The 72,089-nt window shown below is 44.0% G+C and overlaps 1 protein-coding gene and 2 pseudogenes across 4 annotated transcripts; all 3 read right to left on the minus strand.

The window, feature by feature from the left end:
- Window positions 1-438: 438 nt before the first annotated feature.
- Window positions 439-5,854, minus strand: LOC311138124 (bactericidal permeability-increasing protein-like). Of its 2 annotated transcripts, none has more exons than XM_084172790.1 (16): window positions 5,793-5,854; window positions 4,366-4,483; window positions 4,105-4,219; window positions 3,798-3,929; window positions 3,417-3,572; window positions 3,196-3,259; window positions 3,043-3,103; window positions 2,459-2,550; window positions 1,874-2,047; window positions 1,716-1,775; window positions 1,328-1,495; window positions 1,166-1,233; window positions 1,036-1,078; window positions 878-941; window positions 716-792; window positions 439-576 (listed from the first exon to the last, which is right to left on the minus strand). In XM_084172790.1, the coding sequence occupies exons 2-16, from the start codon at window positions 4,466-4,468 to the stop codon at window positions 535-537; spliced, it is 1,419 nt and encodes a 472-aa protein (XP_084028916.1). In that variant the 5' UTR covers window positions 4,469-4,483; window positions 5,793-5,854; the 3' UTR covers window positions 439-534. The 2 variants fall into 2 exon arrangements, with proteins under 2 accessions (XP_084028916.1, XP_084028915.1); XM_084172789.1 differs by having other exon boundaries at window positions 5,789-5,852.
- A 6,745-nt stretch (window positions 5,855-12,599) lies between these two features.
- LOC311138340 (bactericidal permeability-increasing protein-like) lies at window positions 12,600-26,134 on the minus strand (annotated as a pseudogene). Its single transcript has 8 exons — window positions 26,032-26,134; window positions 19,788-19,901; window positions 19,502-19,633; window positions 19,169-19,324; window positions 17,382-17,445; window positions 17,231-17,289; window positions 12,789-12,865; window positions 12,600-12,649 (listed from the first exon to the last, which is right to left on the minus strand). The product of its transcript is annotated as a bactericidal permeability-increasing protein-like (transcript).
- Window positions 26,135-71,410: 45,276 nt separating this feature from the next.
- On the minus strand, window positions 71,411-72,067 carry LOC311138036 (transcription factor HES-5-like; annotated as a pseudogene). Its single transcript has 2 exons — window positions 71,946-72,067; window positions 71,411-71,833 (listed from the first exon to the last, which is right to left on the minus strand). The product of its transcript is annotated as a transcription factor HES-5-like (transcript).
- Window positions 72,068-72,089: the final 22 nt, after the last annotated feature.

A 72,089-nucleotide genomic window follows, 5' to 3' on the forward strand; every position in this document is an offset into this window, starting at 1 on the left:
AGAGCCTGAGAGGCCACGCCCTCAGCCACACCTCTCTGAGTGACACAGCTGCACGTCTACCTGACCACCGCCATGACGGACAACTGGCTTCAGTCTGACCCACCCTGAAGGTGAGTGTGGAGTGGACGTCCTTTGTGGCACCACGGTACCGAGCTGAGCAGTGCTATGCAGGCTTTTGTGGGCATAGCTTGTTATAAAGCCAGCAGTTGATGGACAAAGATGTTACCTCAAACCAGAGGCACAGACTGAAGACTGAATAAGACTGTTGTTGAATTTTAAAAAAGCTTTACTGATATTTGTTTATTTATACAAATTTATTCATTATAAATTACATAATTGAATAGAAGTGGAATACTGAAAAGATTGGAAGATATAGTATTTAAGCATTTCAGAATGTGGTGTACTGTTTGAGAGTATATATGTACAGTATAAAATATTTGATTTGCGAACATTAATTACATGTCTCATTGGTTTGATTTTATTTCTGATTTTATTTATGATCAATCATCGATTAATGATGACTTTACATGGCACTTATCCTGTGAACTGAACGTCTGTCCCAATCAGCATGTAGTCCTGGAGACAGAAAAGCAACACTAGTTTGTCAAATATAGGACATGGACACACACTGGCTACAGTATAAGAGATATTGGATGTGAGAAGAGATGTGAGAAGAGATGTAGAAAGCAATGATCTCTTAGATATCTGACGTTACCTTCAGGACCTGCAGCTGAGTGTTGACAAGGTTCATCTTTCCAATAGAGGGAAGAGGAAAACCCTTCTCTAGGCGACCTATAAGATACAAATGCATGGTTTTCCAGTGGCCAATCAGTGCAGAAACAATTAATATAAATAAACAAGGAAATAAAGCACTCACCATTGACCTTAGGTATCACAACCACTTTCAGAACCATCAGGAAGATGTTGTCAAGAGATTGAACCTGTTTGATATCATTTCATTGTTTAGGTTCAGTGTTTCAGTGTTTAAAAAGCAAGTTATATGTATGTTATAAGCTCTGAAAATATAATTCTTACCTGAAACTGTCCCACATAACTAGTTCCCAGAGTCATCTCAATTCTGTGAAAAGCAGACAGTATTAATGTCAGTCTACTTTGGTCAGTTTTTGAAGGGCTTTTGTTCCCCTTTTGCACCAATTATACTCACTTGTTCAGAGTGACAGCCCCAGCCAGCTTCACCCCAGTCACGTTCAGTCGAGCACTGACACTACCCTCCTGTAGAGATAAAGAGAGCTTGTAGAGTTAATTATCACTCTCAAAGTCTAAGCTACAGTATTCTACTTCCTGAGTGACTGACAGACTGACTGACCATGTTGAGGACAAAGAGGGGAGAGAGGGTGGTGTTGGGCTGGATGGCGTAGGCCGTCACTGTGCCGCTGGCCTGGACTGTCATGTTGTTGGGCTCAAGGGAGATGGTGGGCTCCTTCACCGTCTTCACCAGCAGCTTCATCATCATTCCAGGGAAACGCTTCGCTATCTGAAACAACACACATAATCTCTCTTTAAGCCTGAGAAGAATGTTAACTGTATCCTGAACACAGAGTAAATGTGTTTGAACAAAACGCACATTTTCATCTCTGGATGGACACTAAAGACAAACTCTTTTAATGATCAATATTTAATAGATTTTTTATTCTAAGTAAATGAAGTCATATCATATGGAGGTAGAATGGTGATAGTGGGGTCTGGTGTATCACCTCTGGAATGAAGACTCCAAATGTTCCGGTGTTCAGTCGGATGGGAGAGCTAGGAGGGATCTGTCAGGGGGAAACAGTTATGTTTAACCTCACCCCTGAGACAGATGGGACTATGTTAAACCTAACTCCCTGTAGATGGGAATCAGATTCAGACTCACCATATCATCTGTGACATATAGGCTGAGTGCTCCAGCATTGTTGTACACGAAGCCTGCGGAGTTGGGGGTGAAGGCAGAGACCCCGATGTAGAGCATGTTGTTTTCCTGAGGCAGGGAGAAGGGCGTGGGGGAGAACGGAGGCTCCTGGTGCTTCCCAATGTTGTAGAACTCACCCTGCAGAGAGAGACGGACGGACAAAGATGGACACAGAGAGAGAGAGAGAGAGAGAGAGAGAGAGAGAGAGAGAGAGAGAGAGAGAGAGAGAGAGAGAGAGAGAGAGAGAGAGACACAGACAGACAGACAGACAGACAGACAGACAGACAGACAGACAGACAGACAGACAGACAGACAGACAGACAGACAGACAGACAGACAGACAGACAGACAGACAGACAGACAGACAGACAGACAGACAGACAGACAGACAGACAGACAGACAGACAGAGGGAGGGAGGGAGACAGAGGGAGACAGAGAGGGAGACAGAGAGAGGGAGACAGAGAGAGAGAGGGAGAATTGACATCTTGCCTTACTGAGCCCATATGTTTGTAGCGTTGAAAGGTAGATTAGGAGTCTGCAGTTTTTACCTTCAAGCTGAAGTCAATGGAGGACTTTGAAATGGTGGGTGATGACACCATGGAATATTCAATTTCAGCATACTGGTCCACTTTGGCTAGAACTTCAAGATGGCAGAAAATAAATATGTAGGATCCATTTAGTAGCCTATGAATAACACTGTAATATACAAATATGTTCATGAGGATAAGTGCTTAAAGGCCCAGTGCAGTCAAAATTATGTTTTGTATCATATTGTACAACAGCTGATGAAACTAACACTGTAAAAGTATGAAGAAAATGTATCAGTGTTATTTCCTTATAGTTGCTGGTTGAAAATACACAGGACCTTCTAATCATCAGGTTTACACATGGGCAGGAGTTTCGGCTTTCCATGGTGACATCACCATGTGGTAAATTGGTTAATAGACCAATAACAAACCTCAGACCACTCCCAGATAGTCCTAGCAAAATTCTTGCTTGAGAAATAATTGTTTTGCAAAAAAGCTATTTTTGTTCATTTTAATGGAAATCTATTACAGTAATGTACTTCATTGTTACCCAGAAATTATTTGATATAAAACTGGCTACATTTGGCCTTCAAGTCTTGTTTTACCATTGAGAGTTTTGAGGTGTGGGTTCATGTCAGTAATAGCATCAGCCACTAGGGGGCAGATCTGTAATAATGAACAGAGGGATTATTATTGTCAAGAGAACAGAACAAGATTAACCTGTTTAGTTTGTAGTCTGGCATTACACTGTCCCTCACCTGTTTCTGCAGAGTACTGCGCAGGGCCTTGTCAATGTAGGACTTGAAAAGATTGTAAAGCCAACTGGAAAACAGGAACCAAAGTATTTGAGGAAACAAGTAAATCCACATTGCAACAATTTTTTGACATTGTGGTTTGATGATTCCTAAATCAGTAACATGCGTTCTCACAAAGTTTTTAGTACACCATAGTGTTAAGTGCCGCTATATACTCCAGTTACCTGGCCCCACCATGGAACTTGATGCTGGCTCTGCCAATGTTGGCCACACAGTTGACACTGCTGACCGTTGGCCTGCCAGTTTCATCACTCTTGATTGCAATACTGGCAGTGATGGTGAGTCCATTTACTGCCAGGTCGAAGGAGCCACTGTCTGTTCTTGATCGTTAACGAGAAAATAATGTTGTTTGAGTCCTTTGGGGTATAGACAGACAGACCCAAGAGAAAATTGTGCAGTGTTTTAGTGTTGTTCAATCCTGGTCCTGGGGATGTACTGGGTGTGCAGTTTTTTTGTTACAGCTTGCTTGGAAAAAAAGCCTGTACAATCCAGTTGGTCCCCAGGATCAAAATTGAGGGTGTTCAGACCATCCCTCATGCACTTACATGAACTTGAAGTATCGGACCTTCCAGTTCCCGTGCAGGTTGATGAAGGCATTAGTAATAGCCAGGCTGACTCCAGTACCTGGCACCAGTACCAAAGCAGACTTGGGAAGTTCCAGATTCACTATTGTCATTCTGGAGGATAGATCACAGTACATAGTTGGTAGGATAGAGGCGTGTTGTGAACACTACAGGCTTTGTAAGCACAGTTGATTATCAACAAATGCTTACATCAGATATGCAGACAATTGACAATGTGTTTGACTGCAATATATTTTTTTGGGAAAATATATTGGATTTAATCCCTTACCCTGTCAAACTGTACTTGACCTTCCCAATGGGAGGCACTTTCACTGTTCCAGAGAGATCTGGGACCTTAATGGTCTTAAGTTTCTGCTGCAGAGATGCTATCCCAATCTGTTTACCTGTGGACAGGACAGAGCAAGGCATTGAGGCAGAATGGGCTGTGAGGAGTATAGTATATTTACTGTACCTCTGCCACATGATCACAATACATAGCCTCATCTTGATCTAAAACCATGCAATATTATTGCCCATGCCTCAAACATACCATATTCAATGCCCTTGTCTGTGAGTTTGACCTTGACTCCAGGGTTGGCAGCCAGAGTTAAGGGGACTAGAGCCAACAGTGCCAGCCAATAGCATGGAGACATCTTGACTGCAGTCACCTGTAGGGAAGATGAACAAACAATAATATATCTACATTACAATACAGGTGTTATTTATTGTCCAATGAATATAATTGGGAACATCCATATCTTATGACTTTTGGGCTTCCGTTTTCATGGGAGGAACATTAAGGTTGAACAGTTTCTTGTGTAAAGCCTTATTTTCCACTGTATTGAACGGTACTGATTTTCACTCTAGACACATGTGCACTGTAGTCTCAACACTAATATTGACCTACGTCTGACTTGATTTCTTTTGACCAATAATGAAACCATGTTTTGCCACAATCTTATAACTGATCAGGGGAATTTCTAGAATGGACAAATACTTCCTGGTTTGTTGCACACAGCTTCCCTGATACCATCAACACTTTGTGACACAAAGTCCCATATTTTAAATCATTTTACAGAGGGGTGGCACCTTCTTGGGCTCGCCAGTGAGAAAGCCAAAAAACGGAACGCACCTGAACTGCTAGCATCATTATCTGATAATCATAATAGATTCTATAAACACCATTTTTACCAGACCAACAAATGCTAATCCTCAATCCCCGTGATCAACACTGTGGGAGTGGTAACATCTTTCTGTTGTCTGGTAATTGATTCTCGACGAGAGACAATCAGACAATGTAATCAGCCACCACCGTGGCCTTACAGGTCCTGATTGGAGCCCTGGGGGATGGAGAAGAAACCCAAATGGAACAATCCAGACTTGATTCACTTGTGGCCTCTGAAAGTACTAAGTGCTTGTCTGTCAGAGTTGCAGATAAATCCACATGACCAGTGAGGAGTTAGCGGGTGAGCTGGGCCTATTTTGAACTATGTTTGCCTGAAATGAACAGAGGCAAGGAGAAGAAAGTAGACAGAGATGACCTGCTAAATCACAGACATTTGACTGGTGTGTTTGTCAAGGAACTCTGTATCCAGTGATAGAAAAAGTACCCAATTGTCATACTTGAGTAAAAGTATAGATACTTTAATAGAAAATGACTCAAGTAAAAGTGAAAGTCACCCAGTAAAATACTACTTAAGTAAAAGTCTAAAAGTATTTGGTTTTAAATATACTTAAGTATAAAAAGTAAAAGTATAAATAATTTACTTTATTATTTTACTTAAGTACTTTACACCACTGTCTGTATCTATAGAGAGTTGGCTGTTTGTTGATGGCTACCCCATTGGAATCAGTTTTAGGTTTGACAGAGAGAAACAGGCCAGTCTATTTTGTATGCAGTACCATTCATTACATATGAGATACAGATTGAATTAGAAAAAAGCATAATTACACATGCACGACTCTGTAGTTACCTACTTATGCACTGATAAGAAAGTGGTGAAGGATTTCTTCTGTTGTTGTCGCTCCCTGGCAAGCGGCAGGGCAGAGTGAAAGGAGAAGAGAATCACATGGCCTTTGATTCACTTCTCTGAACCAGGAAAAGCTGCTTGAGAAATGGGCTGACTGATACTTGACTACCCATTCTGTAAATAACGCAGAGAGCATGGAGAAAACATTGTGCAAAGAAGAACAATCTAGTCAATTTTAGCTATTCCCTTAGTTATGTCTGTAAATCCAATAGATTCGTATTTTCAGACCTTCATTCATACCTTTCAGAGAATGATTTGTTCAGGATATACAGTAAAGAGAAAGTAAACAATGAAATGTTTATGAGTGCCAATGAGAATTAGGTCACATTACATTTTACATTTTTAGTTATTTAGCAGACGCTCTTATCCAGAGCGACTTACAGTTAGTGAATACATACATATATATATATATATAATTTTTTTTTTTATACTGGCCCCCCGTGGGAATTGAACCCACAACCCTGGCGTTGCAAACGCCATGCTCTATCAACTGAGCTACATCCCTGCCGGCCATTCCCTCCCCTACCCTGGGCGACGCTGGGCCAATTGTGCGCCGCCCATTAGTCTCCCGGTCGCGGCCGGCTGCGACAGAGCCTGGATACGAACCAGGATCTCTAGTGGCACAGTTAGCACTGCGATGCAGTGCCTTAGACCACTGCGCCACTCAGGAGTACACATGGTTTGATACAAATGGTTTGATACAAATCCAACCAATAATTGTGGTAATAAAGGAATGTCTTGTAGAGTGTATAATTCGGTCATGGGCTCTTATCAAGAACATAATAATTAATTTGGTCTGGCTTCTTGAAGCGAAACTTGTTTGCAATAACCTAAGCTTTCGATTGTGATAATGAATATCCAACCAAGAAACCAAAACTGGCTTGTGGAACTTTTATATTTTCAGGATGGAAAAATAGCTTATTTTGCCATCAATTAATGGTTATGACATTTCAAATTATTCATTTGGGTTAAAATGCAATGCAAAAGAAATCCCAGTAAATGGCTGTCTAACACAATATCTGCCGATCATTTAAGCCAACCTTCGCATCAATTCCATCTCTGGGGTCCAGAGTACAACTTGTGAAACAATATAACTCTTAGGCCTATGTACTATGCTTTAGCCTAATACAGTGAGGGAAAAAAGTATTTGATCCCCTGCTGATTTTGTACGTTTTCCCACTGACAAAGACATGATCAGTCTATAATTTTAATGGTAGGTTTATTTGAACAGTGAGAGACAGAATAACAACAAAAAAATCCAGAGAAACGCATGTTATAAATTGATTTGCATTTTAATGAGGGAAATAAGTATTTGACCCCTCTGCAAAACATGACTTGGTGGCAAAACCCTTGTTGGCAATCACAGAGGTCAGACGTTTCTTGTAGTTGGCCACCAGGTTTGCACACATCTCAGGAGGGATTTTGTTCCACTCCTCTTTGCAGATCTTCTCCAAGTCATTAAGGTTTCGAGGCTGACGTTTGGCAACTCGAACCTTCAGCTCCCTCCACAGATTTTCTATGGGATTAAGGTCTGGAGGCTGGCTAGGCCACTCCAGGACCTTAATGTGCTTCTTCTTGAGCCACTCCTTTGTTGCCTTGGCCATGTGTTTTGGGTCATTGACATGCTGGAATACCCATCCACAACCCATTTTCAATGCCCTGGCTGAGGGAAGGAGGTTCTCACCCAAGATTTGACGGTACATGGACCCATCCATCGTCCCTTTGAAGCGGTGAAGTTGTCCTGTCCCCTTAGCAGAAAAACACCCCTAAAGCATAATGTTTCCACCTCCATGTTTGACGGTGGGGATGGTGTTCTTGGGGTCATAGGCAGCATTCCTCCTCCTCCAAACACGGCGAGTTGAGTTGATGCCAAAGAGCTCAATTTTGGTCTCAACTGACCACAACATTTTCACCCAGTTCTCCTCTGAATCATTCAGATGTTCATTGGCAAACTTCAGACGGCCCTGTATATGTGCTTTCTTGAGCAGGGGGACCTTGCGGGCACTGCAGGATTTCAGTCCTTCACGGCGTAGTGTGTTACCAATTGTTTTCTTGGTGACTATGGTCCCAGCTGCCATGAGATCATTGACAAGATCCTCCCGTGTAGTTCTGGGCTGATTCCTCACCGTTCTCATGATCATTGCAACTCCACGAGGTGAGATCTTGCATGGAACCCCAGGCCGAGGGAGATTGACAGTTCTTTTGTGTTTCTTCCATTTGTGAATAATCGCACCAACTGTTGTCACCTTCTCACCAAGCTGCTTGGCGATGGTCTTGTAGCCCATTCCAGCCGTGTGTAGGTCTACAATCTTGTCCCTGACATCCTTGGAGAGCTCTTTGGTCTTGGCCATGGTGGAGAGTTTGGAATCTGATTGATTGATTGCTTCTGTGGACAGGTGTCTTTTATACAGGTAACAAACTGAGATTAGGAGCACTCCCTTTAAGAGTGTGCTTCTAATCTCAGCTCGTTACCTGTATAAAAGACACCTGGGAGCCAGAAATCTTTCTGATTGAGAGGGGGTCAAATACTTATTTCCCTCATTAAAATGCAAATCAATTTATAACATTCTTGACATGCGTTTTTCTGGATTTTGTTGTTGTTATTCTGTCTCTCACTGTTCAAATAAACCTACCATTAAAATTATAGACTGATCATTTCTTTGTCAGTGGGCAAACGTACAAAATCAGCAGGGGATCAAATACTTTTTTCCCTCACTGTAGATAATAGAAAGAGTGATTTGTGAATATTGATCTTGACTTTCTTGTTACGTCACTGATTTGCCCAACAGGTACATAAGCACATTTAATGATTGGGGGTCTTGTTGACAATGGTAACAATATGTACTGTAAGAGATTATTTCATATTATCAGGCTTTAATTGGATGTAAACATCATACTGAGCAAACATCATGATGACTGTTTGATAATCTAATGTCTACACAGTGGTGTCAAGTACTTAAGTACAAATACTTTAAAGTACTACTTAAGTAGTTTTTTTTGGGTATCTGTACTTTACTTCACTATTTATGTTTTTGACAACTTTTACTTTTACTTCACTACATTCATAATGAAAATAATGTACTTTTTACTCCATACATTTTCCCTGACACCAAAAAGTACCCATTACATGTTGAATGCTTAGCAGGACAGGAAAATGGTCCAATTCATTCACTTATCAAGAGAATACCTGGTCATCCCTACTGCCTCTGATCTGGCAGACTCTCTAAACACAAATGCATCGTTTGTAAATTATGTCTGAGTGTTGCAGTGTACCCCTGGTTATCCGTAAATTTTTAAAACAAGAAAATGGTGCCGTCTGCTTTGCTTAATATAAGGAATTTGAAATGATTTATACTTTTACTTTTGATACTTAAGTATATTTTAGTAATTACATTTACTTTTGGATACTTAAGTATATTTAGAACCAAATACTTTTAGACTTTATTTAGTATTTACTGGGTGACTTTCACTTTTACGTGAGTAAATTTCTATTAAGGTATTTATACTTTTACTAAAGTATGACAATTGGGTACTTTTTCCACCACTGTGTCTACATAACTTTCACTGCATTGCCTCACAATGACAAAGTAAATCAGTAGAAAGGTAAATTGAGAAAGGGGAAACCAAGGGCATTGCACTCAGGAAACAGGACACTTTCAAACGGCTTGTCAGGCCTGTAATGTGATTGTGCAGATGGTCTCAACTCCCTGTAGTCAGATATTTGAATAATGTGAGAAGAATACATTTGGTGAGAATCACAACATAGGGTACAAAATCAATGTTAGTTCTTAAAGGGGCAGTAGTCTATATTGGGTGTACAATGTTCAATTACAGCAATATTTAATCTGCAGTTATTCTTCTGCTATTTATCATGTTACTAATAATATTTACAAGTAAATGTTATCTTTTCATTATAATTATGTCTTATCTTTTAACTAAATGCAATCTATTAGCTTCCAAAATGTAAGTAGGTATATTCTTAGCTGTCCGATAACAGGTTCTGATGAAATGTGTTTAATTACCTAGAATGCATTGAGTGAACGTTGGGAAAAGATATTGATTCCTTTCTAAACATAGCAATCAATGTGAATACAAAGAGGATTCGGACCACAAAACAGTTGAAGTGAACTGGCAATGGAGCTGAGTCCTTATTTAAAGGCAAAGGCAGTGTGAATAGAGTTCACTTTAAAGAGGACTGAGATCGGTTCTTTTGGAGGACTACAGTTGAAGTCAGAAGTTTATAGACACTTAGGTTGGAGTCATTAAAACTCGTTTTTCAACCACTCGTTTTTCAAAAACTCGTTTTTCAACCACAAATTTCTTGTTAACAAACTATAGTTTTGGCAAGTCGGTTAGGATATCTACTTTGTGCATGACACAAGTAATTTTTCAATTGTTTACAGACAGATTATTTCACTTATAATTCACTGTATCACAATTCCAGTGGGTCAGAAGTTTACATACACTAAGTTGACTGTGCCTTTAAACAGCTTGGAAAATTCCAGAATATGATGTCATGGCTTTAGAAGCTTCTGATAGGCTAATTGACATAATTTGAGTCAATTGGAGGTGTACCTGTGGATGTATTTCAAGGCCTACCTTCAAACTCAGTGCCTCTTTGCTTGACATCATGGGAAAATCAAAAGAAATCAGCCAAGACCTCAGAATAAAATGTGTAGACCTCCACAAGTCTGGTTCATCCTTGGGAGCAATTTCCAAGCGCCTGAAGGTACCATGTTCATCTGTACAAACAATAGTACGCAAGTATAAACACCATGGGACCACGCAGCCGTCATACCGCTCAGGAAGGAGACACGTTCTGTCTCCTAGAGATTAACGTACTTTGGTGCGAAAAGTGAAAATCAATCCCAGAACAACAGCAAAGGACCTTGTGGAGATGCTGGAGGAAACAGGTACAAAAGTATCTATATACACAGTAAAATGAGTCCTATATCGACATAACCTGAAAGGCTACTCAGCAAGGAAGAAGCCACGGCTCCAAAACCGCCATTAAAAAGCCAGACTATGGTTTGCGACTGCACATGGGAACAAATATCTTACTTTTTGGAGAAATGTCCTCTGGTCTGATGAAACAAAAATAGAACTGTTTGGCCATAATGACCATCGTTATGTTTGGAGGAAAAAGGGGAAGGCTTGCAAGCCAAAGAACACCATCCCAACCGTGAAGCACGGGGGTGGCAGCATCATGTTGTGGGGGTGCTTTGCTGCAGGAGGGACTGGTGCACTTCAGAAAATAGATGGCATCATGAGGAAGGAAAATTATGTGGATATATTGAAGTAACATCTCAAGACATCAGTCAGGAAGTTAAAGCTTGGTCGCAATTGGGTCTTCCAAATGGACAATGACCCCAAGCATCCTTCCAAAGTTGTGGCAAAATGGCTTAAGGGCAACAAAGTCAAGGTATTGGAGTGGCCATCACAAAGCCCTGACCTCAATCCTATAGAAAATGTGTGGGCAGAACTGAAAAAGCGTGTGCGAGCAAGGAGGCCTACAAAGCTGACTCAGTTACACCAGCTCTGTCAGGAGGAATGGGCCAAAATTCACCCAACTTATTGTGGGAAGCTTGTGGAAGGCTACCCGAAATGCTAACACTAATTTAGTGTATGTAAACTTCTGACCCACTGGGAATGTGATGAAAGAAATAAAAGCTCTCTACTATTATTTTGACATTTCACATTCTTAAAATAAAGTGGTGATCCTAACTGACCTAAAACAGGGAATTTTTACTAGGATTAAATGTCAGGAATTGTGAAAAACTGAGTTTAAATGTATTTGGCTAAGGTGTAGGTAAACTTCGGACTTCAACTGTATATTTGAAAACACCCTAGAGATCAGCCCAGGACCTGTGTGGGTGGAACGATGGAAATGTGAAAGATGATCTTACCTCGACAGGAAGTGGCTGGTCAGCCCACACACACACACACACACACACACACACACACACACACACACACACACACACACACACACACACACACACACACACACACACACAGCCCCCATCAACCATTGGTGCTTTCAAGACAACTGGAAACTCGGGGAAAAAACAAGGTCAAATCATGACATCAGTGATCTTTAGGATGGAAAGTTGGATTTCTACAAAGATGCCAGAGTTTCCGACTTGGAATTCCGACTTGGATGACCGCTCAAATCAATTTTACCAGTAGGAGCTAGTTTTTTTCCGAGTTCCCAGTTGTCTTCAACGCACTGAAGTCTGAGATTTCCGAGTTTCCAGTTGCTTTGACAAGGCATATGTCCGGTCAAGGTACCCTCTCATTCTGCCATACGACAACATTTTATATTTTATATCACAGCAAGACTTATCTCTCCTTCAATTATACTGTATGTATGAACACATATCATGTCAAGCTTTGCTATGATGTATTGTTTATTTAAATGGCTAGGTGCTTATAAGGGCATTAGTAGTCACTTATAAGAAACAAACCATTCAAAGCACTTGAAGACAGTTGTCAAATGAAAAAAAGCTTTAATGATGTTTGTTTATTTATACAAATGTATTAATTATAAATTACATAATTGAATAGAAGTGGAAAACCGAAAAGATTGGAAGATACAGTATTTAAGCATTTCAGAATGTGGTTTATTGTTTGAGAGTATACATGTACAGTGTAATAGATTTGATTTGCGAAAATTAATTACATGTCTCATTGGTTTGATTTGATTTGATTTGACGTATGACAATCGATTAATGATGACTTGCATTCTGATTTACATGGCACTTATCCTGTGAACTGAACGTCTGTCCCAATCAGCATGTAGTCCTGGAGACAGAAAAGCAACAGTAGTTTGTCAAATATAGGACATGGACACACACTGGCTACAGTATAAGAGATATTGGATGTGAGAAGAGATGTGAGAAGAGATGTAGAAAGCAATGATCTCTTAGATATCTGACGTTACCTTCAGGACCTGCAGCTGAGTGTTGACAAGGTTCATCTTTCCAATAGAGGGAAGAGGAAAACCCTTCTCTAGGCGACCTATAAGATACAAATGCATGGTTTTCCAGTGGCCAATCAGTGCAATGTTTATAGAATGTAAATAATGTATAATGTACAGTGAAACAAAGCATTCACCATTGACCTTTGGTATCACAGCCACTCTCAGATCCATCAGTAAGAAGTTGTCAAGTCCAACTTGTTTGATACAATTTCACTGTTTAGATTCAGTGTTCAGTCTTAAACTGACAGTCCCCGAAATCGGGTACTATAATTAATTAAAAAAATATGTATATGTTTACGTTACTTATTTTAATGATATCCCACTGTCAGAAGGCAGCCATCCAGACCTTGCTACAGTAGGACCATGTAAACGTCCTCTGTGGAATAAACTTATATTAGCATCATTACATCCATTTATATCACTTCACTGCAACGTTACATCAAAGGGGCGGTCCTTAGAAAAACATTTATCCAGCTCGACTGCTTCAGGGCACAGCCATGGCAAAGCAATCGCCGAATTTGTCTCGAGCAGGCGGATCTAAATAAATAAAGTTCATAGCTCTACGATAAAGAAAGTGACCTATACACTTCCTTAAACCTAAAATAAGTCAATCATAAATTTTGTGTGGAAGTCAAACATTTGTATTACATCGGAGGCAGACACATTGCATATGCTCAGAACGACAAAATCGATCCCTTTACATAGCCCTTCACCTCTTGTCTATAGGAGGGACACACGCTGTTTAAATGGCCCAAATGTTGATTTAGACATTCACAAATGTAACAGATTTTGACTATCACTAATGTCATGATATGTTTGGTAAAGTAATAAAGGTGAAATATTTTGAGTAGATGTTCCTAAAACAGACTATAACTATATATGGACATACTGTATTATAGAGTATGAAAAGGCTTATTCATTCACAATTTTTTAAAATCATATCAAATCAAATTCTATTTGTCACATGCACCAAATACAGCCTTACAGTGAAATGCTTACTTACAAGCCCTTAACCAACAATGCAGTTTTAAGAAAGAATACCCCAAAAATTATAATATAGAAGTAACAAATAATTAAAGAGCAGCAGTAAAATAACAATAGCGAGGCTATATACAGGGGGTACTGGTACAGAGTCAATGTGCGGGGGCACCGGTTAGTCAAGGTAATTGAGGTAATATGTACATGTAGGTAGAGTTATTAAAGTGACTATGCATAGATAATAAACAGAGAGTAGCAGCAGCGTAAAATGGGGGGGGGAATGCAAATAGTCTGGGTAGCCATTTGATTAGATGTTTAGGAGTCTTATGGCTTGGGCGTAGAAGCTGTTTAGAAGCCTCTCGGACCTAGACTTGACGCTCCGGTACCGCTTGCCGTGCGGTAGCAGCGAGAACCATCTATGACTAGGGTGGCTGGAGTCTTTTTAGGGCCTTCCTCTGACACCGCCTGGTATAGAGGTCCTGGATGGCAGGAAGCTTGGCCGTACGCACTACCCTCTGTAGTGCCTTGCGGTCTGAGGCCGAGCAGTTGCCATACCAGGCAGTGATGCAAACAGTCAGGATGCTCTCGATGGTGCAGCTGTCGTGCCCTCTTCACGACTGTCTTGGTGTGCTAGGACCATGTTAGTTTGTTGGTGATGTGGACACCAAGGAACTTGAAGCTCTCAACCTGCTCCACTACAGCCCCGTCGATGAGAATGGGGGTGTGCTCGGTCCTCTTCTTTTTCCTGTAGTCCACAATCATCTCCTTTGTCTTGATCACGTTGAGGGAGAGGTTATTGTCCTGGCACCACACGGCCAGGTCTCTGACCTCCTCCCTATAGGCTGTCTCATCGTTATCGGTGACCAGGCCTACCACTGTTGTGTCATCTGCAAACTTAATGATGGTGTTGGAGTCGTGCCTGGCATGAGTGAACAGGGAGTACAGGAGGGGACTGAGCACGCACCCCTGAGGGGCCCCCGTGTTGAGGATCAGCGTGGTGGATGTGATGTTACCTACCCTTACCACCTGGGGGCGGCCCGTCAGGAAGTCCAGGATCCAGTTGCAGAGGGAGGTGTTTAGTCCCAGGGTCCTTAGCTTAGTGATGAGCTTTGAGGGCACTATGGTGTTGAACGCTGAGCTGCAGTCAATGAATAGCATTCTCACATAGGTGTTCCTTTTGTCCAGGTGTGAAAGGGCAGTGTGGAGTGCAATAGAGATTGCATCATCTGTGGATCTGTTGGGCCGGTATGCAAATTAGGGTGGGTCTAGGGTTTCTGGGATAATGTTGTTGATGTGAGCCATGACCAGCCTTTCAAAGCACTTCATGGCTACAGACGTGAGTGCTACGGGTCGGTAGTCATTTAGGCAGGTTACCTTAGTGTTCTTGGGCACAGGGACTATGGTGGTCTGCTTGAAACATGTTGGTATTACAGACTCAGACAAGGAGAGGTTGAAAATGTCAGTGAAGACACTTGCCAGTTGGTCAGCGCATGCTCGGAGTACAAATCAAATCAAATCGTATTTGCCACATGCGCTGAATACAACATGTCACGCCCTGGCTCGGGGGACTTTCGTATGTTGAGCCAGGGTGTTAGTTTCTATGTTTTGTGTTGTAGGTTGTGGGTCTAGTTTTGCTTTTCTATGTTGGCCAGGGTGGCTCCCAATCAGAGACGGCTGTAGCTCGTTGTCTCTGATTGGGAGTCATACTTAGGTAGCCGTTAGGCTTTCATTCTTTGTGGTTTCTTGTTCTTATTTGGTTTGTGTTCAACCGTAGACATCACGTTATCGTCTGTTGTTTTGATCGTGTGATCATTTATATAATAAATATGTTCACCTTCAACGCTGCGCATTGGTCCTCCTCCTTAGACGATCGTGACAGAAGAAACCACCCCAACTGGACCAAGCAGCGAGTCGAGGAGCCATCGCCAGGGAGATCCCTAGCAGATCTCCGTGGCAGCCTCGACTGGGTCAAGCCGAGGGAAGAGCAGAGAGAGTGGACTTGGGAACAATGGAGGAAGAGCTTCGACTGGGTCAAGCCCATTGAGGAGCTGAATAGCGGGAGTTGGAGACAGAAGAGCGAGAGTTGGGCGAGAACGATAGAGGCCTGGCCCACGGGGAGGAGAGACCCCCAGAAATTTTTTAGGGGGGGGCTCACGACGTCGGGGCAGCAGGAGGCCGCGATAGAGCGGTCCAGCGGATTGGCAGAGGAGGCCGCCAGGTTACGGGGGCCACTGGTCGAAGAGGGGATGGAAGGTGGAGAGGCACGGCGAGAGGTACTGGGGTGTGTTACCAGTCCGGTCCGGCCCGTTCCAGATCCCGGTGTAGGGCCAGTGGTGTGTGTCCCCAGTACGGTCCGGTCTGTTCCTGCTCCCCGCACCAAGTCAGTGGTGCGCTTCGTCAGCCCGGCTCGGCCCGTTCATGCTCCCCGCACCAAGTCAGTGGTGCGCTTCGTCAGCCCGGCTCGGCCCGTTCCTGCTCCCCGCACCAAGTCAGTGGTGCGCTTCGTCAGCCCGGCTCGGCCCGTTCCTGCTCCCCGCACCAAGTCAGTGGTGCGCTTCGTCAGCCCGGCTCGGCCCGTTCCTGCTCCCCGCACCAAGTCAGTGGTGCGCTTCGTCAGCCCGGCTCGGCCCGTTCCTGCTCCCCGCACCAAGTCAGTGGTGCGCTTCGTCAGCCCGGCTCGGCCCGTTCCTGCTCCCCGCACCAAGTCAGTGGTGCGCTTCGTCAGCCCGGTTTGGCCCGCTCCTGCTCCCCGCACCAAGTCAGGGGTGCGTTTCGTCAGCCCGGCTCGGGCCGTCCCTGCTCCCCACACCAAGCCAGTGGTGTGCGTCGTCAGTCCGGCACAGCCCGTGCCTGTTCCACTGGTGCCTGGTTCGGCACGGGTCAGCTGCTTCACGCCGGAGCTAGAGCAATCCGCTCCACCAGTGTGCAGTCCAGCTCCGGTCAGCAGGGCCAGACCGGACCAGGGGTACTTTGGGGGGTTAGAGAGCGAGTGGGGATCATGCCCGGAGCCGGATCCGCCGCCTAGGCGGAGTGCCCACCCGGTCCCTCCCCTGTTGTGTTTGGTTGGCGCGGTCGGAGTCCGCGCCTTTAGGGGGGGGGTACTGTCACGCCCTGGCTCGGGGGACTTTCGTATGTTGAGCCAGGGTGTTAGTTTCTATGTTTTGTGTTGTAGGTTGTGGGTCTAGTGACTCCAACTCTGAATTGAGGATAGATTGGGAGTCAGAAATCTGGAGTTCTCACCTTCAGACTGAAGTCAATGGATGATTTCAAAATGGAATGTTCAATTTCAGCATCTTTGTCCTCTTTGGCTAGAACTTCAAGATGGCAGAAAATATGAAATATTTAGGATCCATTTAGTAGCCTATGAATAACACAATAATAAACACATATGTTAATTACTATAAGTTCTGTAAGTCTTGTTTTACCGTTGATCGTTTTGTTGTGGGTTCATGTCAGTAATAGCATCAGCCACTAGCGGGCAGATCTGTAATAATGAACAGAGGGATTATTATTGTCAAGAGAACAGAACAAGATTAACCTGTTGAGTTTGTAGTCTGGCATTACACTGTCCCTCACCTGTTTCTGCAGAGTACTGCGCAGGGCCTTGTCAATGTAGGACTTGAAAAGATTGTACAGCCTGCTGGAAAAGAGGAACCAAATCATTTGAGGAAACAAGTAACACAATTAATCCACATTGCAATCATTTTATGACATTGTGTTTTGATTATGCTTCCTAAATCGGTAACATGCGCTCTCACAAAGTTTTATGTGCACCATATTGTTTAGTACAGATACATGTACACTACCGTTCAAAAGTTTGGGGTCACTTAGAAATGTCCTTGTTTTCGAAATAATGATTTTAAAAATGGTCCATTCAAATAACATAAAGTTGATCAGAAATACAGTTGTAAATGGCTATTGTAGCTGGAAACTGCTGATTTTTAATGGAATATCTACATAGGCGTACAGAGGCCCATTATCAGCAACCTTCAGTCCTGTGTTCCAATGGCACGTTGTGTTTGCTAAATCAAGTTTATCATTTTAAAAGGCTAATTGATCATTAGAAAACCATTTTGCAATTATGTTAGCACAGCTGAAAACTGTTGTGCTGATTAAAGAAGCAATAAAACTGGCCTTCTTGAGACTAGTTGAGTATCTGGAGCATCAGCAATTGTGGGTTCGATTACAGGCTCAAAATGGCCAGAAACAAATAACTTTCTTCTGAAACTCATCAGTCTATTCTTGTTCTGAGAAATGAAGGCTATTCCATGTGAGAAATTGCCAAGAAACTGAAGATCTCGTACAATGCTGTGTACTACTCCCTTCACAGAATAGAAAGAGGAGTGGGAGGCCCCGGAGCACAACTGAGCAAGAGGACAAATACATTAGAGTGTCTAGTTTGAGAAACAGGTGCCTCACAGGTCCTCAACTGGCAGCTTCATTAAATAGTACCCGCAAAACACCAGTCTCAACATCAACAATGAAGAGGCGACTCCGGGATGCTGACCTTCTAGGCAGAGTTGCAAAGAAAAAGCCATATCTCAGACTTGCCAATAAAAAGAAAAGATTAAGATGGGCAAAAGAACACAGACACTGGACAGAGTGGAAGACTAATCGAAGTTTGAGGTGTTCGGATCACAAAGAAGAACATTTGTGAGACGCAGACCAAATGAAAAGATGCTGGAGGAGTGCTTGATGCCATCTGTCAAGCATGGTGGAGGCAATGTGATGGTCTGGGGTGCTTTGGTGGTAGTAAAGTGGGAGATTCGTACAGGGTAAAAGGGATCTTGAAGAAGGAAGACTATCACTTCATTTTGCAATGCCATGCCATACCCTGTGGACGGAGCTTGATTGGAGCCAATTTCCTCCTACAACAGGACAATGACCCAAAGCACAGCTCCAAACTATGCAATAACTATTTAGGGAAGAAGCAGTCAGCTGGTATTCTGTCTATAATGGAGTGGGCAGCACAGTCACCGGATCTCAACCGTATTGAGCTGTTGTGGGAGCAGCTTGACCGTATGGTACGTAAGAAGTGCCCATCAAGCCAATCCAACTTGTGGGAGGTGCTTCAGGATGCATGGGGTGAAATCTCTTCAGATTACCTCAACAAATTGACAACTAGAATGCCAAAGGTCTGCAAGGCTGTAATTGCTGCAAATTGAGGATTATTTGACGAAAACAAAGGACACAATTATTATTTCAATTAAAAATTATTATTTCTAACCTTGTCAATGACTACATTTCCTATTCATTTTGCTATATTTCCTATTCAAACTTATTTCATGTATGTTTTCATGGAAATCAAGGAAATGTCTAAGTGACCCCAAACTTTTGAACGGTAGTGTATGTACTCCAGTTACCTGGCCCCACCATGGAACTTGATGCTGGCGCTGCCCACGTTGGCCACACAGTTGACACTGCTGACCGTTGGCCTGCTAGTCTTATCACTCTTGGGTGCAATACTGGCAGTGATGGTGAGTCCATTTACCACCAGGTCTAAGGAGCCACGGTCTTTTCTATAATGTCACACAGAAAGTAAGAACTGTTGATTGAGCTCCTTGGAGTATGGATAGACCCAAGAGGAAATTGTACAGTGTTTTAAGTGGCTAGTGTGCTAGTCATGTGCTGGAACAAAAACCTGCACAACCCAGTGGTTCCCTAGAACCAGGGAAGAAGAACACTCATGCACTCACATGAACCTGAGGTATCGGACCGTCCAGTTCCCGTGCAGGCTGATGAAGGCATTAGTAATAGCCAGGCTGACTCCAGTACCTGGCACCAGTACCAAAGCAGACTTGGGAAGTCCCAGATTCACTATCGTCATTCTGGAGGATAGAACACAGTACATAGTTGGTAGGATAGGGGCGTGTTGTGAGCACTATAGCATTTATAAGCACAGTTGATTATCAACCAAGAGATGCAGACAATGTATTTGACTGCAATGTATTTGAAAAGGAGACTTTTGATTTGTTCCCTTACCCTGTCAAGCTGTACTTGACCTTGCCAATGGTCACACTAAATTTTCTCCAGAAAGATCTGGGACCTTAATGGTCTTAAGTTTCTGCTGCAGAGATGCCATCCCAATCTGTTCACCTATGAATGGGACAGAGCAAAGCATTGAGGCAGTATGGGCTGTGAGGAGTATAGTGTACAGTGCCTAGTCTTCACATTATGCTGCCTTAAACAAGGCAAAGTGAAAGAAAAGCAATATTTGTGTATGTTTTTTAAGCAGACTGGACCACTCAGGATCACTCAACATCACTTGGAAAGCCATGCTTGTGTGTCTGGCATTAAAATGTGTGTAATTGTCCCGCTGTTTGTAACTTACCAGGGCTTTGCTCCGTTCATATTTATTTTGATCCTAAGAAACTCCCCAGTCCCTGCTGGTGACAAGCTGTCACGGTTTCGGCCGAGACTGCTCCTCCTCCTGGTTCGGGCAGGCTTCGGCGAGCCCCGTCCCCGGAGTACTAGCTGCCACCGCTCTATGTTTCTGCAGTCGATTGCTTTTGTCTGTCTTTATCACCTGTGGCCAGTTGTGTGTTGATTGCGTGCCCTATAAGTTCCTTGTTTTGTGTTAGTATTATTGTGTGTTGTTTCTCACTGTCATGTTGATCGGAGCTGCGTGTTCGCATTCTGTTTGTTTCATGTTTAGTGTTTACGCGTGTTTGCGTAATTCTCCCTCGCCTCTTGTTTTTCGAGGTCGTGTTAATTTTGGACAGTCTACTTTGTTTTATTAAAGACTGTTGGACTTTACCTCTGTGTCCTGCGCCTGACTCCTCCACCACATCCACATCGGTTCCCTTCTGACAGAACAACACACCAATATGGAGTCAGCAGGAACAGCGGCGGCACCCGAATCCCTGGAATACCGGATCAATTACCAGGACACCATGATCCGGCAACTCGGGGCCGCCATGGAGGAAGTGTCCAACACTCTGTGCCGGTTAGTGAATAGAGAGGTGCCCACGCACTCTCACAACATCCCATCACCAACGGCCAGTCCTCCTCTCTCAGCACCGGAACCCAGTGGCATTCGGCTCTCGCTCCCGAGGGCATATGACGGTTCTGCAGCCGGGTGTCAGGGATTTCTCCTGCAGGTGGAACTTTACCTGGCCACCATACACCCGGCGCCCTCGGGATACGAGAGCGTCTCCGCCCTCATCTCCTGTCTATCCGGCAAGGCGTTGGAGTGGGCCAACGCCGAATGGAGGGGAATAGACGCCGCAACCATCACCTACGCGGAGTTCTCCCGCCGCTTCAGGGCTGTCTTCGATCATCCACTTGAGGGGAAAGCGGCGGGAGAGCGTCTGTTCCACCTCCGACAGGAGAAGAGGAGCGCACAGGAGTTCGCACTGGAGTTCCGGACACTAGCAGCGGATGCGGGGTGGAATGAGAGGGCCCTCATCGACCACTACCGGTGTAGCCTACGAGAGGACGTTCGTCGTGAGCTGGCCTGCAGGGACACCAACCTGTCGTTCGACCAGTTGGTGGACATTTCCATCCGTCTAGACACCCTGCTGGCTACCCACGGACGTCCCGAGTGGGGGTCGTCCATTCCACCCTCCAGCACCTCCGAGCCGATTCCCATGGAGCTCGGGGGTGCTGGCGCTAGAGAGAGGAGGAGAGGTAACCCGAGGGGGGCCATCCCCTGCACCACCTGTGGTCGTGGAGGACACACCGCGTCCAGGTGCTGGGGAGGGTCTCCTGGGAGAGGTGACAACAGGCCACGCACTGGGGAGTCATTTCAGGTGAGCAGGCGCCCCACTTACCCAGAGCTTTCTGTTGGTCACATGAGTATTCCTGTGAAATTTCCACAGGTGGCACCTCATTCCCAGCATAAGGCGCTAGTAGATTCAGGCGCAGCTGGGAACTTTATTGATCGGGCCTTTTGTTGTAGGTTAGGAATTCCCCTTCGGCCGGTAGAAACTCCATTTCCTGTCCACGCATTAGACAGCCGGCCGTTGGGGTCGGGTCTGATCAGGGAAGTCACAGCACCACTGACGATGACGACGCAGGGGGGTCATGAGGAGATCATTCAGTTTTATCTGATTGACTCTCCTGCGTACCCCGTGGTGTTGGGCCTTCCCTGGTTAAGCACCCATGATCCTACCATAGCGTGGCAACAGAGAGCTCTTATGGAGTGGTCTGCCCAGTGTGTAGGGAGATGTTTAGGTGTTTCCGTAGGGGCGACCTCGGTAGAGAGTCCGAACCAAGTGCCCGCACTGCGCATTCCCCCTGAGTATGAGGATTTAGCACTTGTATTTAGCAAATCGAGGGCAACACGGCTACCTCCTCATAGACAGGGGGACTGTGCGATAAATCTCCAAACAGGAGCGGCTCTGCCACGGAGTCATGTGTATCCCTTGTCTCAAGAGGAGACAGCGGCTATGGAGACTTACATAGCCGAGTCCTTGGCACAGGGATACATACGGTCCTCTACTTCCCCAGTCTCCTCGAGTTTCTTCTTTGTGAAAAAAAAGGACGGGGGATTGCGCCCGTGTATTGATTACCGGAGTCTCAATCAGATCACAGTTAAATACAGTTACCCACTTCCACTGATTGCGACGATGACGGAGTCATTACGCGGAGCGCGGTTCTTCACAAAGTTAGATCTCAGGAGCGCTTACAATCTGGTGCGCATTAGGGAGGGGGATGAATGGAAAACAGCATTTAGTACCACCTCGGGTCATTACGAGTATCTCGTCATGCCATACGGGTTAATGAATGCTCCTTCAGTCTTCCAATCCTTTGTTGACGAGATTTTCCGGGACATGCATGGGCAGGGTGTAGTAGTTTACATCGACGACATCCTAGTGTATTCTTCTACACGAGCCGAGCATGTAGCCCAGGTGCGCCGAGTGTTGAGAAGACTGTTGGAGCATGACCTGTATGTCAAGGCAGAGAAATGCCTGTTCTTCCAGGAGTCCGTCTCCTTTTTGGGTTATCGGTTGTCTGCGTCTGGCGTGGAGATAGAGGTAGACCGGGTATCGGCCGTGCGTAATTGGCAAACTCCAACCACTGTAAAAGAGGTGCAGCAGTTCTTGGGTTTTGCTAATTACTACCGGAGGTTTATTCGGGGTTTTGGACAGGTTGCAGCGCCCATTACGTCCCTGCTAAAGGGGGGTCCGGTTCGTTTGCAGTGGTCGGCTGAGGCGGACAGGGCATTTGTCAAACTAAAGAACCTGTTCACCTCGGCCCCTGTGCTGGCGCATCCGGATCCCTCTTTACCCTTCCAAGTAGAGGTGGACGCTTCCGAGACCGGTATTGGGGCAGTTCTGTCACAACGGTCCGGCACGCCACCTAAACTCCGCCCCTGTGCGTTCTACTCTAAGAAGCTCAGCTCGGCGGAGCGTAATTATGATGTTGGGGACAGGGAGCTGTTAGCCGTAGTCCAGGCCCTAAAGGTGTGGAGGCATTGGCTTGAGGGGGCTCAACACCCTTTCCTCATTCTGACTGATCACCGTAACCTGGAGTACATCCGGGCAGCTAGGAGATTGAACCCTCGTCAGGCTAGGTGGAACATGTTCCTAACCCGGTTTGTTTTTAAGATCACATACATCCCTGGGTCCCAGAATGGTAAGGCAGACGCCCTGTCCCGGCGGTATGACACAGAGGAGAGGTCCAACGAGCCTACTTCCATATTGCCGGAGTCTTGTTTGGTGGCTCCGGTGGTATGGGAGGTCGATGCGGAAATCGAGCGGGCACTGCGTACCGACCCTACTCCCCCCGAGTGTCCTGTGGGGCGGACGTACGTTCCGCTCGAGATTCGTGATAGACTGATTTATTGGGCTCATACATCACCCTCCTCTGGACATCCAGGTATTGGCCGGACCGTGCACTGCCTTAGCATGAAATACTGGTGGCCAACGTTAGCCAGGGATGTGAGGGTTTATGTCTCCTCCTGCTCGGTGTGTGCCCAGTGTAAGGCGCCTAGACATTTGCCCAGGGGTAAGCTACACCCCCTGCCCGTTCCACAACGACCATGGTCCCACCTCTCGGTGGATTTCGTAACCGATCTCCCCCCCTCCCAGGGGAATACCACCATTTTGGTCGTTGTGGATCGGTTTTCTAAGGCCTGTCGTCTCCTTCCCATGCCGGGTCTCCCTACTGCCCTACAAACCGCTGAGGCCCTATTTACCCATGTGTTCCGGCACTATGGGGTCCCCGAGGATATAGTGTCTGACCGAGGTCCCCAGTTCACCTCCAGAGTTTGGGGGGCGTTCATGGAACGGTTGGGGGTCTCGGTAAGCCTTACCTCGGGGTACCACCCAGAGAGCAATGGGCAGGTGGAACGTGTCAACCAGGATGTGGGTAGGTTTTTGAGGTCCTATTGCCGGGACCGGCCGGAGGAGTGGTCCAGGTTCATCCCCTGGGCAGAGATGGCCCAGAACTCTCTCCGCCACTCCTCCACCAATTTAACACCTTTCCAGTGTGTTTTAGGCTATCAACCGGTCCTGGCACCATGGCACGAGATCCAGATCGAGGCTCCTGCGGTGGACGAGTGGATTCGGCGCTCGGAGGAGACGTGGGACGCTGCCCATGTCCATCTGCAGCGTGCCATCCGTCAACAAAAGGCGAGCGCCGACCGCCACCGCAGTGAGGGACCGGTGTACGCACCGGGAGATCGAGTCTGGCTCTCGACTCGAAACCTGCCCCTCCGCCTGCCCTGCCGGAAGCTGGGTCGGCGGTTTGTGGGGCCCTTCAAAGTCCTGAGAAGATTGAACGAGGTGTGTTACAGATTACAACTGCCTATAGAGTACAAAAATATTAACCCCTCGTTCCATGTGTCTCTTCTCAGGCCGGTGGTAGCTGGCCCACTCCAAGAGGATAGGATAGGAGAGACCCCTCCGCCCCCTTTGGACATCGAGGGGGCCCCGGCGTACCGGGTCCGGACCATCTTGGACTCGAGGCGCCGGAGGAGTGGTCTCCAGTATCTCGTGGAGTGGGAGGGGTACGGTCCGGAGGAACGGTGCTGGGTACCCAGGAGGGACATACTCGATCCATCCCTCCTGACTGAGTTTCACCATGGGCATCCCACGCGCCCGGGTCCGCGTCCTCCTGGCCGTCCCCGAGGCCGGGGTCGGCGCACGGCTGGAGCCGCGCGTCAAGGGGGGGGTACTGTCACGGTTTCGGCCGAGACTGCTCCTCCTCCTGGTTCGGGCAGGCTTCGGCGAGCCCCGTCCCAGGAGTACTAGCTGCCACCGCTCTATGTTTCTGCAGTCGATTGCTTTTGTCTGTCTTTATCACCTGTGGCCAGTTGTGTGTTGATTGCGTGCCCTATAAGTTCCTTGTTTTGTGTTAGTATTATTGTGTGTTGTTTCTCACTGTCATGTTGATCGGAGCTGCGTGTTCGCATTCTGTTTGTTTCATGTTTAGTGTTTACGCGTGTTTGCGTAATTCTCCCTCGCCTCTTGTTTTTCGAGGTCGTGTTAATTTTGGACAGTCTACTTTGTTTTATTAAAGACTGTTGGACTTTACCTCTGTGTCCTGCGCCTGACTCCTCCACCACATCCACATCGGTTCCCTTCTGACACAAGCATACCCTTAACATGATGCTGCCACCACAATACTTGAAAATACAGAGGATCAACAACATTGCATTCTCTCCACATTACTGGCCTGTATGAAAAAGTGAAAAGAAGGAAGCCTGTGCTAAAAATCCTCGATTCTCTTTATAAAAAGGCTGTTAAGGAATACTGCAAGACAACACGGCAAAGAAATTAACTTTTTGGCCTAAATTAAAAACTACAGTTTTGGGTCAAATCCAATACAACACAACACAGAGTGAAACCCTCTGTATTTTCAAGTATTGGGGTGGCAGCATCATGTTAAGAGCTTGAGCAATTTTGACAAAAACAATGGATATATATTATCCTTAGAGTTGTGGAAAGTTGCTAGAATCTCATTAGAAGCTGTAATGGCGGCCATATGTGCTTCCACCAATACTAACTCTGGGGTATGAAGACATATGCAATCAAGACAGCTCTTTTTATTTTTTTATTACTAATTTGGAAAATGTTCTTTTTTTTTTCTTTCGCATTGAAAATTGAGTAGGTTGTCTAGATCATTTTAAAGAAAGTTTTAAGGCAGCAAAATGTGAAGACTGTGCAAGGGGCCTTTCACTGTACAGCAGCATTTACTGTACCTCTGCCACATGATCACAATACATAGCCTCATCTTGATATAAAACCATGTAATATTATTGCCCCTGCCTCAAACCTACTATAGTCAATGCCCTTGTCTGTGAGTTTGACCTTGACTCCAGGGTTGGTGGCCAGAGTTAAGGGGACTAGAGCAAACAGAGCCAGCCAATAGCATGGAGACATCTTAACTGCAGTCACCTGTAGGGAAGATGAACAAACAATAATATATCTACATTACAATACAGGTTTATTGTTATTGTCCAACTAAGAATGGAAATGTGAGTTATGAGTTACATCGTATTAGAAAAAAGCGTCATTAGGCATGCACGACTGTAGTTACCTATGCACTGGTAAGAAAGTGGCGAAGGACTTCTCCTGTTATTGTCGCACCCTGGCTGGTGGCAAGGCAGAGTGAAAGGAAAGAGATGCACATGGCCTTTTATTCACTTATTTGGACCAGGAAGAGCTGCTTGAGAAATGAACTTACTGAGACAACCCATTCTGTAGGGAACAGAGAGAGCATGGAGCAAACATTGTGCAAGGAAGGGCAATCTAGTCAATGTTTCCATAGTTGGGCAATTCCATGACAGGATGGCCCAAAGATATTTATGATGTTTTGGATCTTCCTGAAATGAAATCCATAAAAATATCCTTTGGTGGAAGGATGTTTGGCATACCTTTGAAATCTGTATCCAATTCTTTACATTTGTATAACTAATTTTGGCCTTCTTTTAGACACTACAACGATGAGTCTGTAGATGCTACAAAACCAGTGTTGGTGTCATCTGAAACCTTACAGTGTATTCTGAAATATGAGTAGTGTTTAGATTAAGAATACATTTTATTTACATTAATTTATTGATAATTACAAATATAATCTAAATATCTCAAAAGTACCATTTAATTTTGTTCATTTTTAGACATATTGTTTTAAAGGTACAATAGGTAAGAATTTTTTATTCAAATAGCTCTAAATGGCTTTAATAAAGTGGCAAGGAACAGAGAATAAAATGTTATGAAGACTAAATGGTGATGTCCAACCCCAGTCTGGCCCAATGATGTGTATAAACCCTAAATGACTGACAGGGATTTTGAAGCCACTGCACAGCCATTTTTGTACTTCTTCACTATTGTAAACAATACTTTGGAAGCTAATGCATTTATTAATTTCTACATTCGTTTTTGCCAAGTATATTCTATTACAGACACCTTTATGCATACTTTGAAATTATACTATGTGAACTGAACATAAAAATAAAGTTAAATCAAATATAAAACCCTTTTTCCTTAAAGATTTTTTTTTTATTAGAGTACTGATGTTACTATCCCCACTACAACAAAGAAATACTTAAATACATGTAATTTTGTCCTTGAAGCCATTGATTGAAATACTGTAGAATTCAGTTAATTGCTATGGAGGACTGCTTCTCCTGAGGAGTACCAATATGGTGGCCAGTTGCTTCAAAGCCTCTCATTGGCCAATATATAGCATCAGCAAATCCACGCCAAACTTGGTGCAAAACGACGCCCATAAGTATCCTAGCAACATTCAAAGCCACGCTGATTAGTCAGTGAGTTTCTTCCAAGCGGTTCCAAGTCAAAACCACGCCCCAAAGCGTTTTGAAAGCATATTATCAAGCTTAACTTGCTAACTATTATAGCTAGCTAAGATATTTGAAAATGTTGTCTTACCTCACAGTACCGGGTTTGAAGTATCTATCGCTGTATTGTTTGCAGCATCCATGCTTGCTAAAATCAAGTTTTTCAAGCAAGCTTTGCAAGCCAGTATTTCTAAAATCAAGTTATGTAAATCAGTAATCAACAGTTACCACGTGTGAATTATGCTTGTACTTAATCCAGTAATAATGAGCCAAATTTTAAGGTAAAACATGTAAAAAACGTAAACAACTTCAGACTTATCACATTTTAGCCTGTCTTTGCGCCTGGATGAGGCTCTTCGACTATCCAATCACTGCTTTCACGCTGCTTTGGGGCATGGTTTCGACATGGAAGCGCTTGGAAGAAACTCGCTGACCAATCAGTGCAGCTTTGAATGTTGCTAGGTTAGTCGTGGTTGTGGTTTTGCACCAAGTTTGGCGTGGATAGGAAGGATGCAGCCTGGGCTTATATACATCATTGGTCTGGAATTTGTGGCCGCAGCTGAAATTCCATTGGCCGGGTACACACGATTCACAACATTTGGACGGGAGATATAATATATATAATATATATAAAAAGTGTCAACTATGTGTGTCGTTATTGCTTGAATTCAGGCCAAGTTGAACTGCTTTGAATGGGGAAAGATTGGCTCGTACCCCACTTTCGTGATTTTAGTTGTAAACCCCATTTGGCAGTGATAAGCTATGTATAAAATTGGTCATATCTTTAGAAAAATAGATTAAAAGGGTACTTTTTAAGATATTTACGTTTATATTTTTTATGTATATAAATTGTATTCTTAATCTAAATACTATACTTATTTTTCAGAACAAACTGCAAGGTTTTAGATGACACCAAAACTGGCTTTGTAGCTTCTACAGACACATCATTGTAGTGTATTAAAGGGGCAATCAGCAGTTGATGCAATAACAAAGTAGGCCCTGCCCCTGTTTAGGTAAAAAGCTGAGGGATGGGGTGGAGAAATGCAACCACTCTCAAATCATAGACAGAGCTATCAAAATTATAGTTTTAACCATGTTTTGAGGCTATATAGTGTATGTTTACATTAACTGTTTACAAACATTGGAGTAAAACAAGCTTATATTTTGGGTTCTGATGGGGTACGACAGTTGAACTAAGCTCATGAGGCATTCATAAGTTATATTCTTCAAGAATCAATGGGTACATATCACAAGTTTAAAATTGATGTAGTAACGGCAGATTGCCACTTTAAAGAAGGCCTGGGTAAAGCCAACATTTCACAGATGTAACAACTTTAATCAGTTATTTCTTAGTCATTATTTTGGTTACCAAATGACGTTTTAAGGATTTAATTTCAGGAAGATCCAAAACATCATAAAAATATTTGGGCCATCCTGGCATGGAATTGCCCAGTTCTGTTTTCTACAATTCCAATAGATTCGATTTTTTCAGACTTCCATTCATCCCATTCAGAGAACAATTTGTTCAGGATAGACAGTACAGAGAAAGTATACAATGGAATGTTTATGAGTGCCAATGATACAAATACAACCAATAATTGCAGTAATGAAGTCATATCTTGTCATTCAGTCATGGATTTATCAAGAACATAAGAATGACAGTGGTCTGGTTTTGGAGGGAGAGTAGTATTTTTGCAATACCCTAAGCTTTTGATTATGATAATAATTAACCATCCAAGCAACCAAAGAATGGTATATTTTGCCACCAATTAAAGGTTTTGACATTTCAAATGATTAATTTGGGTTCAACTGCAACACTAAAAATCCCCAGTAGATAACAGTCTAACACAATATCTGCGTATCATTTGAGCCAACCTTCGCATCAATTCCATCTCTGGGGTCCAGAGTACAACTTGGGAAACAATATAACTATTAGGCCTATGTGCTATGCTTTAGCCTAATAGATAATAGAAAGAGTGATTTGTGAATATTGATCTTGACTTTCTTGTTACTTCACTGATTTGCCCAACAGGTATATCAGCACATTTAAGGAGTGGGGTTCTTGATGACAATGGTAACAATATGTACTGTAAAATATTATTTCAGATTATCACGCTATAGTAAAATGTAAATATCAAACATAATGCGGACTTTCTGATAATCTAACGTCTGCATAATTTTCATTGCAGTGCCTCTCAATGACTCTGATGAATATATAAGTAAATCATTAGAAAGTAAAATTGAGCCAGGGGAAACCAAGGACATTACACTCATAGGAAACAGGATGCCTTCAAACTGTTTGGCAGGCCTGTAATGTGATGGTGCAACTCCCTGGGGTCAGACTAGGGTGGAATTCATTCAGCTCTACAGAGTAGCCTCAAGGATGTCCCTCTATAGCTAACATGTTAAGCATTTTAGTCAAAACTAATGGGTAAGGTAGTCCTCTGTAGCAGTACTTCCCAACCCTCTCTTCGGGGACCAAAATATGTTTCATATATTTGTGGTAGCCCTGAATTGGCACATCTGATTCAATTAGTCAAGGGCTTGGTGATAGTTGACTAATTGAATCAGGTGTGCCAGTTTAGGGCAACTACAAATTATGTGAAATGTCTGGTGGTCCCTGACGAGAAGGTTGGGAAACCCTGCTTTGTAGATCAGTTGGTAGAGCAGGAATGTCAAACTCATTCCATGGAGGGCCTAGTGTCTGCGGCGTTTGTTTTTTCCTTTCAATTAAGACCTAGACAACCAGGTGAGGGGAGTTACTTAGTGACCTTAATTCATCAATCAAGTACAAGGGAGGAGCGAAAACACGCAGACACTCGGCCATCCATGGAATGAGTTTAACACGTGTGGTAGAGCATGGCTCTTGCAACGCCAGGATAGTGGGCTTGATTCCTCGGTCACTGTTACCTAACAAATGTATGCATGCATGACTGTAGGTCGCTTTGAATAAAAGTGTCTCCTAAATGACATATACTGTATACATGTACAGTATACAGTGCCTTGCAAAAGTATTCACCACGCTTGGCATTTTTCCTATTTTGTTGCATGACAACCTGTAATTTAAATTGATTTTTATTTGGATTTCATGTAATGGACATACACAAAATAGTCTGAATTGGTGAAGTGAAATTAAAAAAATAACTTGTTTCAAAAAATTTGAAAAAATAAATAACGGAAAAGTGGTGCGTGCATATGTATTCACCCCCTTTGCTATGAAGCCCCTAAATCAGATCTGGTGCAACCAACTACCTCAGAAGTCACATAATTAGTTAAATAAAGTCCACCTGTGTGCAATCTAAGTGTCACATGATCTGTCACATGATCTCAGTATTTATACACCTGTTCTGAAAGGCCCCAGAGTCTGCAACACCACTAAGCAAGGGGCACCACCAAGCAAGCGGCACCATGAAGACCAGGGAGCTCTCCAAACAGGTCAGGGACAAAGTTGTGGAGATGTACAGATCAGGGTTGGGTTATAAAAAAATATCTGAAACTTTGAACATCCCACGGAGCACCATTAAATCCATTATTAAAAAATTGAAAGAATATGGCACCACAACAAACCTGCCAAGAGAGGGCCGCCCACCAAAACTCACGGACCAGGCAAGGAGGGCATTAATCAGAGAGGCAACAAAGAGACCAAAGATAACCCTGAAGGAGCTGCAAAGCTCCACAGTGGAGATTGGAGTATCTGTCCATAGGATCACTTTAAGCCGTACACTCCACAGAGCTGGGATTTTTGGAAGAGTGGCCAGAAAAAAGTCATTGCTTAAATAAAAGAATAAGCAAACACATTTGGTGTTCGCCAAAAGGCATGTGGAAGACTCCCCAAACATATGGAAGAAGGTACTCTGGTCAGTTGAGACTAAAATTGAGCTTTTTGGCCATCAAGGAAAACGCTATGTCTGGCGCAAACCCAACACCTCTCATCACCCCGAGAACACCATCCAATGATTTTCATTGGCAGGGACTGGGAAACTGGTCAGAATTGAAGGAATGATGGATGGCGCTAAATACAGGGAAATTCTTGAGGGAAACCTGTTTCGGTCTTCCAGAGATTTGAGACTGGGACGGAGGTTCACCTTCCAGCAGGACAATGACACTAAGCATACCGCTAAAACAACACTTGAGTGGTTGAAGGGGAAACATTTAAATGTCTTGGAATGGCCTAGTCAAAGCCCAGACCTCAATCCAATTGAGAATCTGTGGTATGACTTAAAGATTGCTGTACACCAGCGGAACCCATCCAAGGAGTTGGAGAAGTTTTGCCTTGAAGAATGGGCAAAAATCCCAGTGGCTAGATATGCCAAGCTTATAGAGACATACCCCAAGAGACTTGCTGCTGTAATTGCTGCAAATGGTGGTGAATACTTTTGCAAGCCACTGTACAAGCCACTGTACAGGTAACTGACAAAATAAAGGAAACACCAACATAAAGTGTCTTAATAGGGCGTTGGGCCACCACGAGCCGCCAGAACAGCTTCAATGCACTTTGGCATCGATTCTACAAGAGTCTGGAAATCTATTGGAGGGATGTGACACCATTCTTCCATGAGAAATTCCATAATTTGGTGTTTTGTTGATGGTTCTGGAAAATGCTGTCTCAGGCGCCGCTCCAGAATCTCTCAAGTGTTCAATTGGGATGAGATCTGGTGACTGAGACACCCATTTCATATCGTGAAACACCAGCAAGTTGAGCAGTCTTCGTCACTGAAGCTCCTGACAAACGTGCCACTACAATCACCCATCTTTCAAAGTCACTGAGATCTCTTGGTAGCCAAAATAATGGGCAAATGGGCCTGCCCAGCATTTTTATTTATTTAGCCAGTTACCTGTCTATTGTATAGGTAAGTGGACATCCTGAGAATTAGAACTTGTTCTTTAGTTCAGTTAGGGTTTAGGTTTTTAGCTTTGATATTATATCAATCTAAACTCAGAAATAGTAGTTATTAGGTCAAGCCAATGGTAATTATTTGATCAAGCCAATGGTAGTTATTTGGTCAAGCCAATGGTAGTTATTTGGTCAAGCCAATGGTCGTTGTTTGGTCAAGCCAATAGTAGTTATTTGGTCAATCCAATGGTAGTTATGTGGTCAAGCCAATGGTAGTTATTTGGTCAAGCCAATGGTAATTATTTGGTCAAGCACACTAGTCCAGAGGAAGCAGATGTGTCTTCTGTCTTGAGGCTACTGGTCAGTGTGAGTAGAGAGCTGATCTGAGTTTCCCACACTGAGTCCTGTGTGCTATGATCAATGCACTACAAAAGCTGCTCAGTGGACCATTAGTGATGGCTATTGGCTCTGTGTTGTACTATAGACAGAGTATGACATCACAGACCATCTGGATTCTGGAGGGAAACACTACCATTGGCTGATTCTGCATGTTCATACTCACAAGACACACTTTTAGAAATATTTTTGCTAATCAAAAGAGGAATAGAAACTGATAGTGACTCGATGTAGATGGTGGTACACTCCTCTGACAATCGTCTCAACTCAACCCCGTAGAGATGTATATGTGGACAGAGTTGAACTCAGCTACTGTAGTTGATTGGTTGTAGTGGCTTTTCACCAAAAATGTACAAATATGGCATTAACATTGTATTAAAAAATTATAAAAACTAAATAAATCATAAACGTTTAGCTAACTCTCCCAACTTCACACACACACACAGGAGGGGGAAGTGGCAGCAGAGGGAGAAAAACATTGTAAAGTAGAGAATCCTGCACATGCGCAGATGGTTCATTTTTCTTGCTATCGGGAAGAGGTGTCCGATGTTTTTGGCAATGCAGCCACTCCATATTTAGAAAAATAGATCCATTGATTGCAGCATAGAGTGTCACATCACATAAGCTATGAGTTTGGGGGGCACAGCTACTCTAAACTTTTAGAGCACTTAGATGACAGTACCAGTTTTGGCCCAACACCCGGAATCACTGATATCAGGACCAGACAAAAAATCATGAAAATGTAATTGTACATACATGTAAAACATGGACATCAGCAACAACAAAAAACAGTCATGCCTCCTGGGAAACTCATAATTATGATTCATTATCTCTCCATAGTTAATTTCACATGTCAAATAAAACAATAAATGTAAAGTAATTATGTATGGACAGAAATATCTCTTGACTTTTAACTTACTTGTTAGATTTTGACTGAAACCAGAGGTAGAAAGGAATACGTAGATTCAGTGTTATATTCTAATCTAATGCATTCAAGATCATTGTGTACAGTCTTGGGTCAAAGTAGGCTTTTTTGCTTCTACATGTGGAATTTTATCAATCAGTAATGTAAATTCATTGGAAGCTCTACATGTGGAATTTAATCAATCAGTAATGTAACCTCATTGGAAGCTCTACATGTGGAATTTAATCAATCAGTAATGCAACCTCATTGGAAGCTCTACATGTGGAATGTAATCAATCAGTAATGTAACCTCATTGGAAGCTCTACATGTGGAATTCAATCAATCAGTTATGTAACCTCATGGGAAGCTCTACATGTGGAATTTCATCAATCAGTAATGTAACCTCATTGGAAGCTCTACATGTGGAATTTAATCAATCAGTAATGTAACCTCTTTGAAAGCTCTACATGTGGAATTTAATCAATCAGTAATGCAACCTCATTGGAAGCTCTACATGTGGAATTCAATCAATCAGTTATGTAACCTCATTGGAAGGTCTACATGTGGAATTTAATCAATCAGTAATGTAACCTCATTGGAAGCTCTACATGTGGAATTTAATGAATCAGTAATGTAACCTCTTTGAAAGCTCTACATGTGAAATTTAATCAATCAGTAATGCAACCTCATTGGAAGCTCTACATGTGGAATTTAATCAATCAGTAATTCAACCTCATTGGAAGCTCTACATGTGGAATTTAATCAATTAGTAATGCAACCTCATTGGAAGCTCTACATGTGGAATTTAATTAATCAGTAATGCAACCTCTTTGGAAGCTCTACATGTGGAATTTAATCAATCAGTAATGCAACCTCATTGGAAGCTCTACATGTGGAATTTAATCAATCAGTAATGTAACCTTATTGGAAGCTCTACATGTGGAATTTAATCAATCAGTAATGTAACCTCATTGGAAGCTCTACATGTGGAATTTAATCAATCAGTAATGTAACCTCTTTGAAAGCTCTACATGTGGAATTTAATCAATCAGTAATGCAACCTCATTGGAAGCTCTACATGTGGAATTCAATCAATCAGTTATGTAACCTCATTGGAAGGTCTACATGTGGAATTTAATCAATCAGTAATGTAACCTCATTGGAAGCTCTACATGTGGAATTTAATGAATCAGTAATGTAACCTCTTTGAAAGCTCTACATGTGAAATTTAATCAATCAGTAATGCAACCTCATTGGAAGCTCTACATGTGGAATTTAATCAATCAGTAATTCAACCTCATTGGAAAATCTACATGTGGAATTTAATCAATCAGTAATGCAACCTCATTGGAAGCTCTACATGTGGAATTTAATTAATCAGTAATGCAACCTCTTTGGAAGCTCTACATGTGGAATTTAATCAATCAGTAATGCAACCTCATTGGAAGCTCTACATGTGGAATTTAATCAATCAGTAATGTAACCTTATTGGAAGCTCTACATGTGGAATTTAATCAATCAGTAATGTAACCTCATTGGAAGCTCTACATGTGGAATTTAATGAATCAGTAATGTAACCTCTTTGAAAGCTCTACATGTGGAATTTAATCAATCAGTAATGTAACCTCATTGGAAGCTCTACATGTGGAATTTAATAAATCAGTAATTCAACCTCATTGGAAGCTCTACATGTGGAATTTAATCAATCAGTAATGCAATCTCATTGGAAGCTGTCACAAGCCGGGCTAGAACTCCGGTCTCAGATGTGTAGAGCTGGGGGTACTACCCCTTAGCCACAGAGGAGATGTTGTAGGACCCAAATGAAACACCCAAGGCAATACTCCAGGCAAGTAGATTTAATGTTCCAAAACAGGAGGCAAAACAAAACAACTCCACGAGGGGAGAAAAACAAACTAAAGATAACTTCGAACAACTTACTAGGACTGACACGGTGGGACAAAGCAGGAGACACATAGTCAGGACGCAATAACCAAGTGAGAAACAAGGGGAAAACACACAGCTAAAATACTAAAGGGAAAACAAGGCACAGGTGACCTGGATCAAACTAATGAGGACACATGAGGAAGAACAAAGGCAGAGGGGAACACAGCTGACCTCTAGAGGCCAGGAGACAAACAGGAGAAGCAGGAAGCTGACAGGACCCCCTCCTCTAGGAACGACTCCTGACGTTCCTTCCAGAACACCCTGGCCTCAGGGTGCGAAAATCTCGGACCAACCCTGGATCCAGGATGTCCCTGGCTGGAACCCAGGAGCGCTCCTCTGGCCCGTAGCCCTCCCAGTCCACCAGATACTGCAGAGAGTTCTGGACCCTCCGGGAGTCCAGTATCCGGCGGACTGTGTAGGCTGGCTGGCCGTCAATAATCCTGGGAGGTGGCGGGGGTCTGCGTGGGGGGGCAAAGGGAGAAGACAAGACAGGTTTAATAAGTGAGACATGGAAAGTGGGGTTAATACGAAGGGAGCGAGGGAGAACCAAACGATAAGACACAGGGTTAACCTTTCTAGCAATGCGGAAAGGGCCGATGTATCTCTGGGAAAGCTTCTTGGATTCGACCCGGAGGGGCAGGTTCTTAGTGGCCAACCAAACTCTCTGACCAGCTCGGAAACTAGGGGCCGTCCGGCGGTGGCGATTAGCCTGACTTTGGTATCTCTGGGAGGTCCGAAGGAGGGCACGCCTGGCCTTCTTCCAGGTCCGCCTACAGCGTTGGACAAAGCGCTGGGCCGAGGGAACACCAACCTGCGCCTCCTCCTCTGGAAATAATGGAGGGTTGTAACCGAACTGGCATTCGAATGGGGACAATCCGGTGGCTGAGGACTGGAGGGTGTTGTGGGCATATTCAGCCCAAATGATATAGGTGGCCCAAGACGTGGGATTACTGGCCGCCATACACCGCAGGGTGGTCTCCAGATCCTGATTAACCCGTTCCGTTTGGCCATTAGACTCTGGATGGAACCCCGACGATAGGCTGGCTGTGGCCCCAACAAGCCTGCAGAAGGCCCCCCAAAACCGGGACGAGAATTGGGGACCTCGGTCAGAGACCACGTCCAGGGGAATACCAAATATCCGGAAGACATGGTTCATGAGGAGCTCAGCAGTCTCCTTAGCCGAGGGCAGCTTGGGCAGGGGGATAAACCGGGCAGCCTTAGAGAACCGGTCTACCACCACTAGGATGACGGTGTTGCCCTGGGATAGAGGAAGTCCCGTAACAAAGTCCAGAGAAAGGTGTGACCATGGCCTTCGAGGAACAGGTAAGGGATGGAGCAGTCCCTGGGGTCGCTGGCGTGTCGACTTTCCCTGGTTGCACACAGGGCAGGCCTCAACATAGCCCTGCACGTCCTTCTTGATGGACGGCCACCAAAACCGCCGTCGGAGGAACTCCAGTGTGCGAGCACTGCCTGGATGGCATGTCAAGGGCGACTCATGACCCCACTGCAAGACGCGGGCCCGAACAGAGAGAGGAACGTACAGGCGACCGGCAGGACCACCGCCTGGATCGGGCTCCTGGACAAGAGCTTCTCGTACCCCTCTTTCTAGTTCCCACTGAAGAGGTGCGACGATCCTAGACCTCGGAATAATCGATGCCAAGGGCTTCTCTTGTACCTCGGGAGAGTAGACTCGAGACAGAGCATCCGGCTTGACGTTCTTGGTGCCAGGTCGGTAAGTCAGGAGGAACTGGAATCGATTAAAGAAAAGAGACCATCGTGCTTGCCGAGGGTTCATCCGCTTAGCCTGTTGGAGATATTCCAGGTTCTTGTGGTCTGTGAGAACCTGGAAAGGGTGCTGAGCCCCCTCAAGCCAATGGCGCCACTCCTCCAAGGCCAGTTTTACCGCAAGCAACTCTAGATCCCCCACGTGGTAGTTGCGCTCGGCCTCAGACAGGCGGCGAGACATGAAGGCACAAGGGTGTAATCTCCCATCCGCACCCCTCTGTGACAGGACGGCTCCTACCCCCACTTCTGAGGCGTCCACCTCCACCACGAAAGGTCTTTCTGGGTCAGGGGTCACCAGAATCGGAGCAGAAGTGAAGCGGCGCTTGAGATCCTCGAAGGCCCCTGCTGCTTCCGGACCCCAGTGAATCTTGGTCCCTCCTCCCTTGGTAAGCGTCGTCAAGGGGGCTACCACCGAGCTGAAATTCTTGATGAACTTCCGATAGAAGTTAGAAAAGCCAATGAACCGTTGAACCTCCTTGACCGTGGCAGGTGTGGGCCAATCGTGGACCGCCTTGACCTTCTTGGGATCCATCTCTAGGTGCCCGGGAGTGACAATAAACCCGAGAAACTGAGTCTGAGAAACATGAAATTCACACTTCTCAGGCTTAACGTAGAGGTGATTGTCAAGGAGCCTCTGGAGAACCCGGCTAACATGCCCCTCATGCTCCTTCAGTGACCTCGAGAAGATGAGGATATCGTCCAGGTACACGAAGACGAACAGATTAAGCATATCCCGGAGAACATCATTAATCAGGGCTTGGAATACTGCGGGGGCATTGGTGAGCCCGAACGGCATCACCCGATATTCATAGTGTCCCGTGGGCGTGTTGAACGCCGTCTTCCATTCGTCTCCTGGCCGGATCCGCACGAGATGGTAAGCATTGCGGAGATCCAGCTTAGTAAAAATGGAAGCCCCTTGAAGCAGCTCAAAAGCAGTGGCCATGAGAGGAAGGGGGTATCGATTCCGAACCGTGATCTTGTTGAGTCCCCGGTAATCAATACAAGGCCTAAGACCCCCGTCTTTCTTTTCAACAAAAAAGAAGCCCGCCCCAGCCGGGGAAGTAGAGGCATAGATGAGGCCGGCTGCCAAGGACTCCTTAATGTAGGTGTCCATAGCTGCGTGCTCGGGGGAGGACAAGGAAAAGATCCGACCTCTAGGAGGGCAGCACCCAGGGAGTAGATCAATGGCACAGTCATACGTGCGATGAGGCGGTAAGGCAGTAGCCCGGGCCTTGCTGAACACTGCCTTGAACCGATGGTAAACACTGGGGACTCGGGAGACGTCAACAGACTCTTGAAACTGGGTACTAGGGGCTGAGGGACTCTGAAGCATGCAGGTGAGTTGGCAAGTGGGACCCCAGCTTAGAATGGTGCCAGTAGGCCAGTCGATCTGGGGATTATGTCTGCATAGCCAAGGGTGACCCAGGATAATAGGATACTCGGGAGAGTCAATGAGATAGAAGGTCTCCTCCTGCTGGTGTTGAGAGATGGTAAGTCGCAGGGACTGAGTCGCCTCAGTAACCTTTCCTGGTTCCAGAGGTCTGCCATCTAAGGCTGTAACTGCCTGGGGTTGAGGAAGTAGTTGGGTAGGGATCTTAAGTTCCTTAGCCAAGGTTACATCCATAAAATCACCTGCGGCACCGGAATCGATCATAGCCTGGACCCGATGCTGGTGGCCCTCCCAGGACAGAGTGGCTGGAATAGCTAGGACCGCGTTAGTAGGAGGAGCTCTAATTTTCCCCATCACAACCCTCCTGTAGCTGGGCGGGGACAGGCGTTTCCCGAAAGCTCGGGGCAAGTGGAGCGGAAGTGGCCGGCAACCCCGCAGTAGAGGCACCGACGCTCCCTCATGCGACGTTCCCTTTCGTTGGGAGAAAGCCTGGAACGGCCTAACTGCATGCTCTCCGGGGAATCCTGGGGCAGTTCAGGCGCCGGGGCAGCTCTGAATGACGGAGTCCAAACAGGAAAAACAGAGCTGCTCAGAGGAACTTGGGACTGAGACACCTGACGGCGAGCCGTTCTCCGCTCTCTTAGACGATTGTCCAGGCGGATGGCCAAGGCTATGAGGGACTCGAGATCTCCAGCTGGTTCTCGGGTGGCTAACTCATCTTGAAGGGGCTCAGATAACCCTCCCTGAAAGCAGACCCTCAGCGCTTCATCATTCCATCCGCTCCTTGCTGCTATGGTCCGGAAATCAATGGCAAAATCTGCCGTGCTACGGGGGCCCTGACGGAGAGACAGTAGGCGCTTGGAAGCCTCCCGCCCACTGACAGGATGATCGAACACCCGCTTGAACTCTTCTACAAATGCAGCGTGGGAGTCACAACAGACCTCCTGGGACTGCCACACCGCAGAAGCCCAGGCGAGCGCCTTTTCTGAAAGAAGGGTAATGATGTAGGCAATCTTGGAACGGTCTGTGGGAAAACTTGAGGGTTGGAGCTCGAAGGTGAGGGAGCATTGGGTGAGGAAACCCTGGCAAGAGCTTGGATCCCCAGAAAAGGGCTTGGGAGGTGGTAGTTGGGGCTCCGCCAACCGAGAAGGCCTGTCGTCACTGGGGGGTGACCTGGGGGAAGGGAGAGGACCAGGGAGGCGTTCAAAGAGCTGGCGAAGGGCACTCATCATTTCGGCCAAGAGTTGAGAATGACTAGCCATCAGCTCCTCTTGTCGGCTGAGAACGGCTTCATGGCGCTGGAAAGAAGCCTCATGTCGAGTGATCACCGCCAACAGGTCCTGGGAACTGAGTGTTTCTGGGTCCATGATTGCCTTGGTTATTCTGTCACAAGCCGGGCTAGAACTCCGGTCTCAGATGTGTAGAGCTGGGGGTACTACCCCTTAGCCACAGAGGAGATGTTGTAGGACCCAAATGAAACACCCAAGGCAATACTCCAGGCAAGTAGATTTAATGTTCCAAAACAGGAGGCAAAACAAAACAACTCCACGAGGGGAGAAAAACAAACTAAAGATAACGTCGAACAACTTACTAGGACTGACACGGTGGGACAAAGCAGGAGACACATAGTCAGGACGCAATAACCAAGTGAGAAACAAGGGGAAAACACACAGCTAAAATACTAAAGGGAAAACAAGGCACAGGTGACCTGGATCAAACTAATGAGGACACATGAGGAAGAACAAAGGCAGAGGGGAACACAGCTGACCTCTAGAGGCCAGGAGACAAACAGGAGAAGCAGGAAGCTGACAGAAGCTCTACATGTGGAATTTAATTAATCAGTAATGCAACCTCTTTGGAAGCTATACATGTGGAATTTAATCAATCAGTAATGCAACCTCATTGGAAGCTCTACATGTGGAATTTAATCAATCAGTAATGTAACCTTATTGGAAGCTCTACATGTGGAATTTAATCAATCAGTAATGTAACCTTATTGGAAGCTCTACATGTGGAATTTAATCAATCAGTAATGTAACCTCATTGGAAGCTCTACATGTGGAATTTAATCAATCAGGAATGTAACCTCATTGGAAGCTGTACATGTGGGATTTAATCAATCAGTAATGTAACCTTATTGGAAGCTCTATATGTGGAATTTAATAAATCAGTAATGTAACCTCATTGTTAGCTCTACATGTGGAATTTAATCAATCAGGAATGTAACCTCATTGGAAGCTCTGCATGTGGAATTTAATCAATCAGTAATGTAACCTCATTGGAAGCTGTACATGTGGAATTTAATCAATCAGTAATGTAACCTCATTGGAAGCTCTACATGTGGAATTTAATCAATCAGTTATGTAACCTCATTAGAAGCTCTACATGTGGAATTTAATCAATCAGTAATGTAACCTCATTGGAAGCTCTACATGTGGAATTTAATCAATCAGTAATGTAACCTCATTGGAAGCTCTACATGTGGAATTCAATCAATCACTAATGTAACCTCATTGGAAGCTCTACATGTGGAATTTTATCAATCAGTAATGTAACCTCATTGGAAGCTCTACATGTGGAATTTAATCAATCAGTAATGTAACCTTATTGGAAGCTCTATATGTGGAATTTAATCAATCAGTAATGTAACCTCATTGGAAGCTCTACATGTGGAATTTAATGAATCAGTAATTTAACCTCTTTGAAAGCTCTACATGTGGAATTTAATTAATCAGTAATGCAACCTCATTGGAAGCTCTACATGTGGAATTTAATCAATCAGTAATTCAACCTCATTGGAAGCTCTACATGTGGAATTTAATCAATCAGTAATGCAACCTCATTGGAAGCTCTACATGTGGGATTTAATCAATCAGTAATGCAACCTCATTGGAAGCTCTACATGTGGAATTTAATCAATCAGTAATGTAACCTCATTGGAAGCTATACATGTGGAATTTAATCAATCAGTAATGTAACCTCATTGGAAGCTCTACATGTGGAGTTTAATCAATCAGTAATGTAACCTCATTGGAAGCTCTACATGTGGAATTTAATCAATCAGTAATGTAACCCCATTGGAAGCTCTTGTCACGTACGTTGAAGGACGGGTCAGACCAAGGCGCAGCGTGAAATGCGTACATGTTTATTACAACGATAAACACACTACAAAACAACAAACAAAACAAAACGTGAAGTCCTAAGGCTGATCACAAAACAAGCCTACACACGGAACAAGATCCCACAACTAACTAGTGCCAATAGGCTGCCTAAGTATGATCCCCAATCAGAGACAACGAGCGACAGCTGCCTCTGATTGGGAACCACACCGGCCAACTTAGAACTACACGTACTAGATATTACACATAGATATACACAACATAGAATATACACACCCTCACTCAACATATAAGAGTCCCCTGAGTCAGGGCGTGACAGTATCCCCCCCCAAAGGTGCGGACTCCGACCGCACAACCTTTACATAACAGGGTAGGGGCCGGGTGGGCAGTCCGCCTCGGAGGCGGATCCGGCTCCGGGGCGTGACGACCACATACTCTCCGCCTCCCTGTTGCGCCCCTGGTCTGGTCTGGACCTCGGCGCGCTGCTTCCCCTCTCCTTCCTCCCACGATACTCCAAGCCCTGTCTGGACCCTGGTGTGGGAGACCCCGAACCTGGAGAGGGGTTGACGTCTGGGTCTGGACTGGAGCCGCTGACCGGAGCTGGACCGGACGCCGGTTGAGCGGACTGCTCAGGCTCTGGACTGGAGCCGCTGACCGGAGCTGGACTGGGCACCGGTGGAGCGGACTGCTCTGGCTCCGGACTGGAGCCGCTGACCGGAGCTGGATCAGGCACCGGTGGAGCGGACTACTCTGGCTCCGGAGTGGAGCCGCTGACCGGAGCTGGACTGGACCCCGGTGGAGCGGACTGCTCTGGCTCCGGAGTGGAGCAGCTGACCGGAGCTGGATCAGGCACCGGTGGAGCGGACTGCTCTGGCTCCGGAGTGGAGCCGCTGACCGGAGCTGGACTGGAACCCGGTGGAGCGGACTGATCTGGCTCCGGAGTAGAGCAGCTGACCGGAGCTGGATCAGGCACCGGTGTAGCGGACTGCTCTGTCTCCGGAGTGGAGCAGCTGACCGGTGCCGGACCAGGCACCGGTGGAACAGGCACGGGCCGTGCCGGATTGGACACACGCACCACTGGTCTGGTGCGAGGAGCAGGCACGGGCCGGACCGGACTAGGAACACGCACCACTGACTTGGTGCGAGGAGCAGGAACGGGCCGGGCCGGACTGGGAACACGCACCACTGGCTTGGTGCGAGGAGCAGGAACGGGCCGGGCTGGACTGGCGACACGCACCACTGGCTTGGTGCGAGGAGCAGGAACGGGCCGGGCCGGACTGGCGACACGCACCACTGGCTTGATGCGAGGAGCAGGAACAGGCCAGGCCGGACTGGGAACACGCACCACTGGCTTGGTGCGAGGAGCAGGAACGGGCCGGGCCGGACTGGCGACACGCACCACTGGCTTGGTGCGAGGAGCAGGAACAGGCCGGGCCGGACTGGGAACACGCACCACTGGCTTGGTGCGAGGAGCAGGAACGGGCCGGGCCGGACTGGAGACACGCACCACTGTCTTGTTGCGAGGAGCAGGAACAGGCCCGGGCCGGACTGGGAACACGTACCACTGGCCTGGTGCGAGGAGCAGGAACGGACCGGGCCGGACTGTGGAGGCGGACTGGAGGTCTGGAGCGGAGAGCTGGCACAACCCGTCCTGGCTGTCTGCCCACTTTCGCACGACACGTGCGGGGCGCTGGCACAGAACGCACTGGGCTGTGCATGCGCACTGGCGATACAGTGCGTATCTCCGCATACCTGGGTTCCTTTATTAACCCCCGCTCCTTATGCTGCCTAACCAGCTCCTCTCTCCGTGCCTCTACTTCCTCCTTTTCCCTACGAGCGTCCTGCAGTGCCTCCTCCTGACTGGATCTCTCCCGCTCTATTCTATCTATCAGCCCCCGTAATATGGTGGCCTCCTCTCTTACCCTGCCGATCCGATCCTTCTCTTTCTCTCGGCACTCCTCCTCCAGTGAGGACTCCTCCGGGAGCCCCCACGAGATAGGGAACAGAAACTCATCGTCGTCGTCATCCTCCGACTCCTCAGTATAGAACTGTTCCCACTCTTTTTCCCATGGTCATAGGGAATCAATCTGGAAACCCACCGGGTGCAGTGGTCGGGGCTCTTGTCTCTCGCTCCCCGACAACCCCTTTATCCCCCCAACATTTTTTATTGGGGCTGCTTCTCTGTCTTCCTCCTCGGCCGGTTTCTGTGTTGCCGTTGCTCCTCTCCTGCCTGGGCTTCATTCTTCGCCCATGGTCCTTTTCCCGCAAATATCTCCTCCCACGACCAAATCTTCCCCACCTATGTCCAGGGTGTTCGGTCCTCCTGGGCACGCTGCTTGGTCCGTGTTTGGTGGGATCTTCTGTCACGTACGTTGAAGGACGGGTCAGACCAAGGCGCAGCGTGACATGCGTACATGTTTATTACAACGATAAACACACTACAAAACAACAAACCAAACGAAACGTGAAGTCTTAAGGCTGAACACAAAACAAGCCTACACACGGAACAAGATCCCACAACTAACTAGTGCCAATAGGCTGCCTAAGTATGATTCCCAATCAGAGACAACGAGCGACAGTTGCCTCTGATTGGGAACCACACCGGCCAACATAGATCAACACGTACTAGATATTACACATAGATATACACAACATAGAATATACACACCCTGACTCAACATATAAGAGTCCCCTGAGTCAGGGCGTGACAGCTCTACATGTGGAATTTAATGAATCAGTAATGTAACCTCATGGGAAGCTGTACATGTGGAATTTAATGAATCAGTAATTTAACCTCTTTGAAAGCTCTACATGTGGAATTTAATCAATCAGTAATGTAACCTCATTGGAAGCTGTACATGTGAAAGTTAATCAATCAGTAATGTAACCTCATTGGAAGCTCTACATGTGGAATTTAATCAATCAGTAATCAACATCACTGGAAGCTCTACATGTGGAATTTAATCAATCAGTAATTCAACCTCATTGGAAGCTCTACATGTGGAATTCAATCAATCAGTAATGCAACCTCATTGGAAGCTCTACATGTGGAATTTAATCAATCAGTAATAAAACCTCATTGGAAGCTCTAAATGTGGAATTTAATCAATCAGTAATGCAACCTCATTGGAAGCTCTACATGTGGAATTTAATCGATCAGTAATGCAACTTCATTGGAAGCTCTACATGTGGAATTTGATCAGTCAATAACGAAACCTCATTCGAAGCTCTGCATGAGGAATTTAATCAATCATTAATCTAACCTCATTGGAAGCTCTTCATGTGGAATTTAATCAATCAGTAATGTAACCTAATTGGAAGCACTACATGTGGAATTTAATCAATCAGTAATGTAACCTCATTGGATGCTCTACATGTGGAATTTAATTAATCAGTAATGTAACCTCATTGGAAGCTCTACATGTGGAATTTAATCAATCAGTAATGTAACCTTATTGGAAGCTATACATGTGGAATTTAATCAATCAGTAATGTAAACTTATTGGAAGCTCTACAAGTGGAATTTAATCAATCAGTAATGTAAACTTGTTCGAAGCTCTACATGTGGAATTTAATCCATCAGTAATGTAACCTTATTGAAAGCTCTACATGTCGAATTTAATCAATCAGTAATGTAACCTCATTGGAAGCTCTACATGTGGAATTTAATCAATCAGTAATGTAACCTCATTGGAAGCTCTACATGTGGAATTTAATCAATCAGTAATGTAACCTCATTGGAAGCTCTACATGTGGAATTTAATCAATCAGTAATGTAACCTTATTGGAAGCTCTACCTGTGGAATTTAATCCATCAGTAATGTAACCTAATTGGAAGCTTTACATGTGGAATTTAATCAATCAGTAATGTAACCTTGTTGGAACCTCTACATGTGGAATTTAATCAATCAGTAATGCAACCTCATTGGAAGCTCTACATGTGGAATGTAATCAATCAGTAATGTAACCTCATTGGAAGCTCTACATGTGGAATTCAATCAATCAGTTATGTAACCTCATGGGAAGCTCTACATGTGGAATTTAATCACTCAGTAATGCAACCTCATTGGAAGCTCTACATGTGGAATTTAATCAATCAGTAATGCAATCTCATTGGAAGCTCTACATGTGGAATTTAATCAATCAGTAATGCAACCTCATTGGAAGCTCTACAAGTGGAATTTGATCAATCAGTAATGAAACCTCATTCGAAGCTATACATGAGGATTGTAATCAATCTTTAATCTAACCTCATTGGAAGCTCTACATGTAGAATTTCATCAATCAGTAATGTAACCTCATTGGAAGTTCTACATGTGGAATTTAATCAATCAGTAATGTAACCTTATTTGAGCTCTACATGTGGAATTTAATCGATCAGTAATGTAACCTTTTTGGAAGCTCTACATGTGGAATTTAATCGATCAGTAATGTAACCTTGTTGGAAGCTCTACATGTGGAATTTAATCAATTAGTAATGTAACCTCATTGGAAGCTCTACATGTGGAATTTAATCAATGTGTAATGTAACCTCATTGGAAGCTCTACATGTGGAATTTAATCAGTCAGTAATTTAACCTCATTGGAAGCTCTACATGTGGAATTTAATCAATCAGTAATGTAACCTTATTGGAATCACTACATGTGGAATTTAATCAATCAGTAATGTAACCTCATTGGAAGCTCTACATGTGGAATTTAATCAATCAGTAATGCAGTCTCATTGGAAGCTCTACATGTGGAATTTAATCAATCAGTAATGCAACCTCATTGGAAGCTCTACATGTGGAATTTGACCAATCAGTAATGAAACCTCATTCGAAGCTCTACATGAGGATTTTAATCAATCTTTAATCTAACCTCATTGGAAGCTCTACATGTGGAATTTAATCAATCAGTAATATAACCTCATTGGAAGTTCTACATGTGGAATTTAATCAATCAGTAATATAACCTTATTTGAGCTCTACATGTGGAATTTAATCAATCAGTAATGTAACCTTATTGGATGCTCTACATGTGGAATTTAATCGATCAGTAATGTAACCTTATTGGAGGCTCTACATGTGGAATTTAATCGATCAGTAATGTAACCTTGTTGGAAGCTCTACATGTGTAATTTAATCAATCAGTAATGTAACCTCATTGGAAGCTCTACATGTGGAATTTAATCAATCAGTGATGTAACCTCATTGGAAGCTCTACATTTGGAATTTAATCAATCAGTAATGTAACCTTATTGGAAGCTCTACATGTGGAATTTAATCAATCAGTAATGTAACCTTATTGGAATCACTACATGTGGAATTTAATCAATCAGTAGTGTAACCTCATGGGAAGCTCTACATGTGGAACTTAATCAATCAGTAATGTAACCTCATTGGAAGCTCTACATATGGAATTCAATCAATCATTAATGTAACCTTATTGGAATCACTACATGTGGAATTTTATCATTCAGTAATGTAACCTCATTGGAAGCTTTACATGTGGAATTTAATCAATCAGTAATGTAACCTCATTGGAAGCTCTACATGTGGAATTTAATCAATCAGTAATGTAACCTCATTGGAATCACTACATGTGGAATTTAATCAATCAGTAATGTAACCTCATTGGAAGCTCTACATGTGGAATTTAATCATCAGTAATGTAATCTCATTGGAAGCTCTACATGTGGAATTTATTCAATCAGTAATGTAACCTCATTGGAAGCTCTACATGTGGAATTCAATCAATCAGTAATGTTACCTCATTGGAAGCTGTACATGTGGAATTTAATCAATCAGTAATGTAACCTCATTTGAAGCTCTACATGTGGAATTTAATCAATCAGTAATGTAACCTTATTGGAAGCTCTACATGTGGAATTTAATCAATCAGAAATGTATTGGAAGCTCTACATGTGGAATTAAATCAATCAGTAATGTAACCTCATTTGAAGCTCTACATGTGGACTTTAATCAATCAGTAATGTAACCTTATTGGAAGCTCTACATGTGGAATTTAATCAATCAGTAATGTTTTGGAAGCTCTACATGTAGAATTTAATCAATCAGTAATGTAACCTTGTGATAGATTAATTATTAATGACTAATTATTACACCCTGAAACTGTGTATAATGTGTTATTAATGTGTGAGTGTAGGACCAGTAAAGGCTATGGCATTGAGCCACTATTTAGCAATGTGAGTAAGAGTTAGGCCAGACAACAAAGACAACTGAGAAACTAAGATAAAGAGGCCTCCCAATTTAGGGAGGGGAGAAACTGTTATGAAAACATGGTGCAGAATATTGTGAGAACGGCAATAACTGAGTAAAGCAGGGAGTAGGATATGTGTGTGTGTGTGTGTATGTATGTGTGTATGCATGTGTGTATATGTGTGTGTGTGTGAACTGAAGGTCAGTAGAGCAGTTTTAGAGTGGAAAACTACAGCCCGCCTACAGAGGGAAGGGATTTCTTTTTGTATGACGTATGAGTATAAAAGATGGACTCTGAAATTGTGATGGCAGAATTCTCAATGAATAAATATCTCTGACTATGCAGACCGGGACTCTGGCCGTTACTTAAATCCCAAAAGACTTACAACCTTTTGGGAGACGCACAGAGACACTAAAATAGTTTGTTAAATAATTCACGTAACAGCTTGGTCCTTCTGAGCCGGACTCCAATACCCTGTTTCTGTCATTCCAGGTAACTCTGAAAACCGTCGACGGGCGAATGATACATTCGTAAATAGAAAGTCCTGCCCTTTGACATTAAGGGTTAAAACAGGCCAGAGGACACCTAATTAATGACAGAGACGGTGACGGAATCCAAACCTACATTGAATCTCGGCTGCAAGGATAAGGTCAGTAGTCTTTATTCATTAACTTGGTGAAATTGATTTGAGGACTTGCTAAAATATTGAAAAGTAGCAAATTGATCAATGCGTAGCCATTTTAAGTGAAATGTGGGGTTGACTGTCAGGAATTATCAAGATTACATTGTGAGGATAGACTCCTCCGTAAAGTATGAGATAATTCTGGGGGACTAGTCAAGACTACATATACAGGGAGAGGTGGTTCCAGGTGGTTGTATAGAGGAGGGAGAACCCATTCCTGTTGTATGAGACTGTCAGGAATTACCAAGATTACATTGTGGGGATCAATCCCTCTGTAAAAGTATGAGATAATTCTGGGGGACTAGTCAAGATTACATATACAGGAAGGGGTGATTCAAGGTGTTGTTGTGTGAAGCTATTTTGAATTACTTGTTAAATTGACTTGTTATATAGAAGAGGTGGCTAAGGGATTTTTAACAGTACCAACCATGGGGGGGCAAATCCTCACAAGAGGTCCCAGAATTTACTGGGGACGAGAAATACTTGATGTAATTAAAATGGAATCCAGGGATAGAAGAAATCTCCATTATGTAACCAGGTGGAGGGAGAGGTATGGTTTTGAGGGACGTCTAGACGCAGATAAACTCGAATCCATGCTTAAACAGATACATAAGGTGTGTAAAGGAGAAATAAGCAGTGAGAGAGAGAGAGTAGGAGGGGGCCAGTACCCACTGATAGCCTTACCTAATCTATTGGCGGGGAATGAAAGGGGCCCCAGCAACCTTAGATGTATAAAGTAATAATAATAATATGCCATTTAGCAGACAGGCCATGAACACAGAGGACGTGGCCAGAGCGGTAGAAGGAATGACCCACCCCAAAACAGGAATAGTAAGGTTTGGGCTGCCGTTAGAGGGCAGTGGGTTTCAGGGGATGCCCAGAGGACACTTTTGCCATGGGCCGATTACGGAGAGTATGTTGGGAAAATAACTGAATTGTGTAATAGCCTCAGAGAGACATGCAATCCATCATGAGCAGAATAACAGACAGGACAGAGCCAAGAAAGAAGAGGAAGATGCAGAGTAACTAATTGCCACTCTGGGAGAGATGGCGGGTAGAACTAGAAACTTAGGAGAGAGAGGAGATAAGGCAGGAAGAAAAGAGAAGTGAGTGAGAGGGAAAGAGAAGTGAAGGTTGAGGTCTCCGTGCCTCCCCCAGAGCAGAGGGCAGAAAGGTTATATCCAAACTTGGCAGACCAGGCATGGAGAGAAAATCCAGATGATGAATACGTAGGGAGGAGAAGGAGAGTGCAGGGGAATAATGTTGCCCCCCCACCGGCCCCACCTCCCTATGAGGAAGAAGGGGCTGGAGGAGGAAGGGAAGATGAAGGTGAGGAAGAGCCAGAGGTAGAGGAGTACAGGACAAGGGCAGAGAAAGTCAGACAGGAGAGAAAAGAGAGAAAAGAGAGAAGAGAGAGAGAGAGAAGTCCATCCCCCAGCTTTGAGCGTGAGGAAGAGGAAGATAAGGCGTGACTAGTCCTTGAGGGAGAAATAGTAGACTCTAGTGGGGGGAAGACTAAGGAACCCTTTGATCCAAATTGTGAGGTGTTTGAATTGGCTACTATTGACTTAGCACTTCAACAGGAACATAAACCTTATTTGACATTGACAGTAATGGGTATGAAAATTAAATTCCTTTGTGATACGGGAGCCTGCAGGACAGCAACCTGTGCAACAGACAAGCCAGATGGAGTCAGGATTGATGGGGAGAAAATCATAGTGCGATCTGCCTCTGGTCATCAATTTATTGAAAGGTTATCAGCCCCAATAACCCTAAAACATGACCAATCAGGATGAGAGGCAACCATACCCATCCTGATATCTAAGCTGTGTCGGGTAAATTTACTAGGACGTGATGTAATGACTAAATTGAATGTGGCTGTCATTTCCGCTGAGAGGGGAATGAAAGTACACATAGTCAGAGACAATATGGTGGTCTGTGGGGAAGGGGAGCCATGTTATTGGTATATGCAAGATTTGTTTAGGGGGGGAATAACTGATATTCCCCGAACCTTGATGGAACTTGCTGATGATGTAGTACCAGGCCCCACTAAAATGTCCCCCGATGACCTACACTGTACTCTCTGGTATAACAAACACCCAGGTCCAGATGCAATCTATGAGAAAGCATTATTTAAAACCACAGAAAGGACTATAGCCTTGAAATGGTTTCACTATGACAACACCCACGCAGTAGTGGAGGTGGAACTAGGGCCCCAAAGTCAGAGACTGTTCAGGGAAATATGGAGCCCACATGTGTCCCTAGCAAAGGAGCCAGCAGAGGACTGGAAAGACATGGGCCAGTGGGTATCCAAGGGTAAGAGGATCACTGATTGGGTCAATATTGTGAGTGGCGATCAACACAGCCCATCCACAGATAATACATTTAGATGAGAATAGCAGATGCTGAGGAGAGGAATAACTGTTGACAGAACAACAGGAGTCAGACTTAAAAGAAGTTCCAGAGCATTTGTGGTCCCGGGGTCCAGCAGACGTAGGATTAATAAAAGGGGTAATTCCAGTACAGGTGATACCCAAATCTAATCATAGGCCGTATCAGAAGCAATACCCTATGAAACCAGAAGCAATAAAAGGTTTGCAGTTTACCAAGAGCAGATTGGGAGGGACCTTGAGGGAGGGCCAATTCCCGGGGAGATAGTGAGGCCAGAAACAAAGGTGCAGTGTCCTGGAAATCACAGTCTTTTTTTTTTTTTTTTTAGTTCTGCTGGGAGTACATTGGATGATGGGGTTTTGTGTTGAATTAGAGACAGTGAGACTATTAGTCAATACCTAGGAGAGAAGAGAGGTTATGGTAGCAAAGACAGACAAGAAGGAAATGGTAATAGTGGAGACAGGAGTGAGTGGAAGTGTTACAATTGTGACAAAACGGGACATTTTGCTAGAGAATGTGAGGAACCGTGTAGTTACTGTGCAAGGAAAGGGCACCAGTTAAGAAACTGTAGGCAGAAGGGGAAGAGAGAAATCAGGAGTCCTCATGACCTGGCTGTTTGGTTGTTGTTTTTTAATTGGGGTTTTCAAATAAAAAACAACACACCTAGTATGATGTTTATAAAGCCTTGTTGTTTTAATTTTGGGGGGTTTTCAGCAGGTCAAGGGTGATAGGTCTTAGAGGAGCACACAGTGAATTTTATGGAGTTTTTTAGGTTTTGGCTGAGTTTGGGGTATATATGATTTTTTATGAGAATGAATGTCATGAGGATTAATGAACACTTGGGATAAGTAACATTAATTAAATATTTAGAATAATGGTAATGTTTGGTATACTATGGGATGGAATTTCAATTGCCTCTGAACTCTGTTTTAACTTTCTGGTGTTAATTAATCATCCACACTGATAAATTCTAAAGGCATGAGAGGAGGACTTTAAGATAGTTTATTTTACCAATAAATAAAAATAAGGGATGGCAATTGGATGATAAATTACCAATATTACCTAAGTGATTGTTAGGTAGGTGATAATATTGACACATGGGCAGTGACATGTGTCAAAAGGAGGGATGGATGGTAGAACAGATTAGACAACACTTTGTTGCACATGGGATTACTAATTATAAAAAAAAGATGTGTTATCTGTGCTCAAAATAATCACCAGGGCAGACAAAGGGCACCTCAGGGTGAGTGTCCTCCGGCTAAGTACCCTTTCCAGCAATTGGAAATGGATTTTATAGAGTTATCACGGAGTGAAGGGAAGAAATTTAGAGTAACCCCAGATGAAGATGGGTTATCCCCCTTTGAGAAAGTGTTTGGAAGACCTTACAGAATGCCACAGTTGGCAGGACCAGACAGGCAGACATAGAACTAGAGAGCACCCTAGCAGAACACGTGAGAAGGTAGTTTATTAACCACACCTGTATGTCAGAGGTTTTGTGCCCCACAGGTGAACTAAAGGAGAAGGTGACCCACTCTATCTAACCAGGAGAATGGGTGTGGATCCAGTCCCTAAAGAAGAAAAACTGGAAGCAGCCCCGTTGGGAAGGTCTATATCAGGTCCTGTTAGTGACGGCCTTCGCTGTAAGAATCGCCGAAAGATCCACCTTGGTGCATGTCACTCACTGCAAAAAGGTAAACCCAGTTACACCTGACGAACAAACACAGAGTTAGGAGAAAGAACCGATCACCACTAGGGCTCGGGGGTTGGCTCCTTAACGAAGATTCCCTTACCCTGTCTGATCATCCCTGTGTGAGTTCGATAGAAGGTAAAGCAATGGGTTGGCCTCTGGCGTCTGACATGTTCTCAGGGCGAGGGTGGGGATTCACAGGTCTCCTGACGGTAGGTAGCTGTCTGATTGTGGGGGCCATATTCCTAACACACTCAAACCCTCCTGATCCGCCAGAAGTAGTAGTTAACCTAACAACAAGTTGATAAAATAATACCTTAACACAGTCTATGAAGGCATAGGAGACAACTAGACGTAGGGAAAGGGGAAGTACTAGGGACTGTAGGGAAGGACATCACCATATGTATGTCACCATGTATATCCTGGGACTATGTAGTTGCTCATACCAAGCGGGGGGGATATGTCAATCTCCATACACAGTTTAAGGACAGGTGTAGTATTGTGAAAGTAGGGAATTACCAGAAATGGCAGTGCGACCCATATAAGGGTAGGTACTGTCTGAAAGTCTGAATTACGCTAAAACAGGTTACAGACCTGAACAAGTGAGATATCCTCTTCAACTGGGGCACCCTATATTGTAAACCTCTCTGAGGGAGGTAGTCAGACCGGGGCTGTGGTGAAGGAGTCTTGTAGTAACTTGCACTATCTGTATCCCCCGATAACAAAGTCACCCGGACCTAGGTTGCCTCCGTTTGAAGTCTCAGGGGATTCTTATTGTTTTTCTAGGACTAGTAAGATAGGATACAGGGTTGGGCATCTTAGCTCCTGCTCCCACACAGAGAATGTCACAACTAAAGAGACCATGACTAATCTCTCCTCTTTGTTGCAGCCAGAGGATTTTAGGAACCAAAACCAGGCCCGTGCTGACATCTGATGGTTGTGTGGTGATAACAGATTGTGAACTCACCTACATACGCAAACAATCAAACGTGTCAGAGATTGGTGAGTTGTCACGTAGAAAGTGGGACCTCCTCCCGGGATCCTTTGATGAAAGGATATATATATTGATGGGATAGGAGTACCTCCAGGGGTTCCAGAAGAATTCAAAGCTAGGAATCAGATTGCAGCTGGGTTTGAATCAAGTCTTTTCTGGTGGTCAACAATTAATAAAAACGTAGATTGGATGAATTATATTTACTATAACCAGCAAAGATTTATAAACCACACTCGTGATGCAATAAAGGGATTAGCTGAGCAGACAGCGGCAACTAGCTTAATAGCATGGCAGAATAGAATAGCTTTAGATATGCTTTTGGCTGAGCGGGACAGGGTTTGTGTTCTGTTTGGATCTATGTGCTGTACTTTCATCCCCAAACAATACAGCACCGGACGGGTCCGTGACCAAAGCGCTTCAGGGACTCAGCACGCTGGCGAACGAACTGGCTGAGAACTCTGGTATTGATAGCTCCCTAAACGGTTGGTTTGATAACATATTTGGTAAATGGAAAACTATTGTTGTAACTATTCTGGGTGAAGTTATAGCTTCTATGGGTATACTTGTTCTTTGTGGATGTTGTCTTATTCCCTGTGTCTGAGGGTTGGTGAGCAAGGCGGTTTCCCAACAGATGGTGAGATACGGCCCAATCCCGGACTCCGACCTAAGGAATTAAGGATATGACCTACCAGGCTTGGTGGAGGACGACGACGATCCAGATACTTTGAGACTGGATGTTTTCCTAGAACTATAAATCTCTAGTTTAAAAGTTATTGTAATGATCTTTTGTGTATTAAAGTCTCGTTTTAAGTATGATGTACTAGTTACCATTGCTAAAAAGTAACGTTATGCTTTTAATCATGGGGTAACCCTGATGAACCTGTAATGTTTTAATATGCAAACCAACTTATATACTTCAATGAGTGTGATTCATTTCTATAACAACATATGTTTTGTATGTGTGTAATATTTAGTCAAAGGGTGGAATTGATAGATTAATTATTAATGACTAATTATTACACCCTGAAACTGTGTATAATGTGTTAGAAATGTGTGAGTGTAGGACCAGTAAAGGCTATGGCATTGAGCCACTATTTAGCAATGTGAGTAAGAGTTAGGCCAGACAACAAAGACAACTGAGAAACTATGATAAAGAGGCCTCCCAATTTAGGGAGGGGAGAAACTGTTATGAAAACATGGTGCAGAATATTGTGAGAACGGCAATAACTGAGTAAAGCAGGGAGTAGGATATGTGTGTGTGTGTGTGTATGTATGTGTGTATGCATGTGTGTATATGTGTGTGTGTGTGAACTGAAGGTCAGTAGAGCAGTTTTAGAGTGGAAAACTACAGCCCGCCTACAGAGGGAAGGGATTTCTTTTTGTATGACGTATGAGTATAAAAGATGGACTCTGAAATTGTGATGGCAGAATTCTCAATGAATAAATATCTCTGACTATGCAGACCGGGACTCTGGCCGTTACTTAAATCCCAAAAGACTTACAACCTTTTGGGAGACGCACAGAGACACTAAAATAGTTTGTTAAATAATTCACGTAACAGCTTGGTCCTTCTGAGCCGGACTCCAATACCCTGTTTCTGTCATTCCAGGTAACTCTGAAAACCGTCGACGGGCGAATGATACATTCGTAAATAGAAAGTCCTGCCCTTTGACATTAAGGGTTAAAACAGGCCAGAGGACACCTAATTAATGACAGAGACGGTGACGGAATCCAAACCTACATTGAATCTCGGCTGCAAGGATAAGGTCAGTAGTCTTTATTCATTAACTTGGTGAAATTGATTTGAGGACTTGCTAAAATATTGAAAAGTAGCAAATTGATCAATGCGTAGCCATTTTAAGTGAAATGTGGGGTTGACTGTCAGGAATTATCAAGATTACATTGTGAGGATAGACTCCTCCGTAAAGTATGAGATAATTCTGGGGGACTAGTCAAGACTACATATACAGGGAGAGGTGGTTCCAGGTGGTTGTATAGAGGAGGGAGAACCCATTCCTGTTGTATGAGACTGTCAGGAATTACCAAGATTACATTGTGGGGATCAATCCCTCTGTAAAAGTATGAGATAATTCTGGGGGACTAGTCAAGATTACATATACAGGAAGGGGTGATTCAAGGTGTTGTTGTGTGAAGCTATTTTGAATTACTTGTTAAATTGACTTGTTATATAGAAGAGGTGGCTAAGGGATTTTTAACAGTACCAACCATGGGGGGGCAAATCCTCACAAGAGGTCCCAGAATTTACTGGGGACGAGAAATACTTGATGTAATTAAAATGGAATCCAGGGATAGAAGAAATCTCCATTATGTAACCAGGTGGAGGGAGAGGTATGGTTTTGAGGGACGTCTAGACGCAGATAAACTCGAATCCATGCTTAAACAGATACATAAGGTGTGTAAAGGAGAAATAAGCAGTGAGAGAGAGAGAGTAGGAGGGGGCCAGTACCCACTGATAGCCTTACCTAATCTATTGGCGGGGAATGAAAGGGGCCCCAGCAACCTTAGATGTATACAGTAATAATAATAATATGCCATTTAGCAGACAGGCCATGAACACAGAGGACGTGGCCAGAGCGGTAGAAGGAATGACCCACCCCAAAACAGGAATAGTAAGGTTTGGGCTGCCGTTAGAGGGCAGTGGGTTTCAGGGGATGCCCAGAGGACACTTTTGCCATGGGCCGATTACGGAGAGTATGTTGGGAAAATAACTGAATTGTGTAATAGCCTCAGAGAGACATGCAATCCATCATGAGCAGAATAACAGACAGGACAGAGCCAAGAAAGAAGAGGAAGATGCAGAGTAACTAATTGCCACTCTGGGAGAGATGGCGGGTAGAACTAGAAACTTAGGAGAGAGAGGAGATAAGGCAGGAAGAAAAGAGAAGTGAGTGAGAGGGAAAGAGAAGTGAAGGTTGAGGTCTCCGTGCCTCCCCCAGAGCAGAGGGCAGAAAGGTTATATCCAAACTTGGCAGACCAGGCATGGAGAGAAAATCCAGATGATGAATACGTAGGGAGGAGAAGGAGAGTGCAGGGGAATAATGTTGCCCCCCCACCGGCCCCACCTCCCTATGAGGAAGAAGGGGCTGGAGGAGGAAGGGAAGATGAAGGTGAGGAAGAGCCAGAGGTAGAGGAGTACAGGACAAGGGCAGAGAAAGTCAGACAGGAGAGAAAAGAGAGAAAAGAGAGAAGAGAGAGAGAAGTCCATCCCCCAGCTTTGAGCGTGAGGAAGAGGAAGATAAGGCGTGACTAGTCCTTGAGGGAGAAATAGTAGACTCTAGTGGGGGGAAGACTAAGGAACCCTTTGATCCAAATTGTGAGGTGTTTGAATTGGCTACTATTGACTTAGCACTTCAACAGGAACATAAACCTTATTTGACATTGACAGTAATGGGTATGAAAATTAAATTCCTTTGTGATACGGGAGCCTGCAGGACAGCAACCTGTGCAACAGACAAGCCAGATGGAGTCAGGATTGATGGGGAGAAAATCATAGTGCGATCTGCCTCTGGTCATCAATTTATTGAAAGGTTATCAGCCCCAATAACCCTAAAACATGACCAATCAGGATGAGAGGCAACCATACCCATCCTGATATCTAAGCTGTGTCGGGTAAATTTACTAGGACGTGATGTAATGACTAAATTGAATGTGGCTGTCATTTCCGCTGAGAGGGGAATGAAAGTACACATAGTCAGAGACAATATGGTGGTCTGTGGGGAAGGGGAGCCATGTTATTGGTATATGCAAGATTTGTTTAGGGGGGGAATAACTGATATTCCCCGAACCTTGATGGAACTTGCTGATGATGTAGTACCAGGCCCCACTAAAATGTCCCCCGATGACCTACACTGTACTCTCTGGTATAACAAACACCCAGGTCCAGATGCAATCTATGAGAAAGCATTATTTAAAACCACAGAAAGGACTATAGCCTTGAAATGGTTTCACTATGACAACACCCACGCAGTAGTGGAGGTGGAACTAGGGCCCCAAAGTCAGAGACTGTTCAGGGAAATATGGAGCCCACATGTGTCCCTAGCAAAGGAGCCAGCAGAGGACTGGAAAGACATGGGCCAGTGGGTATCCAAGGGTAAGAGGATCACTGATTGGGTCAATATTGTGAGTGGCGATCAACACAGCCCATCCACAGATAATACATTTAGATGAGAATAGCAGATGCTGAGGAGAGGAATAACTGTTGACAGAACAACAGGAGTCAGACTTAAAAGAAGTTCCAGAGCATTTGTGGTCCCGGGGTCCAGCAGACGTAGGATTAATAAAAGGGGTAATTCCAGTACAGGTGATACCCAAATCTAATCATAGGCCGTATCAGAAGCAATACCCTATGAAACCAGAAGCAATAAAAGGTTTGCAGTTTACCAAGAGCAGATTGGGAGGGACCTTGAGGGAGGGCCAATTCCCGGGGAGATAGTGAGGCCAGAAACAAAGGTGCAGTGTCCTGGAAATCACAGTCTTTTTTTTTTTTTTTTTAGTTCTGCTGGGAGTACATTGGATGATGGGGTTTTGTGTTGAATTAGAGACAGTGAGACTATTAGTCAATACCTAGGAGAGAAGAGAGGTTATGGTAGCAAAGACAGACAAGAAGGAAATGGTAATAGTGGAGACAGGAGTGAGTGGAAGTGTTACAATTGTGACAAAACGGGACATTTTGCTAGAGAATGTGAGGAACCGTGTAGTTACTGTGCAAGGAAAGGGCACCAGTTAAGAAACTGTAGGCAGAAGGGGAAGAGAGAAATCAGGAGTCCTCATGACCTGGCTGTTTGGTTGTTGTTTTTTAATTGGGGTTTTCAAATAAAAAACAACACACCTAGTATGATGTTTATAAAGCCTTGTTGTTTTAATTTTGGGGGGTTTTCAGCAGGTCAAGGGTGATAGGTCTTAGAGGAGCACACAGTGAATTTTATGGAGTTTTTTAGGTTTTGGCTGAGTTTGGGGTATATATGATTTTTTATGAGAATGAATGTCATGAGGATTAATGAACACTTGGGATAAGTAACATTAATTAAATATTTAGAATAATGGTAATGTTTGGTATACTATGGGATGGAATTTCAATTGCCTCTGAACTCTGTTTTAACTTTCTGGTGTTAATTAATCATCCACACTGATAAATTCTAAAGGCATGAGAGGAGGACTTTAAGATAGTTTATTTTACCAATAAATAAAAATAAGGGATGGCAATTGGATGATAAATTACCAATATTACCTAAGTGATTGTTAGGTAGGTGATAATATTGACACATGGGCAGTGACATGTGTCAAAAGGAGGGATGGATGGTAGAACAGATTAGACAACACTTTGTTGCACATGGGATTACTAATTATAAAAAAAAGATGTGTTATCTGTGCTCAAAATAATCACCAGGGCAGACAAAGGGCACCTCAGGGTGAGTGTCCTCCGGCTAAGTACCCTTTCCAGCAATTGGAAATGGATTTTATAGAGTTATCACGGAGTGAAGGGAAGAAATTTAGAGTAACCCCAGATGAAGATGGGTTATCCCCCTTTGAGAAAGTGTTTGGAAGACCTTACAGAATGCCACAGTTGGCAGGACCAGACAGGCAGACATAGAACTAGAGAGCACCCTAGCAGAACACGTGAGAAGGTAGTTTATTAACCACACCTGTATGTCAGAGGTTTTGTGCCCCACAGGTGAACTAAAGGAGAAGGTGACCCACTCTATCTAACCAGGAGAATGGGTGTGGATCCAGTCCCTAAAGAAGAAAAACTGGAAGCAGCCCCGTTGGGAAGGTCTATATCAGGTCCTGTTAGTGACGGCCTTCGCTGTAAGAATCGCCGAAAGATCCACCTTGGTGCATGTCACTCACTGCAAAAAGGTAAACCCAGTTACACCTGACGAACAAACACAGAGTTAGGAGAAAGAACCGATCACCACTAGGGCTCGGGGGTTGGCTCCTTAACGAAGATTCCCTTACCCTGTCTGATCATCCCTGTGTGAGTTCGATAGAAGGTAAAGCAATGGGTTGGCCTCTGGCGTCTGACATGTTCTCAGGGCGAGGGTGGGGATTCACAGGTCTCCTGACGGTAGGTAGCTGTCTGATTGTGGGGGCCATATTCCTAACACACTCAAACCCTCCTGATCCGCCAGAAGTAGTAGTTAACCTAACAACAAGTTGATAAAATAATACCTTAACACAGTCTATGAAGGCATAGGAGACAACTAGACGTAGGGAAAGGGGAAGTACTAGGGACTGTAGGGAAGGACATCACCATATGTATGTCACCATGTATATCCTGGGACTATGTAGTTGCTCATACCAAGCGGGGGGGATATGTCAATCTCCATACACAGTTTAAGGACAGGTGTAGTATTGTGAAAGTAGGGAATTACCAGAAATGGCAGTGCGACCCATATAAGGGTAGGTACTGTCTGAAAGTCTGAATTACGCTAAAACAGGTTACAGACCTGAACAAGTGAGATATCCTCTTCAACTGGGGCACCCTATATTGTAAACCTCTCTGAGGGAGGTAGTCAGACCGGGGCTGTGGTGAAGGAGTCTTGTAGTAACTTGCACTATCTGTATCCCCCGATAACAAAGTCACCCGGACCTAGGTTGCCTCCGTTTGAAGTCTCAGGGGATTCTTATTGTTTTTCTAGGACTAGTAAGATAGGATACAGGGTTGGGCATCTTAGCTCCTGCTCCCACACAGAGAATGTCACAACTAAAGAGACCATGACTAATCTCTCCTCTTTGTTGCAGCCAGAGGATTTTAGGAACCAAAACCAGGCCCGTGCTGACATCTGATGGTTGTGTGGTGATAACAGATTGTGAACTCACCTACATACGCAAACAATCAAACGTGTCAGAGATTGGTGAGTTGTCACGTAGAAAGTGGGACCTCCTCCCGGGATCCTTTGATGAAAGGATATATATATTGATGGGATAGGAGTACCTCCAGGGGTTCCAGAAGAATTCAAAGCTAGGAATCAGATTGCAGCTGGGTTTGAATCAAGTCTTTTCTGGTGGTCAACAATTAATAAAAACGTAGATTGGATGAATTATATTTACTATAACCAGCAAAGATTTATAAACCACACTCGTGATGCAATAAAGGGATTAGCTGAGCAGACAGCGGCAACTAGCTTAATAGCATGGCAGAATAGAATAGCTTTAGATATGCTTTTGGCTGAGCGGGACAGGGTTTGTGTTCTGTTTGGATCTATGTGCTGTACTTTCATCCCCAAACAATACAGCACCGGACGGGTCCGTGACCAAAGCGCTTCAGGGACTCAGCACGCTGGCGAACGAACTGGCTGAGAACTCTGGTATTGATAGCTCCCTAAACGGTTGGTTTGATAACATATTTGGTAAATGGAAAACTATTGTTGTAACTATTCTGGGTGAAGTTATAGCTTCTATGGGTATACTTGTTCTTTGTGGATGTTGTCTTATTCCCTGTGTCTGAGGGTTGGTGAGCAAGGCGGTTTCCCAACAGATGGTGAGATACGGCCCAATCCCGGACTCCGACCTAAGGAATTAAGGATATGACCTACCAGGCTTGGTGGAGGACGACGACGATCCAGATACTTTGAGACTGGATGTTTTCCTAGAACTATAAATCTCTAGTTTAAAAGTTATTGTAATGATCTTTTGTGTATTAAAGTCTCGTTTTAAGTATGATGTACTAGTTACCATTGCTAAAAAGTAACGTTATGCTTTTAATCATGGGGTAACCCTGATGAACCTGTAATGTTTTAATATGCAAACCAACTTATATACTTCAATGAGTGTGATTCATTTCTATAACAACATATGTTTTGTATGTGTGTAATATTTAGTCAAAGGGTGGAATTGATAGATTAATTATTAATGACTAATTATTACACCCTGAAACTGTGTATAATGTGTTAGAAATGTGTGAGTGTAGGACCAGTAAAGGCTATGGCATTGAGCCACTATTTAGCAATGTGAGTAAGAGTTAGGCCAGACAACAAAGACAACTGAGAAACTAAGATAAAGAGGCCTCCCAATTTAGGGAGGGGAGAAACTGTTATGAAAACATGGTGCAGAATATTGTGAGAACGGCAATAACTGAGTAAAGCAGGGAGTAGGATATGTGTGTGTGTGTGTGTGTATGTATGTGTGTATGCATGTGTGTATATGTGTGTGTGTGTGAACTGAAGGTCAGTAGAGCAGTTTTAGAGTGGAAAACTACAGCCCGCCTACAGAGGGAAGGGATTTATTTTTGTATGACGTATGAGTATAAAAGATGGACTCTGAAATTGTGATGGCAGAATTCTCAATGAATAAATATCTCTGACTACTACCGTTACTTAAATCCCAAAAGACTTACAACCTTTTGGGAGATGCACAGAGACACTAAAATAGTTTGTTAAATAATTCACGTAACACCTTGTTGGAAGCTCTACATGTGGAATTTAATAAATCAGTAATGTATCCTCATTTGAAGCTCTACATGTGGAATTTAATCAATCAGTAATGTAACCTCATTGGAATCACTACATGTGGAATTTAATCAATCAGTAATGTAACCTCATTGGAAGCTCTACATGTGGAATTTAATCAATCAGTAATTTAACCTTATTGGAATCACTACATGTGGAATTTAATCAATCAGTAATGTAACCTCATTGGAAGCTCTACATGTGGCATTCAATCATTTAGTTATGTAACCTCATTGGAAGCTCTACATGTGGAATTTAATCAATCAGTAATGCAGTCTCATTGGAAGCTCTACATGTGGAATTTAATCAATCAGTAATGCAACCTCATTGGAAGCTCTACATGTGGAATTTGATCAATCAGTAATGCAACCTCATTGGAAGCTCTACATGTGGAATTTAATCAATCAGTAATGTAACCTTATTGGATGCTCTACATGTGGAATTTAATCGATCAGTAATGTAACCTTATTAGAGGCTCTACATGTGGAATTTAATCGATCATTAATGTATCCTTGTTGGAAGCTCTACATGTGTAATTCAATCAATCAGTAATGTAACCTCATTGGAAGCTCTACATGTGGAATTTAATCAATCAGTAATGTAACCTCATTGGAAGCTCTACATGTGGAATTTAGCCAATCAGTAATGTAACCTTATTGGAAGCTCTACATGTGGAATTTAATCAATCAGTAATGTAACCTTATTGGAATCACTACATGTGGAATTTAATCAATCAGTAATGTAACCTCATTGGAAGCTCTACATGTGGAATTTAATCAATCAGTAATGTAACCTCATTGGAAGCTCTACATATGGAATTTAATCAATCATTAATGTAACCTCATTGGAAGCTCTACATGTGGAATTTAATCATTCAGGAATGTAACCTCATTGGAAGCTCTACATGTGGAATTTAATCAATCAGTAATGTAACCTCATTGGAAGCTCTACATGTGGAATTTAATCAATCAGTAATGTAACCTCATTGGAATCACTACATGTGGAATTTAATCAATCAGTAATGTAACCTCATTGGAAGCTCTACATGTGGAATTTAATCAATCAGTAATGTAATCTCATTGGAAGCTCTACATGTGGAATTTAATCAATCAGTAATGTAACCTCATTGGAAGCTCTACATGTGGAATTCAATCAATCAGTAATGTTACCTCATTGGAAGCTGTACATGTGGAATTTAATCAATCAGTAATGTAACCTCATTTGAAGCTCTACATGTGGAATTTAATCAATCAGTAATGTATCCTTATTGGAAGCTCTACATGTGGAATTTAATCAATCAGAAATGTATTGGAAGCTCTACATGTGGATTTAAATCAATCAGTAATGTAACCTCATTTGAAGCTCTACATGTGGAATTTAATCAATCAGTAATGTAACCTTATTGGAAGCTCTACATGTGGAATTTAATCAATCAGTAATGTATTGGAAGCTCTACATGTGGAATTTAATCAATCAGTAATGTAACCTTGTTGGAAGCTCTACATGTGGAATTTAATAAATCAGTAATGTATCCTCATTTGAAGCTCTACATGTGGAATTTAATCAATCAGTAATGTAACCTTATTGGAAACTCTATATGTGGAATTTAATCAATCAGTAATGTAACCTCATTGGAAGCTCTACATGTGGAATTTAATCAATCAGTAATGTAAACTTGTTGGAAGCTCTACATGTGGAATTTAATCAATCAGTAATGTAACCTCAATGGAAGCTCTACATGTGGAATTTAATCAATCAGTAATGTAACCTCATTGGAAGCTCTACATGTGGAATTTAATCAATCAGTAATGTAACCTCATTGGAAGCTCTACATGTGGAATTTAATCAATCAGTAATGTAACCTTATTGGAATCACTACATGTGGAATTCAATCAATCAGTAATGTAACCTCATTGGAAGCTCTACATGTGGAATTCAATCATTCAGTTATGTAACCTCATTGGAAGCTCTACATGTGGAATTTAATCAATTAGTAATGCAGTCTCAATGGAAGCTCTACATGTGGAATTTAATCAATCAGTAATGCAACCTCATTGGAAGCTCTACATGTGGAATTTGATCAATCAGTAATGAAACCTCATTCGAAGCTCTACATGAGGATTTTAATCAATCTTTTATCTAACCTCATTGGAAGCTCTACATGTGGAATTTAATCAATCAGTAATGTAACCTCATTGGAAGTTCTACATGTGGAATTTAATCAATCAGTAATATAACCTTATTTGAGCTCTACATGTGGAATTTAATCAATCAGTAATGTAACCTCATTGGAAGCTCTACATGTGGAATTCAATCAATCAGTAATGTAACCTCATTGGAAGCTCTACATGTGGAATTTAATCAATCAGTAATGCAACCTCATTGGAATCACTACATGTGGAATTTAATCAATCAGTAATGTAACCTCATTGGAAGCTCTACATGTGGAATTTAATCAATCAGTAATGTAATCTCATTGGAAGCTCTACATGTGGAATTTAATAAATCAGTAATGTAACCTCATTGGAAGCTCTACATGTGGAATTCAATCAATCAGTAATGTAACCTCATTGGATGTTCTACATGTGGAATTTAATCAATCAGTAATATAACCTTATTTGAGCTCTACATGTGGAATTTAATCAATCAGTAATGTAACCTCATTGGAAGCTCTACATGTGGAATTTAATCAATCAGTAATGTAACCTCATTGGAAGCTCTACATGTGGAATTTAATCAATCAGTAATGCAACCTCATTGGAATCACTACATGTGGAATTTAATCAATCAGTAATGTAACCTCATTGGAAGCTCTACATGTGGAATTTAATCAATCAGTAATGTAATCTCATTGGAAGCTCTACATGTGGAATTTAATCAATCAGTAATGTAACCTCATTGGAAGCTCTACATGTGGAATTCAATCAATCAGTAATGTTACCTCATTGGAAGCTGTACATGTGGAATTGAATCAATCAGTAATGTAACCTCATTTGAAGCTCTACATGTGGAATTTAATCAATCAGTAATGTATCCTTATTGGAAGCTCTACATGTGGAATTTAATCAATCAGAAATGTATTGGAAGCTCTACATGTGGAATTAAATCAATCAGTAATGTAACCTCATTTGAAGCTCTACATGTGGAATTTAATCAATCAGTAATGTAACCTTATTGGAAGCTCTACATGTGGAATTTAATCAATCAGTAATGTATTGGAAGCTCTACATGTGGAATTTAATAAATCAGTAATGTAACCTTATTGGAAACTCTATATGTGGAATTTAATCAATCAGTAATGTAACCTCATTGGAAGCTCTACATGTGGAATTTAATCAATCAGTAATGTAAACTTGTTGGAAGCTCTACATGTGGAATTTAATCAATCAGTAATGTAACCTCATTGGAAGCTCTACATGTTGAATTTAATGAATCAGTAATGTAACCACATTGGAAGCTCTACATGTGGAATTTAATCAATCAGTAATGTAACCTTGTTGGAAGCTCTACATGTGGAATTTTATCAATCAGTAATGTAACCTCATTGGAAGCTCTACATGTGGAATTTAATCAATCAGTAATGTAACCTAATTGGAAGCTCGTCTCAGTGAAGAGAAGAATAAAGAAACAGAGAAAAAGATTAAATTGTATGATTTGTATATTTATTCAGATTGACTCAATAAGTCACAACTTTGAATACCCAAATTTAGGGTACAAATTTCAACAGAAATAAAGTGATCAAACATCACAACCAAAACGTGATACTCTAATAGAGTATACGATACACAATAACTGTCTTTATAAAAGACAACATCATTGTTTAAAATAAACAAGGGTTTTACATTGGGAGAAAACATTTTCTCCCCTTTACAATATAAGTCTGATCTAAAAACAGATCAATTATTTCTAATCACAGAGTGATGATAACAGGTATAATACCCAATTTGGGTAAATAATCCTCATGGAGGATCAGTGATGATGTAGCTCAAGTTGATCAATAACAAATGCCTAACTAATACTGATGTCACGATCGTCTGAAGAAGCGGACCAATACGCAGCGCGTGGAGTGAACATGATGACTTTTATTTAATAAAGCAACCACGAAAAACAACAAATGACGATAGTGAAGTCCTCTGTAACACTGACAGAAACATGGAACAAAAACCCACAAAACCCAGGTGAAACCCCACAGTTTAAATATGGCTCCCAATCAGAGATAACGAGCCGACAGCTGACACTCGTTACCTCCGATTGGGAGTCATATGACTAATCAACAACAAAACCAAACATAGAAATGAACAACTAGATCCAACATAGAAATACACCCTAAATGAAAATAACAACCCTGGCTCAACAATCAGAGTCCCTGGAGCCAGAGTGTCACAGTACCCCCCCCCTAAAGGTGCGAACTCCGGGCGCACCAGCATACAGTCTAGGGGAGGGTCTGGGTGGGCGTCTGTCCATGGTGGCGGCTCTGGCCCAGGTCGTGGTCCCCACCCCACCTTAGTCACTATCCGCTTCCGTAGCCCCCTCCACCTGACCACCCCCCAACTAAACCCCACTGGATTAAGGGGCGGCACCGGACTAAGGGGCAGCACCGGACTGAGGGGCAGCACCGGACTAAGGGACAGTACCTGACTAAGGGGCAGCACCGGACTGAATGGCGGATCCTGGCTGGCTGGCTCTGGCGGATCCTGGCTGGACGGCTCTGGCGGATCCTGGCTGGACGGCTCTGGCGGATCCTGGCTGGCGGAAGGCTCTGGCTGATCCTGTCTGGCGGAAGGCTCTGGCTGATCCTGTCTGGCGGAAGGCTCTGGCTGATCCTGTCTGGCGGAAGGCTCTGGCTGATCCTGTCTGGCGGAAGGCTCTGGCTGATCCTGTCTGGCGGAAGGCTCTGGCTGCTCCTGTCTGGCGGAAGGCTCTGGCTGATCCTGTCTGGCGGAAGGCTCCGGCTGCTCCTGTCTGGCGGAGAGCTCTAGCGGCTCCGGTCTGGCGGACGGCTCTGAAGGCTCATGGCAGACGGGCGGCTTTGCAGGCTCAGTACCGACGGGCAGTTCCTGCGGCGCTTGGCAGACGGACAGGTCAGACGGCGTTGGGCAGACGGGCAGTTCAGACGGCGTTGGGCAGACGGGCAGTTCAGACGGCGTTGGGCAGACGGACAGTTCAGGCCCCGTTGGGCAGACGGCAGGCTCTGGCCGTCTGAGGCGCATCGTAGGCCTGGTGCGTGGTGCCGGAACAGGAGGTACCGGGCTGAGGACACGCATCTCAGGGCTAGTGCGGGGAGAAGCAACAGGGCATGCTGGACCCTGGGGACGCACCGTAGGCCTGATGCGTGGTGCCGGAACTGGAGGTACCGGGCTGAGGACACGCATCTCAGGGCTAGTGCGGGAAGCAGCAACAGGGCATGCTTGGCCCTGGGGACGCACCGTAGGCCTGATGCGTGGTGCCGGAACTGGAGGTACCGGGCTGAGGACACGCATCTCAGGGCTAGTGCGGGAAGCAGCAACAGGGCATGCTGGACCCTGGGAACGCACATAAGGGCTAGTGCGGAGAGCCGGAACAGGGCATGCTGGACCCTGGGGACTCACATTAAGCCTAGTGCGGAGAGCAGCAACAGGACGCACAGGACTCGGAAGACACACAGGAGGCTTGGGGCGTGGTGTAGGCACTGGTGGGAAAGGGCTGGCGACGCGCACCGTATCCCTGGTGCGAGTGGCCGGAACAGGCCGGGCTGGCGAAGCGCACCGTATCCCTGGTGCGAGTGGCCGGAACAGGCCGGGCTGGGCTGGCGAAGCGCACCGTATCCCTGGTGCGAGTGGCCGGAACAGGCCGGGCTGGGCTGGCGAAGCGCACCGTATCCCTGGTGCGAGTGGCCGGAACAGGCCGGGCCGGGCTGGCGAAGCGCACCGTATCCTTGGTGCGAGGGGTCGTAACAGGCCGGACCGTACTGGAGGCACACACCACTGGCTCTACCCCGGGAACTGGAACGGGCCGGACCGGACTGGATACACACCTCAGTCTCTCACGCCGTGCCTCTACATCTCCTTTCCCTACTTTGGCCAGTGACCCCCGTAACCTGGTTGCCTCTTGAATTCGCCCCTTCTCTGCCTCCGTTAGCCCCGTCGTCCAAGCCATGTGCCCCCCCCAAAAAACTTTTTGGGGTTGCCTCTCGTCCTTCCAACGATGATGGCCCTGCTGACGCCGTTGCTCCTCTCGCCGTCGCCTCTCCACCGTTTCGCTCCATGGACGGCGATCCATCCCATCCAGGATCTCCTCCCAAGTCCAGGACCCCTTTCCGTCCAAAATCTCCTCCCATGTCCAGGAAGCCTTTGGAGCTGGGTCCTGTTGCCGCTTCACACGCTGCTTGGTCCTTTGATGGTGGGTTTTTCTGTCACGATCGTCTGAAGAAGCGGACCAATACGCAGCGCGTGGAGTGAACATGATTACTTTTATTTAATAAAGCAACCACGAAAAACAACAAATGACGATAGTGAAGTCCTCTGTAACACTGACAGAAACATGGAACAAAAACCCACAAAACCCAGGTGAAACCCCACAGTTTAAATATGGCTCCCAATCAGAGATAACGAGCCGACAGCTGACACTCGTTACCTCCGATTGGGAGTCATATGACTAATCAACAACAAAACCAAACATAGAAATGAACAACTAGATCCAACATAGAAATACACCCTAAATGAAAATAACAACCCTGGCTCAACAATCAGAGTCCCTGGAGCCAGAGTGTCACAACTGATACATACTTCACAGAAGATGCTCAATATAATGTCAATATGATCATATCACTACAAAAATGTAGTGTAACAAAATTGCTTATTGTTGAATACGTGTTGACCTTTAAACAGATTGGTAATAGATAATCACAAAAATATTGATTATAAAATACCCATTTTGGGTTAAAGGTCCTCATGGAGGACCATTGATGCTGTAGCTCAGATTGAACATTATCACATACAGTGGGGAGAACAAGTATTTGATTCACTGCCGATTCTGCAGGTTTTCCTACTTACAAAGCATGTAGAGGTCTATAATTTTTTTATCATAGGTACACTTCAACTGTGAGAGACGGAATCTAAAACAAAAATCCAGAAAATCACATTGTATGATTTTTAAGTAATTGATTTGCATTTTATTGCATGACATAAGTATTTGATCACCTACCAACCAGTAAGAATTCCGGCTCTCACAGACCTGTTAGTTTTTCTTTAAGAAGCCCTCCTGTTCTCCACTCATTACCTGTATTAACTGCACCTGTTTGAACTCGTTACCTGTATAAAAGACACCTGTCCACACACTCAATCAAACAGACTCCAACCTCTCCACAATGGCCAAGACCAGAGAGCTGTGTAAGGACATCAGGGATAAAATTGTAGACCTGCACAAGGCTGGGATGGGCTACAGGACAATAGGCAAGCAGCTTGGTGAGAAGGCAACAACTGTTGGCGCAATTATTAGAAAATAGAAGATGTTCAAGATGACGGTCAATCACCCTCGGTCTGGGGCTCCATGCAAGATCTCACCTCGTGGGGCATCAATGATCATGAGGAAGGTGAGGGATCAGCCCAGAACTACACGGCAGGACCTGGTCAATGACCTGAAGAGAGCTGGGACCACAGTCTCAAAGAAAACCATTAGTAACACACTATGCCGTCATGGATTAAAATCCTGCAGCGCACGCAAGGTCCCCCTGCTCAAGCCAGCGCATGTCCAGGCCCATCTGAAGTTTGCCAATGACCATCTGGATGATCCAGAGGAGGATTGGGAGAAGGTCATGTGGTCTGATGAGACAAAAATATAGCTTTTTGGTCTAAACTCCACTCGCCGTGTTTGGAGGAAGAAGAAGGATGAGTACAACCCCAAGAACACCATCCCAACCGTGAAGCATAGAGGTGGAAACATCATTCTTTGGGGATGCTTTTCTGCAAAGGGGACAGGACGACTGCACCGTATTGAGGGGAGGATGGATGGTGCCATGTATCGTGAGATCTTGGCCAACAACCTCCTTCCCTCAGTAAGAGCATTGAAGATGGGTCGTGGCTGGGTCTTCCAGCATGACAACGACCCGAAACACACAGCCAGGGCAACTAAGAAGCATCTCAAGGTCCTGGAGTGGCCTAGCCAGTCTCCAGACCTGAACCCAATAGAAAATCTTTGGAGGGAGCTGAAAGTCCGTATTGCCCAGCGACAGCCCCGAAACCTGAAGGATCTGGAGAAGGTCTGAATGGAGGAGTGGGCCAAAATCCCTGCTGCAGTGTGTGCAAACCTGGTCAAGACCTACAGGAAACATATGATCTCTGCAATTGCAAACAAAGGTTTATGTACCAAATATTAAGTTCTGCTTTTCAGATGTATCAAATACTTATGTCATGCAATAAAATGCAAATGAATTACTTAAAAATCATACAATGTTATTTTCTGGATTTTTGTTTTAGATTCCGTCTCTCACAGTTGAAGTGTACCTATGATAAAAATTACAGACCTCTACATGCTTTGTAAGTAGGAAAACCTGCAAAATCGGCAGTGTATCAAATACTTGTTCTCCCCACTGTATATAACTGATACATGCTTCACAGAACATGCTCAATACAATTTTGTCTTATACATTTTCACCTTAAAACAGATCAATCATAGACAATCCCAAACAGATTGATGAAATAACACCTATTTTGGGGTAAAAGTCCTCATGGAGGACCAAAGAAGTTGATGTTGATCATGTTGATCATGAATGAACACATGATCAATTTCAACACGTTTCACAAAACATAAATGTTATTATTCAATGATCAATTTGATCAATTTCTTAGAAAAACGTTATAACTTGTTCAGTACAACAGAAAATAAAAGTCTTAATAACAGCAAGACTTTTAAAACATCCTGTATAAGCAGAGGATGAAGATCTCTGACCACTGTCCATGACATCAATTTGTAAGTCGCTCTGGATAAGAGCGTCTGCTAAATGACTTAAATGTTAAATGTAAAATTAATGTTAGACCAACATGGTCCATCGAGTTTATTTGAGTGGAGCTCCAGTCTGTAGGACTCTACCAGGGCCTCCAGAGAGCGCTGTTGACTGGACTCTTCTCTTTGCTGATGCTGTGCTGGGGTGGGGAGCTCAACTGAGGCAGGTCACTCTCCCTCCTGTTCTTATCAGAGGATGGCTGCAGGCTCTGGAAATGGCTCAGCAGTCTCTGGGTCTGTGTCTTAACCTCATCCTTGGACAGGAAATGCACAGTTTCTTGGACACACCTGGATTAACCCTGATTGACAGCTGCTGAGCAGGAGCCCACTGGCTGGTTCTGTTGCTGTCGTCTCAGCAAGCAAACTGTCATCTCCAGGATGTCGGCTTTCTCCAGCTTGGAGTCTGACTGCTGGTTGAGGATCTCTTGACCCAGGAGAAACTTGAGCTGCTCAATGCTGCTGTTGATACGATCTGTGCGTAACTTCTCCATCACTGGCTTTGTTAGCTACAAGAAGAGGAGAGTCATTAATAATCTTATTCTGAAATATGGCATTATTGAAACAAATAAATAATCAATCAAATTAGATTAATTTCCTTGAAATTGATTCTTCAATTTATCTTGTCAGAGTCAGGTGCTCGTTAGAGTAGATCACTGCTGAAGTTATTGTAGGTGCCATGGCTGGATCTCTGTGCTGTAGAGGTTTCTGTGTAGAGTGAATCTGATTCCTACTGGCTTCATCTCTCCTATATATAGTCCATAA

The sequence above is a fragment of the Coregonus lavaretus genome (genome assembly GCF_964263955.1).
Source record: "Coregonus lavaretus genome assembly, chromosome: 12".
Classification (NCBI taxonomy): domain Eukaryota; kingdom Metazoa; phylum Chordata; class Actinopteri; order Salmoniformes; family Salmonidae; genus Coregonus; species Coregonus lavaretus.

Coding starts and splice junctions, on each gene's coding strand:
- LOC311138124 (XM_084172790.1), bottom strand. CDS start 4,468: ATGTCTCCATGCTATTGGCTGGCACTGTTGGCTCTAGTCCCCTTAACT. Junction 3,260..3,416: donor AAGTTCCATGGTGGGGCCAG/GTAACTGGAGTA, acceptor CCTGTTTTCCAG/TTGGCTTTACAATCTTTTCA. Junction 1,496..1,715: donor TTGGAGTCTTCATTCCAGAG/GTGATACACCAG, acceptor GTGTTGTTTCAG/ATAGCGAAGCGTTTCCCTGG.